The sequence below is a fragment of the Leptodactylus fuscus genome, chromosome 1, assembly GCF_031893055.1.
Source record: "Leptodactylus fuscus isolate aLepFus1 chromosome 1, aLepFus1.hap2, whole genome shotgun sequence".
Lineage (NCBI taxonomy): Eukaryota > Metazoa > Chordata > Amphibia > Anura > Leptodactylidae > Leptodactylus > Leptodactylus fuscus.
The window spans coordinates 47,046,878-47,117,534 of record NC_134265.1 but is presented as its reverse complement, the minus strand read 5'-3'; the positions used below and the strand labels follow the sequence as shown (position 1 = coordinate 47,117,534).

General features: G+C 43.2%; 1 protein-coding gene across 1 annotated transcript; it reads right to left on the bottom strand.

Annotated features, from left to right (window-relative positions):
• Window positions 1-24,071: 24,071 nt before the first annotated feature.
• On the bottom strand, window positions 24,072-69,375 carry SHISAL2B (shisa like 2B). The gene is made up of 3 exons (XM_075269986.1): window positions 69,139-69,375; window positions 35,448-35,605; window positions 24,072-24,205 (listed from the first exon to the last, which is right to left on the bottom strand). Exons 1-3 carry the CDS (start codon window positions 69,330-69,332, stop codon window positions 24,072-24,074), a joined length of 486 nt encoding a protein of 161 aa, XP_075126087.1. The 5' UTR covers window positions 69,333-69,375.
• Between the last annotated feature and the right edge of the window lie 1,282 nt (window positions 69,376-70,657).

Sequence of the window (70,657 nt, the reverse complement as noted above, 5' to 3'; positions counted from 1 at the left end):
ACAATCATTGCCTGTAACTGTCAATGAGACTTCTGCACCTCTCAGCAGGTATTTTGGCCCCCTCCTTCATTTGCAAACTGCTCCAGGTGTCTCGGGTTTGAAGGGTGCCTTCTCTAGATGGCATGTTTCGGCTCCTTCCAAAGAGGCTCAATAGGATTTAGGTCAGAGCTAGAGATGAGCGAACACTGTTCGGATCAGCCGTTCCGAACAGCACGCTCCCATAGAAATGAATGGAAGCACCTGGCACGGCGACCGGCCGCCGGCAAAGTGTACGTGCCAGGTGCTTCCATTCATTTCTATGGGAGCGTGCTGTTCGGAACGGCTGATCCGAACAGTGTTCGCTCATCTCTAGTCAGAGCTCATAGAAGGCCACTTCAGAATAGTCCAATGTTTTCCTCTTAGCCATTCTTGGGTGTTTTTAGCTGTGTGTTTTGGGTCATTTTCCTGTTGCAAGACCCATGACCTGCGACTGAGAACAAGCTTTCTGACACTGGGCAGCACATTTCTCTCTAGATTTCCTTAATAGTCTTGAGATTTCATTGTACCCTGCACAGATTCAAGACACCCTGTGCCAGATGCAGCAAAGCAGCCCCAGAACATAACAGAGCCTCCTCCATGTGTCACAGTAGGGACAGTGCTCTTTTCAAGATATGCTTCATTTTTCCATCTGTGAACATAGAGCTGATGTGCCTTGAAAAAAACTTTGATTTCTGTCTCATCTGTCCATAGGACGTTCTCCCAGAAGCTTTGTGGCTTGTCAATATGTAGTTTGCTTATTATTACTTTTGTCAGATTCAAATTATTTCTGTGACCATTGTGGGTTTTTCTTTCATTAAACGAGAGGTACCAACAATGTTGTCCACGTGTGTATGCACTTTATTTTTTATAGAAATTATATTTAGGCTAAGGCTCCACAGGACGACCTGCAGCCAAAAAACACTGCTGGAAAAACCGCAGCAGCAACACATCACAGTTCTTCACGCAGTGCTTTAAACAGAAAGTTTGTTGAGTTTTCCTCCATGGACTTTCTTTTACAATTATAGTTATGGGGACACTGCTGCGTAGATGTAATTGACATGCTGTGATTTCCAAATCATGGTGTTTCTGTCCCGTCGGGCCCTGGCCTAAAAAAGATTTATTTTTTTTTATTTATTTTGGTCAGATCAGTTTTTTTCTATACAAAGCTCCAAACCCTCTGCTTAAGCAAAGGTAAGTAATGCAAAGTTGGCATCCTGTAGTCACCTCTTGATGGATCTAAGATGCTTACTACATTCTTCCATTCTTCTGAGCACAATAATAAATGTGAATGCAATAATGTTCCCAAGTATTGGGTCCTAACGGAAAGAATTTTTCTTCTTTGCAGAGAATTACGAGTTCTGATCTGTGTTCTGATCTACTAGACGATCCCTCTGATGTTATACTCTCATGTAGACGTATTAGTTGCTGCTCTGTTTAATTTTCTCCAAGTACAGGAAACATTGTGGATTAGCGGAGTTAGTGGCTGCCATACAGGTTCTCACCCACAACACCTACAAGGGACACTTGTACAGGGATTCAGTTTACTTATCAGTATATTTTTGGCTTGTGGAGGAAACCCATGCAAGCACAGGGAGATCATACACACACCATGCACATGTTACCCCAGTTTGATTCAAACCCAGGACCCAGCACTGCAATTCAACGGTGCCCGTCACTAATTCACTTTGCTGCCAGGTGTATAACTGCGGGGGTGCAGAGTTAGGCTGCTTTCACACGGAGTAACGAGCTGCTCATTCTGACATGTAAACACGTGTCAGAGTGAGCACAGTAAAACAGAATTCCATTGACTTCAATGGGTTCCATTTAACGCGCGTATCACATTGAAAGCAATAGGTAAAAAAGCCTCCCATTGAGTTCAATGAGTAGCGCGTGTAAGACCGAGCCCATTGAAGTCAATGGGATTCTGTTTTTTACTATGCTCACTCTGACACGTGTTTAGTAAATACGTGTCAGAGTGAGCACAGTAAAAAACAGAAGATCAAAAGACGCCCCCCCTTCCGGACTGAATATCTGGGGGGGAGGGGCCTCAGGCAGCCGCTTGCTAGTGGTAACATTACAGTGAATACAATGCAGTAATATTTTGTGCAGTAATACTTACATGAGACATCTTTCCACATTTCCCATCTCTTCCCTTTGGACCGCCAGTGAGCAGGCCTGGGCAGGTAGGGATACTCCAGCAGATAGCGGCCTACTATAAAACAAAACAAAAAAAAGTATGTAACTTACCAATCTTGCCGCTGGTCCCACTGCCGCCTTCTCTTCACCTGGCAATGAGACATCTGCGTCTCAGCGTAGGAGGCATGATGACACCACCTCCGCTGAGATGCAGAGGTCTTAACCAGTGTATGTAGTGTTTTCAGAATGGCCCCTCTCCTGCGCTAGTTTAGAAAAAAGGAGTAAAAAAAAATCTGATTGCCGCAGCTTCTGCCCTCTCCAGATTGCTGCCTGAGGCTGCCGCCTCACTTCACCTCACCTCATTAGAGCCCTGGTCTTGTCTATAGTTCCCTTGCAATCCTCTGTGAGCTCCTTCATGCTGAATATCGTCTCAAGTTCATGTGCTCACAAAGGTCAAGTGACAAATAGTTCTCATCAAAGATATTGAGGGAAATATATGTATTTTTCCACTCCTTTGTGATCTTTCTGACCAGACACACTGGGCACTTCTACTGATCAGCTGTTCTTAGCAGTTAATTTCCAGAAAATGAAGCAGGAAGCAGACAGCGCCATTCTCTGTGTAGTGGCTGAAACAAGTCACTGCAGCTTGGTTCCCATTCTTTAATAAACTGGCCTGGTCACTATACAGAGAACAGAGCTGTCTGCTTCCTGCTCCATTCTCTGTGTAATATGTCAGATATTGGAACTCCATGGATATGATATTGTAGAGCAATCTTTAGGTTAGGTTATCAATACTTGTAGCCTGGTAAACCCCTTTAAGCAACTTCTAAAGGTGTATAATAAAATAATGCCCATCTCGCTCCATTTATAATGGAATATGTTAAGACAAAACAAAAGCTAAGGAGGGCAATATCTGTGCAGTAAACCTAACCACAGATTAGATTAAATGTCTGATTCTGTTTACTAGAGGTCCCATATCTGCGACTCCATCACATCTCCAAGAAGAGGGAACAAGTGTTATTTATGGGGCCACCTCTTAAATACACAACATCTCCAAAGGATTAGTTCCAAAAAACAGATTTTTACACTATTTTCATGCAAAAAAACCTCCACCGTATAGAGCTACAGACCATGGGTTAATTGCATTTTGCGGGCGCACTGCTAAGCCCTCACTGATAGATACAATTGACTTTTCTCATCTTTTTAGCTCCATATTACATGATTTATTCTCACATCTCTCTTTCTGTACTTAAAATTCTTGATGTGCCATTGAGCTCCAGCAAGTCTTGTGTTCTCTGTCTGTTCTATACCGAGATGATAAATGATATTTTAGGCAGTGGCGTAACTAGCGTAGAGGCAGCGGAGGCGGCTGCCAGAGGGCCCGGGCCATTAGGGGGCCCGGTGACAGCCGCTACTGCTGCGGTTTTTTTTTCAATAGGCTGTTACGGGCCCTATTCACTTGCTGATCCTGGCTGGGCCGGGATCGGCAACTGACACCGCGGGCCCCACAAAGGCTATCATTATACTCGGGGGTCTTTGCAGACCCCCGAGTATAATGATCGGCGGACCGGAGAGGTAAGGGAACATTAAAAAAAACTGTTACTTACCTCTCCGCGATCCTGCCAGGCCTCCGTCCTACTTTTCTGACGTCTCTGACGTCACATGAACCCGGCATGCTTCCCGGGTTATGTGACGTCCGACGTCATTAAAGAAGGACGCGAGCGCGGGCAACAGCCTATGAGCCAGGGAACAGGTAAGCAACAGTGTTTTATTTTAATGTTCTTATTCCCCGGGTCTCAGATTATTATACTCTGGGGTCTGAAAAGACCCCAGAGTATAATAATTGTTTATGGGTGTCCACAGTGGGACATAATACTGTGTGCAGGGGCCACTATTGGGGTTAATACTGTGTGCAGGGGCCACTATTGGGGTTAATACTGTGTGCAGGGGATACTATTGAGTTAATACTGTGTGCAGGGGCCACTATTGGGGTTAATACTGTGTGCAGGGGACACTATTGGGGTTAATACTGTGTGCAGGGGCCACTATTGGGATTAATACTGTGTGCAGGGGCCACTATTGAGTTAATACTGTGTGCAGGGGCCACTATTGAGTTAATACTGTGTGCAGGGGCCACTATTGGGATTAATACTGTGTGCAGGGGACACTATTGGGGATAATACTGTGTGCAGGGGCCACTATGGGGGATAATACTGTGTGCAGGGGCCAGTAAGGGACATAATACTGTGTGCAGGGGTCACTAAGGGACATAATACTGTGTACAGGGGCCACTATGGGGGATAATACTGTGTGCAGGGGCCACTATGGGACATAATATAGTGCGGAGGAGGGGGTCATTCGAGGTCTTCGGCGTCAGTTGGGATGGGGGGGGCCCCATGTCAAAAGTTCGCCATGGGGCCCCACCATCCCTAGTTACGCTACTGATTTTAGGAATATAATTTTATAGCCACAGGCATTGTAAATGCTTTCAATTCACAGCTATTTGTACAATAAAGAGGAACGGCCACAACAATATTCCACCTGGAGTGAGACACAACTAATGCTCTTTACTTCTCCTTGACAAGCAATAGATCAGCGGCTGCTCCTTGACAGCTCACTATAAGGACCGTGTACCGTTACTCTTTCTATTATGTCAAAAACTTTATGGGTCAAGTTCTAATACAAAAGGGTAATAATGTACTGTCTGGCACAATGTCAGGTGACAGTTGGCTCGATACACTGGTGGGACGATACATGTCACAAAAATCTGCTGAATTGCTCTCTACTGGACACAACCGGGCATATACAGTCCTATGAAAAAGTTTGGGCACCCCTATTAATCTTAATCATTTTTAGTTCTAAATATTTTGGTGTTTGCAACAGCCATTTCAGTTTGATATATTTAATAACTGATGGACACAGTAATATTTCAGGATTGAAATGAGGTTTATTGTACTAACAGAAAATGTGCAATATGCATTGAACCAAAATTTGACCGGTGCAAAAGTATGGGCACCTCAACAGAAAAGTGATATTAATATTTAGTAAATCCTCCTTTTGCAAAGATAACAGCCTCTAGTCGCTTCCTGTAGCTTTTAATCAGTTCCTGGATCCTGGATGAAGGTATTTTGGACCATTCCTCTTTACAAAACAATTCAAGTTCAGTTAAGTTTGATGGTCACCAAGCATGGACAGCCGGCCCTCAAATGATCTGAAAACAAAGATTGTTCAACATAGTTGTTCAGGGGAAGGATACAAAAAGTTGTCTCAGAGATTTAACCTGTCAGTTTCCACTGTGAGGAACATAGTAAGGAAATGGAAGACCACAGGGACAGTTCTTGTTAAGCCCAGAAGTGGCAGGCCAAGAAAAATATCAGAAAGGCAGAGAAGAAGAATGGTGAGAACAGTCAAGGACAATCCACAGACCACCTCCAAAGAGCTGCAGCATCATCTTGCTGCAGATGGTGTCACTGTGCATCGGTCAACAATACAGCGCACTTTGCACAAGGAGAAGCTGTATGGGAGAGTGATGAGAAAGAAGCCGTTTCTGCAAGCACGCCACAAACAGAGTCGCCTGAGGTATGCAAAAGCACATATGGACAAGCCAGCTTCATTTTGGAAGAAGGTCCTGTGGACTGATGAAGCAAAGATTGAGTTGTTTGGTCATACAAAAAGGCGTTATGCATGGCATCCAAAAAAAACAGCATTCCAAGAAAAACACTTGCTACCCACTGTAAAATTTGGTGGAGGTTCCATCATGCTTTGGGGCTGTGTGGCCAATGCCGGCACCGGGAATCTTGTTAAAGTTGAGGGTCGCATGGATTCCACTCAGTATCAGCAGATTCTTGAGAATAATGTTCAAGAATCAGTGACGAAGTTGAAGTTACGCCGGGGATGGATATTTCAGCAAGACAAAACACCGCTCCAAATCGACTTACAGTTACAATGTTCTGGAATGGCCATCCCAGTCCCCAGACCTGAATATCATTGAACATCTGTGGGATGATTTGAAGCGGGCTGTCCATGGTCGGCCACCATCAAACTTAACTGAACTTGAATTGTTTTGTAAAGGGGAATGGTCCAAAATACCTTCATCCAGGATCCAGGAACTGATTAAAAGCTACAGAAAGTGACTAGAGGCTGTTATCTTTGCAAAAGGAGGATCTACTAAATATTAATGTCACTTTTCTGTTGAGGTGCCCATACTTTTGCACCGGTCACATTTTGGTTTAATGCATATTGCAAATTTTCTGTTAGTACAATAAACCTCATTTCAATCCTGAAATATTACTGTGTCCATCAGTTATTAGATATATCAAACTGAAATGGCTGTTGCAAACACCAAAATATTTAGAACTAAAAATGATTAAGATTAATAGGGGTGCCCAAACTTTTTCATAGGACTGTAAATAAGAACCAATGCAGAAGTTGCCCCATAGGATCCAGTTTGGCCATACCTCCCAACTTTTATAGTACAGAAAGAGGTACAAAATGTGGGTGGGCTGCTGTAAATTTAGCTCCACACACCTCTAAATTGACTCTGCCCATTCCCATTTATCTCTCATTGAGTACACCCTACACCCCATATCTCTCCCCTCACAGTACACCCAAGCACCCCACAGTACACCCATGCATCCCACATCTCCCCTACACAGTACACCCTTGCACCCCACACACTGCATCTCTTCCTACAGTACACCCATGCACCCCACATCTCTTCCAACCACAGTCAACCTTGCACCCCACATTGCCCCACAGTACATCCTGAGCCCCACATCTTGCCTTCACACACAGTCCACCCTGCATCCCACATCTCTCCCCCCACCCACAGTCAACCTTGCACCCCACATCCCTTCACAGTACACCCTGAACTCCACATCTCTCCCCCACACACAGTCCACCCTGCATCTCACATCCCCCCAGTACCTTAGACCACACATCTCTCCATCTCTTCCTGGCCTGCATGGGATACAAAGACACGCCTGCCTAGTCATGTGACCATCTCATGACACACAGGTCTTTCTGAGTATAGTAATCAAACTTTCCCCCGATCACCACCCACTCTTATCCCAGTTACAACATTATATCTGCTATAAGGGCAGGCAGTGATCGGGGGAAAGTTTGTTAATAAGCAAAACACTTCAGGGGTAGAGCGGGACATGCGGTAAGCCGTGCAGGACCACAGGACAGCGGTCTAAAATCGGGACTGTCCCGCAGGATGCGGCACGGTTGGGAGCTATGATTTTGGCACTTAAATGGATTTTTTTTTTAAATTACAACCCCACATAGCGTAAACGCCGCAGCATTTTACAGTCTTAGGAAAGTGGATGATATTCAAGCGAATCCCATCCCTGTATTACGGTAAAATACATGCAGTAGACACGGTGCGATTTGCGTCTTGATTTTGGAAATCGCAGCATTATAATTATATCTACGAAAACGCCGGCGGTTTCCCGGTAGAAGCAGAAGGTTCATAGAAGAAACCTCTGCATGGTGGACTTTTTCTTTGCCGGTTTCAGTATAAATACAGTGGAAACCTGACGATGGACCCCATTATAGACTGTTGGGTTTGCAAGTAACTACTGTTTTAGCGGTCCAGCTCTCCTTTGTTCTGGTCTCTCGGCAGATTTGAATGGCGGACAGCTCAATGCAGGTGTGAACTTAGCCTAAGGTGACTGCCCCATGGATAGCCTGGGATTATTATTTGACAGGGAGTTATTTTCAGTTCCCTTAATAGTTAATATTGAATGTGTCTAACAATAGACTTCTCATGACTGGGGATTTTTACATGTAATTTTGTTGCTGCTTATTAAAATGTAAACTCTATAAAACAGTAGGTTAGTCGGATAAACGTGACTGCGGCTGTGGCGGAAAGTACACACTGGAGAAACAGAACAATAAGGAATCACAGCAAGACACTACTGCATTGCTAGGTGCACAAAAAGCTACTTATATACCTGATATCCTGCCTCAAATTCTTTCAAAAGATCGCCATGGAATATCCAATATCGCCTAGACTTCATTGTGACTAGTATGGGGATACAGTGCGTGACCTGCTTTTATTTTATTCTTTGCACAGGCTATAAACTTGTGAGTCAAAACCTACAACTCCCATCATTTGCTGTAGTTTGTCAGGGCTCGTTCACATCTGCGCCCAGGTGTCTGTTATGCAGGTTTCCGTTTCCTGCATAAAACAGAGCAGGATACGGAAACCTGCAGGAGTCTTTCTCACCCATTCATTTGAATGGGTGAGAAAGCTGTCCGGCCGTGAGCGGCGGTGAGCATTTTACGCTCTGCACCACGAAACCGGGTTTTTTAATCCGGACACAGAGTCAGACATGCAGTACTCTGTGTCCGGATTAAAAAAACGGTTTCGTGGCGGAGAGCATAAAACACTCACCGCCGCTCACGGCCGGACCCGGTCTGTGCTTTCCGTATTCTTGCATGTAGAAGACGGAAAGCACAGAACAGAGGGCTGAACGCAGGCAGCGCCGCACCTCCCATGAGGCGACCTGAAGCGAGCGCTTCAGACGGCGCTATGTCAGGACCCCAGGGAGGGCGGCATTTTTGATTACTTAAGCCAGTCCAGGACAAGCTGTCCTGGACTGGCTTAGCACGGAGCGGTGGTTTGGAGAGGCCACTGGAGCAGCGCTGCTCCGGCAGCCTCCCCTCACGCTCAGGCAGAGAGCAGGTCATCTCCGTGCCTGCTCTCTGCCTGCGAACGGCGCTAAGCCCCGCCCCCTTCACTCCGCCATGTCTTGGGCGGCAAAAGGGGTAGGTTCACCCCTGAATGCAGGAGTGAACCTAGCGTCAGAGACAACATTGTGGGGCTCATAAAAGTGGGCTTTGACTCCACCAAAGTGTTGTATATCTGAGGCCTGGTTCACATCTACGTTCGCTTGGGGACTCCCCGAACAGAATACCAAATTCATTGACAAGCGGTGAGCAATGAAAGCTATAGTCTATGGGGTCTGAATGTTTACCTCACAGTGTCCGCATGGAACATGTGGAGAGAAAAGTACTTCATGAACTACTGTCCTCTCCGCATGACTCGTGCGGACCCCACTATAGTCTATGGGGTCTGTGTGTTTTTATTAGCTCACCGCTTGTCAATGCGTTCGGTATTCCATTCGGGGGTCCCCAAGCAGACTCCCCGAACGGAATACCAAATGCAGATGTGAACCAGGCCTTAGTTGGTCAGAGCTGTGTCCAAGGGTAGCCACTCATAGAGAAATTGTTTGGACACAGTTGTATTAGCGGGCAGAGGTATCTGTATTTATGATTTAGATCATAAGTTGAGGCTGGGGCTCCATGTGGCATAAATGCTGCGGAAAAAAAACCAATGTTTTACAGTCACTGCAAGGTGGATAGTGAATTGTGAAAAAGACGTGCAGCGGATATACTGAAATTTCCAAAACCATTGTTAAAAACCATTGCAGCATGTCAATTATATCTATGGAAATGCTGGCAGTTTCCCTATAGATATATTGGAAGCAGAAAGTCCACAGAGGAAACCACTGCAGACTTTCCGTGAAAAGCTCTGCAGGAAAAACTGCAATGCGTTGTTGTAGCCTTTTTTTTCTGTGGCCTACTATATAGGGCCTTAGCCTTAAGGGATTTTCTGGCTCCAAATCAAATTTTCATACTGATGACCTATCCGTAAGCTGCCAGTGAATGGGTGGCATGTGCAGAGCTGTTCCTATCCAAGTAATAGCAGCGGGGCTGCAATTTTCCGGAACCAAAGCTATGCAGTGCACTGGGCTGCTGTGCCGCTCCTGTTACTTGTATACAATGCTACATGCATTGCAACTGCCTGTCCATTAGCAGTTTCTGGTTCCCACTAGAGATGAGCGAACACTAAAATGTTCGAGGTTCGAAATTCGATTCGAACAGCCGCTCACTGTTCGAGTGTTCAAATGGGTTTCGAACCCCATTATAGTCTATGGGGAACATAAACTCGTTAAGGGGGAAACCCAAATTCGTGTCTGGAGGGTCACCAAGTCCACTATGACACCCCAGGAAATGATACCAACACCCTGGAATGACACTGGGACAGCAGGGGAAGCATGTCTGGGGGCATAAAAGTCACTTTATTTCATGGAAATCCCTGTCAGTTTGCGATTTTCGCAAGCTAACTTTTCCCCATAGAAATGCATTGACCAGTGCTGATTGGCCAGAGTACGGAACTCGACCAATCAGCGCTGGCTCTGCTGGAGGAGGCGGAGTCTAAGATCGCTCCACACCAGTCTCCATTCAGGTCCGACCTTAGACTCCGCCTCCTCCGGCAGAGCCAGCGCTGATTGGCCGAAGGCTGGCCAATGCATTCCTATACGAATGCAGAGACTTAGCAGTGCTGAGTCAGTTTTGCTCAACTACACATCTGATGCACACTCGGCACTGCTACATCAGATGTAGCAATCTGATGTAGCAGAGCCGAGGGTGCACTAGAACCCCTGTGCAAACTCAGTTCACGCTAATAGAATGCATTGGCCAGCGCTGATTGGCCAATGCATTCTATTAGCCCGATGAAGTAGAGCTGAATGTGTGTGCTAAGCACACACATTCAGCACTGCTTCATCAAGCCAATACAATGCATTAGCCAGTGCTGATTGGCCAGAGTACGGAATTCGGCCAATCAGCGCTGGCCAATGCATTCTATTAGCCCGATGAAGTAGAGCTGAATGTGTGTGCTAAGCACACACATTCAGCACTGCTTCATCAAGCCAATACAATGCATTAGCCAGTGCTGATTGGCCAGAGTACGGAATTCGGCCAATCAGCGCTGGCTCTGCTGGAGGAGGCGGAGTCTAAGGTCGGACCTGAATGGAGACTGGTGTGGAGCGATCTTAGACTCCGCCTCCTCCAGCAGAGCCAGCGCTGATTGGTCGAGTTCCGTACTCTGGCCAATCAGCGCTGGCCAATGCATTCTATTAGCCCGATGAAGTAGAGCTGAATGTGTGTGCTTAGCACACACATTCAGCTCTACTTCATCGGGCTAATAGAATGCATTGGCCAATCAGCGCTGGCCAATGCATTCTATTAGCTTGATGAAGCAGAGTGTGCACAAGGGTTCAAGCGCACCCTCGGCTCTGATGTAGCAGAGCCGAGGCTGCACAAGGGTTCAAGCGCACCCTCGGCTCTGCTACATCAGAGCCGAGGGTGCGCTTGAACCCTTGTGCACACTCTGCTTCATCAAGCTAATAGAATGCATTGGCCAGCGCTGATTGGCCAATGCATTCTATTAGCCCGATGAAGTAGAGCTGAATGTGTGTGCTAAGCACACACATTCAGCACTGCTTCATCACGCCAATACAATGCATTAGCCAGTGCTGATTGGCCAGAGTACGGAATTCGGCCAATCAGCGCTGGCTCTGATGGAGGAGGCGGAGTCTAAGGTCGGACCTGAATGGAGACTGGTGTGGAGCGCTCTTAGACTCCGCCTCCTCCAGCAGAGCCAGCGCTGATTGGTCGAGTTCCGTACTCTGGCCAATCAGCGCTGGCCAATGCATCCCTATGGGAAAAAGTTTATCTCACAAAAATCACAATTACACACACGATAGAGCCCCAAAAAGTTATTTTTAATAACATTCCCCCCTAAATAAAGGTTATCCCTAGCTATCCCTGCCTGTACAGCTATCCCTGTCTCATAGTCACAAAGTTCACATTCTCATATGACCCGGATTTGAAATCCACTATTCGTCTAAAATGGAGGTCACCTGATTTCGGCAGCCAATGACTTTTTCCAATTTTTTTCAATGCCCCCGGTGTCGTAGTTCCTGTCCCACCTCCCCTGCGCTGTTATTGGTGCAAAAAAGGCGCCAGGGAAGGTGGGAGGGGAATCGAATTTTGGCGCACTTTACCACGCGGTGTTCGATTCGATTCGAACATGGCGAACACCCTGATATCCGATCGAACATGTGTTCGATAGAACACTGTTCGCTCATCTCTAGTTCCCACAGCTGCTAAAACAGAAGTTCTGTTGGGGGTCCGGGTGTGGATAGGTTATCATAATGAGAATTCACTATGGGGTCAAAGAACCTCTGTCAGGCTTAAGGCCCCACATAGCAAAACTGCATTTTTTTTCGTGTTTTTCATTGAGTTTTTGCTGAGTTTTCATTTCCTATTAAATATATAGGGTAAATTCTCGGAACTTCACATTTAAATTAGCATGCTATATTTTTCAGATTTTGTGTATTTTATTTGTTTTTTATAACCAAACCCAAGAGTGTTTTCCAAAGGATAAGGGAAATATTTTAGACACTTTTCCTGCTGCTAAATATACTTCTGCCTTTGGATCAGCAAATGCTGCAAAATCTGCAGCTTTTCACCAAAATGTGGCTTAAGGGTTGGTTCACACTAGCGCTTGTATTCCGTCCGCAAGCGATGTGCTTGCAAAGCACATGGAGCCCATAGACTATAATGGGCTCCGTGTGCTTGCTGCGCACTGCCAGCACGAATGAATTGTACGGGCAGTGTGCGGCAATCACATGGAGCCCATTATAGTCTATGGGCTCCGTGTGTTTAACTGCACAGCACTTGCATTAGCATTGGTATTTCGTTCGGGGAGGTCTTCATTCGGACTCCTTGCGGACAGAGGACGAACGCTAACGTGAACAGTGCATCAGCCTAAGACTAATTGCACGTGACCTTGGTGGCACATGGCTGTCATCATGCTTCCGTGGACCCATTCATTCAATAAATAAGGGCTGCAGAAGCACGGCCAGACAGGAATAGGACTTGTCCTGAGTTTTGCAGCCTGTACTGTCAGTCTGCACACGGAACTCACGAGACGTAAACGCCGCGAATTGCCCACTGTGGAAATGCCATTGAATAAATCGTGGCGTTTTACAGTCAGGGTAAAGTGTTTGAGATATTAGGGAATCCCATGCCGACTTTGTGGTAAAAACTACAGTGCAGACACACCGCGATTTTGGAAATCTCAGAATTTCAATCATACTTACAGAAACGCCGGCAGTTTCCCCATAGGTATAATTGTAACAGAAAGTCCGCAGAGGAAACCTTTGTAACCTTTCTGTCTAAAGCGCTGCTGGAAGAACCACGATTTGTTGCCGCCGCGGATTTTCCCGTAGAGCTTTTTTGCTGCAGGATGCCCCATGGGACCTTAGCCTTATACACGGTTATGTGCCAACAGAAATTAATAGGTCAGTGTTCCATCCCAAACCGAGAGAGCACACTGACCTAGCTCACGGTCATCTACATGGGACCTAGGTCTCAGCAGAAGAGAAAACACTTTTGGAATCTTCCTAGATGTTTTTTCCCAAGCACATTAGTTTCAAGATGCTTCCAGATCTCTGAGCTATAATATCCATTGCCCAGATGTGTCATCGAATTAGCAGATTACAAAAAGCTAATAATTTTGCCTTTTCCCATTCTCCGTTGCTACTCGCAGTACTGGCACCGATTCCAGTTTCCATTAGTCAAACCATTTAAATCCCAGCCCAGTTGTGTCTCTGCATAAGATGAGGCCTGGTAATTACATATGTATTCCCTGGATGTTTGCAGAAATAGTATGTTTTTAGGCTTGGCAGCTTGCAAATGACAACCTTTGCATTTCCATCTATCATTGTAATTGACTAATTGTCATTTGGCAGAAGGACCAAGATCATTGTAACTATGTCGCTCATACCAGATGCCATTTTGGGCATTATGCACTTGTACCTAAGGAGGAGGTGGATTCTTAAGTTTCATTGGCGTGTCTAAATGGTTTGCTCCTATCACTTTCAGCATATAGTAGGGATATATGAAACATCTTATTCTTAAATCTAATACCAGGAGAGTAACTACCGTGGTAGCATCAGAAGTGGCTGCCACAGGGTCCGGGACATTAGGGCACCAGTGGCACCTGATGTGTTTTTTTTTTAAATAGGCAGTTACCTACTGGAGTAACCCCATCAGGTAATGGGCCCTATTTACTTACTGATCCTCGCTCCTGCTCTTGGCCAGCTGCGCTTCCCCTTCTGCAGATGCAGCTGTGAACAGAATCGGGGATCGGTAAGTGAGACCGCAGACCAGCGAACCCCACAAATACTGTTATCATTATATTCAAAGGACTTTTCAGACCCTGGAATATAATGATCTTTGGGCCAGGGAAGGTGAGACAACATAAAAAACAGTGTTACTTACCTCTCCGGCATTTCTCCAGACTTTGGGCCTGTTTGATGACGTCATAGACATCACGTGGCCAAGGCCAGTATCATTATGAGTTACGATGCTGGACTGGATCAGGTGACGTCTGGACCAAGATTGAAAGGATCTGCAGGGAGTGCGCCGCAGCCCGGGAGAGGTAAGTAGCATTGTTTTTTATGGTTGCATCCTCCTCTGGATCTCCGATCATTATACTCTGGGGTCAGAAAAGTGTAACAATTATAGTACATGAGTATAAAACAGTAGTAAGAAATGTGTGGGTGTTCAGTGAATGTGCGCATATTACACATGTAGAATACAGTGGTCCTCCAAGTCACAAAGGTTTCAGGATACAATATTCTCAGCATACAATGGTCTCTTCGGGATGACTGTAACATGAAACTAGACGCAGCATACAAAGCATGGCTGGAGGTTGCATCATATCAGTATGGTCATGTCACTGTTGAATGAGTGAAGCGCATGCACTGCCTGCCTGACTAATAGCGCCTCTCTAGAGTATACTGTGGTACTACATGTTTTGTATTTCTCTTTACATGTACCGGGATGATTGGTTTCTCTGGACACCAAATGAGAGCAGCTCCATGTAATATTTCAGGCACCCTGTGCATATTCTTTGGGTCCCTGGTCATGATCCTGCACCATCATAGAAAGTGATTTGCTGATGTGATATTATGGGGTCTTTAGAACAAATTACTAGTTTTGCAAGAGAGCACTGGATACCGCAAGGTTGCCCAAAAGAGGTGAGTATAAAAGTTTTCTAACCCTAACCCTGCGCCTCCACCTATTATAGTCTTGTGTCTGAAGAGACCCAAGAGTATAATATTTTACCTCAATGCATGCTTTGGCGGCTATTTAATTTAATCCAAGACAACCCAAACAATATGGGATATTGGTGTTGAACCTGACTCAGAGCGAATCGGTTCGAACGTCTCTAAATATATCCCAAGGGAACTGTTTATGCCTCTTCAATGTAATCTGCCTAAGTTTTGTTCAGGACAACTGGTTTTTTTTTTTTTTTTTTGGGGGGGGGGGGTTTATATATGAGGCCACGGAAGGTGAAAAACAAAACCCGTCCCTGGTGTTGTGGTGGTGTCTCACAGGTCCTGCTGTTCCGGGTGCTCCATCACCACTGTGATGTCCCGTGTCCTTTACTGGCCTCAGGAGTCACATACGGCGGGAACTTACCCTGGAAGGAGATACTGGAGCAGCAGGACCGGACCACTCTGGGAGACACCGGAGCATTGGGGACATTGGCATCCCTTCACTGGCTACCTTTTGCCAGCGAATTGAGTTCAAGTTACTAATGCAAACATACAAAGCCATCCACAACCTGTCCCTTCCACATATCTCTGACTTAATCTCACGCGACCTGCCAACACGTAACCTCAGATCCTCCAAAGACCTCCTACTCCGCTCCACTCTTATCTGATCTTCACACAACCATCTCCGAGATTTCTCTCCTGCACCCCCATACTCTGGAGCTCCTTCACCAAGACACATAAGACTGACCCCCACAATCAAAGGCTTCAAGAAGGCCCTGAAGACTCACCTATTCAGGAAGGCCTAGAACCTCCAATAACACTACTGTCACCACACCACCATTAGAACAGTCTCTCCCCTCAGCACGATAGAATTAATATAATAATGTACAGCACAATAGAATTAATATGATAATGTACAGCAACATGGGATTAATGGTGCTATAGAAATAAACAATAATAATAATAATAATAATATGTTTTTTCCATCTTCCCCAGTCTCATATAAAAAAAATTGTTATCCTGGGAACTCCTTTTATGATCCTTTTGTGTTCTTTATGGTGTCAATTTGAAGAAAACAGTAGTTAACACATATGGAACACGTATGTCTTATATTCTAGGTTCTTCAAAGTAGCCACCTTTTGCTTTGATTCCTGCTTTGCACACTCTTGGCATTCTCTTGATGAGCTTCAAGAGGTAGTCACCGGGAATGGTTTTCACTTCACAGGTGTGCCCTGTCAGGTTTAATAAGTGGGATGATTTCTTGTCTTATAAATGGGGTTGGGACCATCAGTTGTGTTGTGCAGAAGTCAGGTGGATACACAGCTGATAGTCGTACTGAATAGACTGTTAGAATTTGTATTATGGCAAGAAAAAAGCAGCTAAGTAAAGAAAAACGAGTGGCCATCATTACTTTAAGAAATGAAAGTCAGTCAGTCCGAAAAATTAGGAAAACTTTGAAACTGTTCCCAAGTGCAGTTACAAAAAGCATCAAGCGCTACAAAGAAATTGGCTCACATGAGGACCGCCCCAGGAAAGGAAGACCAAGAGTCACCTCTGCTGCGGAGGATAAGTTCATCCGAGTCACGAGCCTCAGAAATTGCAGGTTAACAGCAGCTCAGATTAGAGACCAGGTCAATGCCACACAGAGTTCTAGCAGCAGACACATCTCTACAACAACTGTTATGAGGAGACTTTGTGCAGCAGGCCTTCATGGTAAAATAGCTGCTAGAAAACCACTGCTAAGGACAGGCAACAAGCAGAAGAGACATCTTTGGGCTAAAGAACACAAGAAATGGACATTAGACCAGTGGAAATCTGTGCTTTGGTCTGATGAGTCCAACTTTGAGATCTTTGGTTCTGTTAGAGTCAAATCCTCCATCTTTGTATTTTGTCAGTCATCTTGTAACCTTTCACACATAAACTGTGTAAGTAAGTCGCAGCTGGCTATTTGTATATCTTATCTTCATGGTATATGGAGGTCACTGAGACTCATTTAGCACCAACATGACATCTTATCTCTGTTTCCATGATATATGCATATAGACATAGTGTGAGCTGCTAGTTCACACAAGTGTTTTTGAAGCTTTCTTTGTTTAAGGACAAAGTCCATTAAGCTGTAATGATATGCAAAATACATAAGGCCTCAGCCAATAGTCATGTGCCAGGTTTATCTTATAACCAATTATTTTATGCCAACTATGTTAGAATAGTCCAACCTGCTCTTGTCTGTATTGTATTTAAACCACCTTTGTGCACCATTAAATTAGAACTCACTTGATACACCATCAGTTGTGTGTGTGTGGCTTCTCCAGACCTGATAATGGGCGTAATTACTTCAGGCCTGATATTTAATTTGGAACTCAGCAACATACTCTATCATGGGGACCCCTTAATGTCCCCAACAGTTCCAACCACCATGTCTTTGTGTGACGCAGAAAAGGTGAACGGATGGACTCTACATGCCTGGTTCCCACCGTGAAGCATGGGGGAGGAGGTGTGATGGTGTGGGGGTGCTTTGCTGGTGACACTGTTGGGGATTTATTCAAAATTGAAGGCATACTGAACCAGCATGACTACCACAGCATCTTACAGCCACATGCTATTCCATCCTGTTTGCGTTTAGTTGGACCATCATTTACTTTTCAACAGGACAATGACACCAAACACCTCCAGGCTGTGTAAGGGCTATTTGACCAAGAAGGAGAGTGATGGGGTGCTACGCCAGATGACCTGGCCTCCACAGTCACCAGACCTGGACCCAATCAAGATGGTTTGTGGAGCTGGACCACAGGGTGAAGGCAAAAGGTCCAACAAGTGCTAAGCATCTCTGAGAACTCCTTCAAGACTATTGGAAGACTATTTCCGGTGACTACCTCTTGAAGCTCAGCCAAGAGTCTGCAAAGCAGTAATCAAAGCAAAAGGTGGCTACTTTGAAGAACATAGAATATAAGACTTATTATCAGTTGTTTCACACTTTTTGTTAAGCATATAATTCCACATGTGGTAATTTATAGTTTTGATGCCTTCAGTGTGAATCTGAAATTGTCATAGTTATGAAAATACGGAAAACTCTTTGAACGAGAAGGTGTGTCCAAACTTTTGGTCTGTACTGTATTTAAAAGGGAAATGCCATCAATACCAATGGCAACAAGCAAACTGAATTTGTAAATGTATTATTATTATTATTATTATTATTATTATTATTAATAATAATAAAAAAAATATTAATTAAAACAAAGTTAACTAACTAGAATAGCAGTCCATGTGCTTCAATACATAAAGGCTTCTGCATGCCATTCTTGTGTATGTTCAGTAGAGTACAGTACAGCTTCTGCTGTATCCTCTGTCAAAAAAGCAGAGACATCATTTGGGCTGAATATAGGATTTGCATTGGCTTCTCAGAAAGAAAGCCCAGAATTTATAACAGTGCAAGGTACATTTCTTAATACAGTCTACAAGCAATAGAATGTATAAGTCAGGACAGAATCCCCATGGGTAGGGAAGTGTTTAACAAATGTTTTTAACGTTGCTTGGAATCTGTATCAGGACATTTCCTTTTTACTGCTATTGTCCTGCTATCCATGCCGGGCTTTCTCCCTGACTGGAATAGCATGCACTGTCCTATGGATCTTTTTTCTGAAGGAACATTACATTACAATGTTACAAACTGCTATATATTGTAAGAAAGTGACAGGAAAGTCCTGGAAGGACGCTGTATCTCCCCTAGAGTCCTCTCATATGTGTGGTGAGTGAGGGCTTCAATAGCTGTAGCAAGGCATCTGTCAGTATTAACCTCTTCTCATCCTACTGCAGGAAGGAGCTTGCGTGTACAGGTGGGAACAGTTAGGCCTAATCACAGGCCTATAAAGCCTCTCCAGACTTCTGTCCTGGGCAGTTCTTGGGGGAGAGTGGTGGAGCCAGGTCCTGTCCATCCTAACTGAAAACTGGTGAGACCAGTGGGTGCTCCACAGCTTGTATTTTTGTTGCTTTGTTTTGTCCGTGTGGTTGAAGCAAGTCACACGTATAGACAGATTGCTTCTGTGTAGTTAGTCGCCTAGCCGGGCAGGTATTTGTGTTTCTGTTTTTGCCTGAAGTAGAGGCCTGTTTATTTTGTTTGCCAGCACCTTTAACTTTTTGTTGCAAAATCAACACACAGGGCTAAGCCCTGTTGAAACTGATTTTGGTGTCTGTCTCTGACTGTCTGGGTGCGCTGCTGCTACCGCTGAGCTTACCTCCCCCACTATATATATATATATATATATATATATATATATATTTCAGTATCAGAGGTATAACTTGTAGTTCCTCAGCCCCAATGCAAAATCTGTAATGGGGTAGAAACTTACCACATGCTAACTATAATACTGATTTCTTCTTATACTGTAGAGAAGTTTTTGGGTCCCTCAGATTCCAGCAATTGCTGCCTCTGTACCCTCTATAGCAGAGGTTCTCAAACTTATTTTGTCTACCGCCCACTTCGAGAATTAATTATTTTCTAGCGCCCCCCAAAAATTTTTTAGCGGCTAAATTCACTTGTTTTCGTAATATCGTCGAATGACCTGACTAGCTGTGACATGATGGCGCGTGCGCTTTTATATGAGGCGGCGGGCCTAGTACTTTCGAGAATGGACTAGAAACTTCTCGCTTCGCATTGGAGCTTACCGCCATCTATGGTACAGTTTGACAACTTTTGGACAGGAAATAGTTACTGTCTAGTCCCCTAGATGGAGTTACACGAGGAAACGCGCGTTAAGCGTAAAGGAGCGGTAAAGTTTGTGTTAAAAGCAAAAAAAACAATTTTAAAGGGGTAGCCTCATGAAGCTTGATCTGCCTAAAAATCTTCTTTCTTCCTGTTTGCTCGCGTCAATTAGCCCCGCCCCCAAATTAGCGTGTAGCTCCGCCCACCACATAGCGTGATCCTATGGGATGACTGAAGGGCCTGTGATGTCATCAAAAGGTCCTGTAGACTTGGATTTACCTTGTATGGAGTTTCCTAAAGGACCTGGCTCCTCTGCCCACTAGCAGCCTGCTCTATATAATAAAGCTTTATCCTAGTGAACAGAGAGACCAGGTCCTTTAGCCCAGTAGGATTTAGACTGCTTTATATAAGAAAGCAGCACTTATTTCCCCCCCCCCCCCCCCTCTATCTCACAGCAGGGAGCTTGGTGATGTGTATGTGTGGTGAAGACACAGGCTGGCTCCGTACACTCAGCCCCCCCCTCTCTCCCCCCACACAGCAGGGAGCTACGTCGTGTGGCTCCCTCAGCAATGAGCAGGGGGCCAGGTGCTAGTGTCCATAATGAAGTGAATAAAGTAATATAGTGGACAAACAAAGCAGTTTTGCTGAAGCAATGTATTTAGGAAAAGTCTTAAATCCACATTAACAAGCAGTATAGATAGAATCATTGTTATGATACCACCCCTTTAAATTAGCCATCGCCCCCCTAAACCGCTTCAACGCCCCCCAATCTTCTCTGTGCCCTTTACTGCCCCCCTATAGGCCTCCAGCGCCCACAAGGGGGCATTATCGCCCACTTTGAGAAAGACTGCTCTATAGCTACGCCCCTGTTCAATTTACTTATAGCCATTTGTAGTGCTGTCACAAACCTTTAAGAGGTTGTACCAAGACTAACATCCATAGAGTAGGTGTTAAATGTCTGTTGACTCACGGTCTCAGCCTACCCCCTCTTATTCTGATAATGGGAGCCACATAAACTTTGGAAGGAGCAGTAGTGAGTATGTGGGACTGCCACTCCGTTCAGATTGGGTGGACCCCATAATTGGTCTTGGGACAACCTATTTAAGCTATACATAGTAACCCCTACTTCTATATTCTATCAGTTGTGAGAACTGATTCTTCGCTGCTATTTTCCGACAAATTAATTTACTGAATGTCTATAGGAGTCATCGTACATAATCATTTTCTCTACTTATATTGAGCAAAAATGTTCTTGCCGGAGACACGACAGCTCCTCGTCATTGTACCCTGGCTGTGAAGGGTAATGCAAATCACGACTGAGACAAAACGTTGCGAACCCCCAACAGAGAGACTGCGCGCCACAGAGCAACCATTAAATACATGTTGTCAGATCCATCTACGAGCAATAATTAGCTTCTGCAATGCCTGAAAAAGAAGCAGCGTTACGAAGCCAGTTCCTTGTAGACGTTGAATATACTTTTCTTGCTTTAGATAAAGCTACAGATATTCTTCTTTTATCCATTCTCGCTGCTTTTTGTGGCATTTATAATACAGATCATAACTCAGCACCTTCATTTCTTTATTGTTCTGCAGATGCTTTTCAGCTTTGACTTGCCATCATCTTGTGATCCCTCCTCTACAATTATTTCAGAAACTTTATTTAAGAGATAGAACAAATAAGATTCGCACCCCAGGAAGGAGATATTGAAATGACTCCCAATCTTTTATACAAGTTTTCTTTTACATCTCCTACCATGATATTATGCCTCCTTGTCACAGAGTTGTTGCATTTGTACAGTAACAAACTAGACCAACTTTTTAGCCACATGCATTTGCACCATTTGTGTCATTAAGGGAAGACCTTACACCACCTCTTTCAAGTCCAGCTCAGATTTTAGTACAATTTGGAATTTTTTCTCTAGCCCTAACTATTCCTGAGCAATAAGTGCTGTTAGTTTTGGTGCCTTATATTCTATTTAGGCTCTATACTGTTAGGTGTGTGTTTCTAGGCAGGAGCAGGAAAATAGTGGGACTCTGAGCCATTACATTTTCTACCTCTGACTAGAGCTCTGAATCACTTTCCTGCTCCTGTCTGACACTGCTCACCTGACAGTACAGAGCCTAAATAGCATATCAGACACCAAAAGTAACCGCACCGATTGCTCAGGGATGGTGAGACCAAGATATAAAATTTCAATTTTGCTGGAAACAGTAGAATGGTACTTATTAACAAATACTAAGAACTGTAGTTGGTGGAGGTGGTGAATGGTCCTTTTTAAAATGTTGTTATATACTTTTCGCTCCTTTGTGTGAAATCCTATACAGTACTTCTTTATTCTTGCTTCTCTATTGAGAACTGTCCCCCGAATCTTACTGTGTATGGCTTGTATGTAATACAGTGAAAATAAGACTGGTGGGGCGTCACTTCAAACAGTTATATCTCGAGCATTATAAAAAGTTCTACCTGTATTATTCCGGAGATAACACCAGTTGAAATCACAGTCGGGATTCGGAGCAATTGCAGCCACATATCCATATCTCAATCCTGACTGTGTTTTCAGCTGATATCTCTAAAAATAACATAGATAGCTGCAGCCTTAGTGTCATATGAAATATGAGAATCTCCTCTTTCATACAACACTAGAATCCTGTTTCTATGTTTTATAAAGCCAGAAGAGTTTCGGAAATATTGTAGCTCCTTGTGTAATGCTGTTTCCACAACTCCGAATTCATTCTATGAAATGTATTTATTATGTTTGGTTGTTTCTGTAATCCAGACCTCCTCAGGTCTCATCTCAGCCATGACAGGCTGAGATAAGAATACCCTTTAATATGTAAATTTTAATGTAATATCACTACATATTATATAGCAATTTTTTTTTTTTTTGCTTAAATGCTCCCCGAATGAAAAGCTTCTCACAGGGTGCAAGCTGAATATTGTATGAGAGAACCTGATATTCCAAAGCAGATCTTCCACAATGAAAATTAGTATTACACCAAAAGTAGTAGACATTGCCTTCAAAATTGCAGGGCTATTTGTGTACTACTTGGGGATTCACCGAAAAGAGGCCTCAAATATTATGTAATATCTCTTGCTAGAATGACACATCCTGAGCAAAATAGAATGCAACATGCTTTTCGGTATACGGAGCTTCAACCAAGCCAAGTCAGAGCCTCATGTCAAAGTGATGAGGCAAGCACCAGACAGCTGTCTAATCTCTATTTGTGACCTCTGGGTGTATACCATTGAATTCCTACACTCCGTCGCTCAACTTTCCATCAGGATAGTGGTGTACAGTATAGAGGAGCACGTCTTCATGGTGCAAACCTATCGGATCACACCATTCGTCTTGAAGTACCCTAAAAAAGTGTTAATCAGAAAATGGTGCCGAAACTGGACAGGACACATAGTTACATAGTAGATGAGGATAAAGACATCAGTCCATCAAGTCCAACCTTTAACCTACAATCCCCTACAGTGTTGACCCAGGGGAAGGCAAAAAACCCCATGAGGCTCATGCCAATTGCCCCATTTCAGGGGAAAAAATTCCTTCGCGACTCCACTCTGGCAATTGATGACATGCAATGTTGTCTGGAGCAGTCACCTACAAAACCTTTAACATGCCTATCATAGGAGACTGGGAAATCTTATTTAACGTGCAACTACAAAAAAGGGGCAAGATTGCATGGGTAATATTCCACCATTGTTCAGGAGTTCATATCTTTTTGAAAGCTCCATATATTGAGGTCACAATGGACGTGGGTCATTGCAGAATATTTGGCATCTCTTTGAAGTGAATCTCCCTCTCCATAGTGTAGATGTGCCAAATCTGCCAGGGTAAGAAAGTATCCATGGCTATTCCCTGCGTTGTATGGCTTCAGTTCCCTAGCAGGACATATGAGAAAGTGTCTAGTAATAATGTGTAATAGGCAGAAATACTATCAAATATATTGCAGAATGCAGCAGAACCACCAAGAGATCAGGGGTGTGACTTCGAGCTCCTAGGCCCCACAGCATAATTTGTAACAGGGCCCCCCACATGTGCCATTTATTTCTTCTGCGGCTTTGTTGCATGGCACATGATAGATATAATACTGTATATGTTTTGTCTTTCTTTTGCGTTATTTGGTGTAACATGGAGAATATCAACAGGACATTGCATTTTGATGACTTTGATTGTAAAAATGGCGACCTGAGCACACCTTTGCTTACAATAGACATTTATTTAGTGTTCACTTTTGTGTCTATTTTATAAAATTAAAAAAAAATATATTAGTAGGCATCTAACGGGTTATAGTTTGGTGATGGTATGTGTAACGTCAGTCATTTTTTCTTGTAGGGTGCCATCAGTCTCGCAGAGTATATCATTAGTTGAATTCAGGGTTGTCGCAGAGGCTCTAGATTTTGCCTTTTTCTTCAGATTACCTGAAAAAATATAAGTTTTGATTTATTATGAAATAATCAGATCTAAATATATAGAGTTAATATTTAAAGGGGTTAGACAGGCAAAAATTGTGAAGGGACGTGAAAAAAAAACAAAAAAACCCAACATATTCACCTGTCCCCAATGCTTTGGTGTCTCCCAGCACAGTCCTGTAGCTCTGTTGTCTTCTGGCGGAAGTCCCCGGCACACGTGACCGCTGAGGCCGTTGATTGAAGGGACCTGGCATGTCACAGTCAGCAAGGAAATCCACTGCAAGAAGACAGCTGAGCCACAGGACCGGACCATGTCGGGAGGACACTGGACCGCAGACAGGTGAGTATCTTTAGGTTTGTATTTTTGGGTTTTTTTTTTAATCTCCCCCGGCCTAATTAAAAAATAATATTTTAGCCTGGACAACCTCCTCTCATTAAGTTAAAGTAGGATTTTAATTGTAGACCTCTATAACACTATCACGTATCCTGCAGATATGTTATAAATTTTTGATAGATACAGATTTTATCTCTGTGATTTGCACCAAATCTCAAAAACAAAGTTCTCATAACCTCCTGCAACTGTGCACTTGTGCAAGATGCACCAGAAATATTTAAAGGCTTTGACCTCCTAATAATTTTGGTGTATCATGGGTAAGTTCTGTGCCCCTGGTGTATGTAAATCTGAAAGGCCAAGTTATTTTTCCCCTGACTCACCTAGGTTCCCATGCCCCTTTTTTGAAAAGAGGCAAAACAGGAAAAGTTACAATTTTTGGGTAAAAACCCATCCAGTGGATATGCCATAAATGTCAAATACCCTTTAAGCTAGTTTATATCAGAACCACATCTACTGAGCATGTGACATGGGCATTTATGCCAAGGCAGTATTATAGGGTGGGGACAGCGATACTGTTAAAGAGGACCTTTCATGTCCTCATGAAAGTGTGGTGTTATATACTGCTAGAAAGCCAACATTGTGCTGAATTCATAGCATTGTTGGCTTTCCCACTATGTGCCCCGGCGCTGGGGAGATTAGTGACATTAGCTACAGCACCGATATCTCCCCACTGTCAGAAAGACGCTCCTCATAGCTCAGTGTCATTGCTGGTCTGTGCAGAACATTCCACCATCCGACAGTACTCTTAACATAGCCTTGTGTTGTCAGAGGGGCATTCCTTACTGCACAACGATGACACTGAGCTACGAGGAACGCCCTTCTGACAGTGGTCAGATATTGGTGCCGAAACTAAATATCTCCAGCAGTGGGGCACATACCGGTAATACCGACAGTACACAGAATTCAATGCACTGTCGGCTTTCTAGCAGTATATAAAACCACACTTTTATAAGGACATGAAAGGTAATCTTTAAATGTAAGGCGATAGGGAATTATGAATTGCATGACTATTATGACACAAAAAAATGTATTTGAACGAAGCATAAAAATAACTAAAAATAGTCCTTTGATCTCAAAAGTTATTTGGGTAACCCAAAAATTACTGATTGAAGATGAAAATACTTTAGTCAATAGGGGTTAACTGTAATTTTTTTTCGGATTAATATAGTCATGTAACTTTAGATAAATCTGATTGTTTCTAAAAAACAAAAAAACAAACAAAAAAAACACCTTTCCATCAGTCCTGCTCACAAAAGGTCACATTATTGCGCCCCATGATAATTAGTTTCCACTATTACATTCTGAATTGTACGATGAATATGATTTATAAATCCAGGCAAAAGCGCTCGCTATTCTTTGTGTGCGTCGAACATGTGCTAATGAATAGGCAAATGTTTAGAATTGAATATCAGGAGGAAAAACAAAAACACAGAACAGTAATTATTCCAACCACAATGGAAAAATAAATCGCTTAATAAAATGTCTACAGAATAATAACAGAGAAAGACCTGGACGCTTCATGGCTCGTATGAAGTATGAAGGGCACAATGTTCTGTGTATAATGATATTTTACGTCCAGAAGGCGTCAGTTCTCCATTATTGTTAATTAATATCACTAGAATTTTTGCATTTTTTAAACAAAGGAAATAAAAGAAGTTTCATAATTCTGTAGCAAAAAAAATAAAAAAACTGGCTCACATGCTTTACTCCTAATTTCTTATTTATTTTAGACACAGTTTTTGAGCCTCATCCAACAGGTCGTGACTAGAGATGAGTGAACAGTAAAATGTTCGAGATTCGATATTCGTTTCGAGTAGCCCCTCAATATTCGACTACTCGAATCGAATATCGAATCCTATTATACTCTATGGGGGAAAATGCTCGTTTCAGGGGTAGGCAACGTTTGATCAAATTACACTTACCAAGTCCACGAGTGAGGGTCGGGCTGGATCCTCCGAGCAGTCTTCTCTTTGCAGCGTCCCCGCGGCGTCTTCAGGCTCTGAATTCACTCTGCCAGGCATCGGGCCTGGGCAGAGCCGACTGCGCATGTCCGCACTACAAGCGGGCATGCGCAGTCGGCTCTGCCCAGGCCCGATGCCTGGCAGAGTAAATTCAGAGCTGGAAGACGCCGCGGGGAAGCTGCACGGAGAAGACTTCTAAAGGTAGGAGAAGAACCAGCGTTGATTGGCCGACTGTATAGCATTCAGCCAATCAATGCTGGTTCTGCATCGAACTTTTCTATTCGAATAGTGAGTGGTACTCGATCGAGTACGAGTATTTCGAATACCGTAGTATTCGATCGAATACCTACTCGATCGAGTACTACTCGCTCATCTCTAGTCGTGACCTAATTTTGGCAAATTTTATTCAGAAGCTAATCCAACTAAGTGGTATAAAGTCAGACTAGAGAGACTAGAATGGTCTGTTTACTATTCTTGCAACACAGATTGAATGATTCAACACTGGTACCCGTGGAGCTATGGGGGCTACAGAGGTAGCATCCCCTTGAGGGGGGCCCAAAGAACTCTCTGCCACAGAAAACATTCGACTATTCTAAATGGCACATGATAGGTAGGAGCCTCATCACATAGAGCTCTATGAAGAAGGGAGGGGTGGAGTAGGCTTCTCCTTCCAGATGATTAATTGATTCATTGCCTCAGTAGCCTCTTATCTGCAACCTAGCGGTGTTGAAAGCTCACAGAGTAGCAGAGTGTAGCAGCAATTATTTGAGTGTCTTTTTCTGTACCCCTCCCCTCTTCATAGACTAATATGTATAAAATTACTCAACCTGAAAAGTGGAGAAGAAAACCTATTTCTATAATAAGGAATATTTCAAAGTTTCATGTATTAACCTGTACTATACATTTATGAAAATATTTTTATATCACTGGATTGTTGAGTTTTTCTTCTACCAATGCAAATTGTAACTGTAGTTAGCTCCCAAATTTTAGGGCTATGAGGATGTAATCTACTGTACTTGCACCACTGATGGTTCTGAAAATATTTTATGTATGGGGTGGGGGAATTGCTTAATACATTCAATGCATTTGTTGTAATTGTATTTAATACTGCTTGCGGCCTGCCTTGTATAGTTGTCACTAATGAGCATTAGATGTATAATATTTCATAGATAACCATGTATTATATGATTAAGCAACATCTTGTTATCCAGTGGCGGATTTATTAATGAAGTTCATGCTTTATGTGACATTTGTAGTTGCTGCACTATAATTGCCAGATAACTGTATTTCATTATTTCTAAGCATCTGTTATGCACATGCAAGTCTTCACCGTAATTGCTTAATAGATGATAATTGATGATCCTTTAATTTTACAGCTGCTATACAGCTGCCTAGTAGACACAGTCATTGGGAGATATCAGGTCATCTAAAAATACCGTAAGTACTGTAGAATTCATAGAGTGAAGAGGCCACTGAGTAGTAGGACCTGCTTGTTTTAGGAAAATACTGTATGTGTTTTATGCTTCAGGACCATTGACCCCATAGATCTACAAAATATCAGCTCGAATAAAAGTATAATACAGTTCTCCAATAACAACGCAATGCAATGTTCAAATAGTGCTGACACAATCTCTCCAGGAAAATAGGAAATAATATCATAAAGTGCCCTTATAATACCACTGTCCACTGCCTATGTCATAGTGTTACCCAGATCTCAGATACTGCTGCTTAGGTAGAGATTAGGGTTGAGCGATCGTGTTCGGAAAAGATTGAATTCCGATCGGCGATCGAGAAAATTTCACAATCGCGATCGGAATTCCGAACACAATCTTTTTAGGTGGGATGAAGATCGGTAGTATTTCCCACAATGCTTTGCTTAGTCTTCACACTGAGTATATAGTGTATACTCAGTGTGAAGGCTCCGCTGCGGTTCCATAGGAATGAATGGAAGCAGCCGGCACACAGCTTTAACCCCTTAGCGACCCTTGACGTAACTGTACGTCATGGGTCGCATGGGGATTTATGGAGCGAGCTCACACTCTGAGCTCGCTCCATACACAGCAGATGCCGGCTGTATAATACAGCCAGGACCTGCCAATAACAGCAGCGGTCGGTGCCCAAGCCGATCGCTGCTGTTAACCCTTTACACACTGAGGTCAAACGTGACCGCAGTGTGTAAACGGCGCCGGCGGCATGGGCGCCGCCATGTTTCGCCGATCGCCGCCCTCCTGAACGTCACATGAGGGCGGTGATCGGTTGCTATGACAGCCGGAAGCCTATTGAAGGCTTCCAGGCTTGTCTCTGCACGAGATCTATTAGACGATGCCAGAGGCCAGAGGCATTGTCTAATAGAAGTGCTGGGATTCTGCTATTCACTGCAGTACTGTAGTATTGCAGTGAATAGTATGAGCGATCAGACCCCCTAGGTTTCAAGGTACCTAAGGGGTCTGATCATAAATGTAACAGAAGAAAAAAAAAAAATTTTTAAAAGTATTAAAAAAATAAAAAAAATATAAAAGTTCAAATCACCCCCCTTTCCCTAGATTAGCTATAAAAGTAATTAAAGAACATTAAACATAAACATATTAGGTATCCCCGCGCTCCAAAATGCCCGAACTATTAGAATATTAAAACATTTATCCCGTACTGCGAACGGCGTAGCGGCAAAAAAAATAAAAACAGCCAAAAAGCGTTTTTTTCAACACTTTGCCTCCTATAAAAAATTTAACAAAAAGTGATCAAACCATCAGATCTTTCCCCAAATGGTATCAATAGAAACGTCATCTTGTCCCGCATAAAAAGACACCACAACCAGCTCCATACATGGAAATATGAAAAAGTTACAGGTGTTAGAACATGATGACACAAATTTTTTTTTTCTATTTTGCAAAGTTTATCATTTTTTTAAAAGTATCAAAACATTTCAAATACTATATAAATTTGGTATCACCGCGTTCGTACTGACACGTAGAACACAGGTAACATGTCATTTGTACCAAACAGTGAACACTGTAAAAATTAAACCCATAAGAAAATGGCGCAAATGCATTTTTTCTCCAATTGCACCTCATTCTGAATTTTTTTCCAGCTTCCCAGTACATTGCACAGCATATTGAATGATGCCATTACAAAGTACAATTTGTCCCGCAAACAATAAGCCATGATGTGACTCTGTGAACTGAAAAATGAAAAAGTTATGGCTCTTGAAATGTGAGGAGGGAAAAACGAAAATGCGAAACCAAAAAATGGCCTGGTCCTTAAGGGGTTAACCCCCTGCACGCCGGCTGCCTCCATTCATTCTAATGGGAAACTAAAGTAACATCTCTAGTAGCTACTTACCTCTAGAGATGGCTGCTCCGGTGCCCGGTGTTCTTCTTCGCCTCGCTGCTGCTCCACGCTGCTCTTCTCGCCTCGCTGCCCTGCCTCCCAGGTTAGTGTTTAAAGAGCTAGGAAGGCGGGGCTTGTGGCTTAGGAGAGTGTGGGCGGGTACAAGGCGGGGAGATGTGACGTACCCGCCCATACTCTCCTAACCCGCCCACACTCTCCTAACCTGGGAGGCAGGGGGCAGCGAGGCAAGAAGAGCAGCGTGGAGCGGCAGCGAGGCGAAGAATAACACCGGAGCAGCCATCTCTGGAGGTAAGTGGACACCAGGGGGGACTAAGTAGCCAGAGGATTAAAACCGCTTGTGCCCCAGGAGGTGAAAGGTCCTCTTTAACCTTCCCGAACTCTCCTGACCTCTAATTGATTTAGTCACATATGGTCTATCGCAACGTGTCTGCACTTTAGGATATCAATATCTTATGTTGCATGGCAACTCTAAAAGCACAATCGAGGTTCTTCATTGTGTGAAGTGCACTGCATCATCTCCAAGTGCTGTACGAGTAAATCTATTGAGAACAATGGGCTATTAGCTTCTGGCTTTTATAAGTCGTAGGAAGCATCTGAAGATGACTTTAATGTTGCAGAACTAGCAGCGTGGCTCATTGAATACCGTGACATATGAAATCTCTGTAATATGATTACAATACCAAGTGTTGTATCCAGGATTTTATTGGAAAGAATGCTATATACTGGTATTACTGATTCTTGTGAGCTGGAGAAATTCTTAGAATATAAGTGCATTGCGGGTTTCCTACTATGTAGTATAATATAAATGTCTCATGAATTTATATTTATACATTGGATGTTTTATAAGACATTTACATAACATTTACATATGTGTTCACCCTTAAAAGAAACCTGCCAGATCAATCTAAGACACTAAACCACCCTCAGGTCCTTATGGACTGGGCATGTCCTATAATGTCCCGTATACACCTGCAGCAACCTAATCCATTCCAGCATTAAGATCATGGCGTTTTACAATCCCTGCAAAGTGGATGGGATTCTAACGAATTCCATAACACATTGCATTTTTGGAAATCATAGCATATCAATTATACCTACAGAAATGCTAGTAGTTTCACCACAGGTATAATGGAGGCAGAAACTGCACAGAAGAAACTTCTATGGACTTTCTGTGAAAAGCGGTACGGGCCAAATCACGATGTGTTGCTGCTGTGGTTTTTCAACTAAACATAAGGCGCAAGTAACACAAATTGTACATATAACAAGGCACAAAAAAGCTGCTTATTATTTTTGAGACTTATTGGATCTCTCATCTTTATTGCACGTTTCTGTATATGAGATGGATAAATCAATGATAGATAATTGTATTAACCTGAAAGATATTTTCTAGTCTTATGCAAATAAATCTAGATGGAGTAGGATAGGGATAACTGAATGGTGGGACCGTGCACCAATCATGGGAATGCGGGCGTATCTCCGATTGAAGGCTCAGACATTATTTGTATAAATCCTAAAAATGGGGATGAACCAAATGATAAAAGCTGCAGCACTTCTTATTGCAAAATATTGTCTGATTCTACATAAAACCAGAAAAATACAGATTAAAAATTATTTTTTGCTGCGGCATTGCCCTGTATTCAAGACACTAATGCACTGACTGGTAATGGAGTCCATACCTTTGTGATGTGAAGACTATTAGAGATGAGCGAACACTAAAATGTTCGAGGTTCGAAATTCGATTCGAACAGCCGCTCACTGTTCGAGTGTTCGAATGGGTTTCGAACCCCATTATAGTCTATGGGGAACATAAACTCGTTAAGGGGGAAACCCAAATTCGTGTCTGGAGGGTCACCAAGTCCACTATGACACCCCAGGAAATGATACCAACACCCTGGAATGACACTGGGACAGCAGGGGAAGCATGTCTGGGGGCATAAAAGTCACTTTATTTCATGGAAATCCCTGTCAGTTTGCGATTTTCGCAAGCTAACTTTTCCCCATAGAAATGCATTGGCCAGTGCTGATTGGCCAGAGTACGGAACTCGACCAATCAGCGCTGGCTCTGCTGGAGGAGGCGGAGTCTAAGATCGCTCCACACCAGTCTCCATTCAGGTCCGACCTTAGACTCCGCCTCCTCCGGCAGAGCCAGCACTGATTGGCCAAAGGCTGGCCAATGCATTCCTATGCGAATGCAGAGACTTAGCAGTGCTGAGTCAGTTTTGCTCAACTACACATCTGATGCACACTCGGCACTGCTACATCAGATGTAGCAATCTGATGTAGCAGAGCCGAGGGTGCACTAGAACCCCTGTGCAAACTCAGTTCACGCTAATAGAATGCATTGGCCAGCGCTGATTGGCCAATGCATTCTATTAGCCCGATGAAGTAGAGCTGAATGTGTGTGCTTAGCACACACATTCAGCACTGCTTCATCACGCCAATACAATGCATTAGCCAGTGCTGATTGGCCAGAGTACGGAATTCGGCCAATCAGCGCTGGCTCTGCTGGAGGAGGTGGAGTCTAAGGTCGGACCTGAATGGAAACTGGTGTGGAGCGATCTTAGACTCCGCCTCCTCCAGCAGAGCCAGCGCTGATTGGCCGAATTCCGTACTCTGGCCAATCAGCGCTGGCCAATGCATTCTATTAGCTTGATGAAGCAGAGTGTGCACAAGGGTTCAAGTGCACCCTCGGCTCTCCTACATCAGAGCCGAGGGTGCGCTTGAACCCTTGTGCAGCCTCAGCTCTGCTACATCAGAGCCGAGGGTGCGCTTGAACCCTTGTGCACACTCTGCTTCATCAAGCTAATAGAATGCATTGGCCAGCGCTGATTGGCCAGAGTACGGAATTCGGCCAATCAGCGCTGGCCAATGCATCCCTATGGGAAAAAGTTTATCTCACAAAAATCACAATTACACACCCGATAGAGCCCCAAAAAGTTATTTTTAATAACATTCCCCCCTAAATAAAGGTTATCCCTAGCTATCCCTGCCTGTACAGCTATCCCTGTCTCATAGTCACAAAGTTCACATTCTCATATGACCCGGATTTGAAATCCACTATTCGTCTAAAATGGAGGTCACCTGATTTCGGCAGCCAATGACTTTTTCCAATTTTTTTCAATGCCCCCAGTGTCGTAGTTCCTGTCCCACCTCCCCTGCGCTGTTATTGGTGCAAAAAAGGCGCCAGGGAAGGTGGGAGGGGAATCGAATTTTGGCGCACTTTACCATGCGGTATTCGATTCGAACATGGCGAACACCCTGATATCCGATCGAACATGTGTTCGATAGAACACTGTTCGCTCATCTCTAAAGACTATCACTTTTTTGTTTGGGTTCTCCAAATCATTTTTGTGCCTTTTTCGGTTATACTTGGACACTACTTTTATGTCGTTTATTTTTGCACATACACTCACCGGCCACTTTATTAGGTACACCTGTCCAACTGCTCGTTAACACTTAATTTCTAATCAGCCAATCACATGGCGGCAACTCAGTGCATTTAGGCATGTAGACATGGTCAAGACAATCTCCTGCAGTTCAAACCGAGCATCAGTATGGGGAAGAAAGGTGATTTGAGTGCCTTTGAACGTGGCATGGTTGTTGGTGCCAGAAGGGCTGGTCTGAGTATTTCAGAAACTGCTGATCTACTGGGATTTTCACGCACAACCATCTCTAGGGTTTACAGAGAATGGTCCGAAAAAGAAAAAACATCCAGTGAGCGGCAGTTCTGTGGGCGGAAATGCGTTGTTGATGCCAGAGGTCAGAGGAGAATGGCCAGACTGGTTCGAGCTGATAGAAAGGCAACAGTGACTCAAATAGCCACCCGTTACAACCAAGGTAGCCAGAAGAGCATCTCTGAATGCACAGTACGTCGAACTTTGAGGCAGATGGGCTACAGCAGCAGAAGACCACACCGGGTGCCACTCCTTTCAGCTAAGAACAGGAAACTGAGGCTACAATTTGCACAAGCTCATCGAAATTGGACAATTGAAGATTGGAAAAACGTTGCCTGGTCTGATGAGTCTCGATTTCTGCTGCGACATTCGGATGGTAGGGTCAGAATTTGGCGTCAACAACATGAAAGCATGGATCCATCCTGCCTTGTATCAACGGTTCAGGCTGGTGGTGGTGGTGTCATGGTGTGGGGAATATTTTCTTGGCACTCTTTGGGCCCCTTGGTACCAATTGAGCATCGTTGCAACGCCAAAGCCTACCTGAGTATTGTTGCTGACCATGTCCATCCCTTTATGACCACAATGTACCCAACATCTGATGGCTACTTTCAGCAGGATAATGCGCCATGTCATAAAGCTGGAATCATCTCAGACTGGTTTCTTGAACATGACAATGAGTTCACTGTACTCCAATGGCCTCCACAGTCACCAGATCTCAATCCAATAGAGCATCTTTGGGATGTGGTGGAACGGGAGATTCGCATCATGGATGTGCAGCCGACAAATCTGCGGCAACTGTGTGATGCCATCATGTCAATATGGACCAAAATCTCTGAGGAATGCTTCCAGCACCTTGTTGAATCTATGCCACGAAGAATTGAGGCAGTTCTGAAGGCAAAGGGGGGTCCAACCCGTTACTAGCATGGTGTACCTATTAAAGTGGCCGGTGAGTGTAGATTGTGAGCCCCATATAGTGATCACAATGTACATTTTTCCCCTATCAGTATGTCTTTGTAGAATGGGAGGAAATCCACACAAACACAGGGAGAACATACAAACTCCTTGCAGATGCTGTTCCTGGTGGGATTTGAACCCAGGACTCCAGTGCTGCAAGGCTGCAGTGCTACCACTGAGCCACCGTGTTGCCCCTTTTTTTTTCATTTTATTTTTAAATGCATAAATTTGTACAAAAAATTTGAAATAGCTTTCCCTCTCCATTATGGAAAATTTTATGTTAGTTATAAATAGTTTTGCATTGCTGGGGGTGGAGCTAGAACCTGTGATGTGGGTGTGGTATTGGTGCTTTCTTTTTTTAATTTTTTTTTTCCACTTTTAGTTTATAAATTGTACTTCTCATTATCACAATAGCCTTTTGGGGGCATTATGATGTTACTGTATTTTTTGTTCTCAGATAGAATGCAGCTTCTTAGTGTATATTCCAGAGTTAATCTGAGCTCTCTAGGACCCAACAGCTCCTGCAGTTCCTAGCCCCGGCAGATCACATGACCATTGGTCTGGGAGAAAGGAGCATTATGGCAGCTTCCATATCTGTAGACACAGCTCTCACAAAGGCTTTATGATCCCATGCAGCTGTGTTGTACAGATGTGTCCCTGCAGAGTTATTTGCCGACCCACCATACACAGTCAACAAGAGGTTAACTTACATTAAGCTCTCAGGGTACTACTTCTTCTTGAGGAGATTCAATTGGTATACAGATCCTTATGCAAAAAATATGCAAAATAGCTTTCCTTTAGAAGAAAGAAAATTGTCACTCTAGTGCCACCTATAGGTAGCTACCCAGTAAGTCAACATACATGAAATAGAGAACTTTTTATGTAATTGACATTATTGTATGAACTGGGATTAAACATACCTGTAGGCGACCCTGATGATCCAGAACGCTGTAGTTTTAAGCCAGTCTCTATCCTCTGTGGCTTTGTATATAGAAATAAATAGCACAGTACGCACACGCTGATAACAAACGCTAGTAAAACCAATGCTGCAATTGCCAGGCCAATAAGAGCTCCTATACTGCAAGAGAATACACGAGACATTGCGTTACTGTTTATCACGAGGAAAAGGAGAAAACTGTTTTTATGTCTATGATGAGACATGGTCAGTTTTGAGGTAGAGGCTAAAAGTCTGAGGCTGCACTACTGAAATAGCGATAGGTAGTTATGGTCAACTATTGGTATACATGGTTGTCTACGGTTGTAAAAAGAGCCCATGACACTTCTGTGCCTTAGAAGACATTGTCATCAGAATATTTCAGTAGTTACAGGATGAATGAACATTTGAGTTTTACTTCATTCATTTGAATGGGCTCGTTTAGCTCATTGATCCACGTGCTGATTGGTATTTTACCTGGTTGGACATTGGCACCAAATATCCTTGTTGCTTTATTTCTTGTTTGTACATGGTAATTATCTTAAGATCCATATTTACATGTTCTTGTATGAATATATGCTTTAACCCTCATTTTTGGTATTATATTGGCTTACTATGGTGGTATTCTTATACTGTGAGCCGATATTGGTCCTTGTGCGAATGCGCGGTTTCTTTCATTGCCGCGCATGCGCTTTGGACTTTATTTCTGAGTCGGGTGTTATTGCGCGTACTTTCAATTTAGACGCGCGCGCTTCTCGGCTGCTTCTATTTATAGCGTACAGGGCAGACGGCACTCTGTGACTATCTGGGCGTATGGGGTCAATTCCTGGCACTCTGGAATACCTCTAACCTGTTTCTACAATGACTCCTTTCATTGCTGGCTCTTAAACTTTATTTCTTCTCTCCCAAAACCATATGGGATATGAGGTTTGGATGGTGAGCGGTATTTGAATGGTATGTTTTGACTATATACCTGTACAGGGTTAGTCTATATCTGAGCATTCAGCCATTTAACCCCTGATGATTCAGGACTGTATATGTTATTCATCCTGATGAATCATGCATGTCGGGTGGCATGCTCTATGTTTTTAACTTATGAGTGTTTTTTCAGTAATTCCTTGGTCCTACATATTTAGGGAAAGGTTCCAGTCAGACCATTGACCATTAGGGGAATGGATCTGAGTTAGGCCCCTTAGGGACATATAGCTAACTTTGCCCCTTTATTGGTGTGACTGGTTTACACATACAGTATATCTTTATACCCTACATGACCATCTCTATCCTTTGAATTTCTGATTTGTATCCTGTATCAGTTTTCCAAGCCAATTATGGCTACCTCTATTTTGTGTACTCTTGTGACCACATTCAAGATCATCTGACTGGTGAGTGCTTTGTGGTTTAATTTTTTGGAGGCTGCCGCGCCTGTGTTATTCGTTATTGGTTACACAGTCAAAACTGGTACACAAATTCCCCTGTATGTGTGTTTTGTTGTAATAATATTAATGTATATCTATTAAAGGTTATGTTTTAACTTAAAAATATATCTATTCCTTTTTGGTAGTTATTAATGATTGAATAGATTTTGAATAACTATTGGAAACTATTGGTTTAGTTACAGGATACCTTTAACATCAATGGCCTACATCTGATTACAACCTTACACAATAGGTATGGCCGCCAAGTTACCCTTTCTACATGCTGTCCGTTCTGTGCTCTTCCACGTTGCCACGCACATTTCCTGATGCTGCTGCTGGGTCTGCCCATAGGTTGTGTGCTAAAGGGCCAGCACATGTTCAGTAACCTTTCCTAGCCCATCTCTGTCAGTCGACAGTTTTATCAACCACACCATTCTTGGACAATTAGGTTCTTAGCTTGCTAAAATCTAGCTAAAGTGTTTATAAAAGTGCAAAACAGCCGTAACAAATATTCATTTTTTTTATCACAGTTTTACTCACAGGGAGCGTCAATTTTCATTATATTACAGTGTATGGAGTGATCCATGAGAACGTACAAAAATAGAGCAAGACCTATATTTTAATGGTCCATGATAACGGACTGTCAAAATATTGGTCTTGTGTAGAGATGACCAAACAGTGAAATATTCGTTTTGAATAGTCCCTCAATATTCGACAAGCCGGAACGGCAACATCTCCTGGGCCAGGAGTTTGGATATGTGCGCGTTTAAGGCTTATGCATGTGGGTGGGTAGCGCTGTATTTTTTGCCTGCACTCAAACGTCTGGGAGATGGTGGGTTGCTGGGAAGATGCGCATGATGGTGCAGGAAAAGGAGCTGAGGCAGGAGAAGGAGCTGAGGCAGGAAAAGGGGAGGATGAGGAAGAAGTCTCCAAAGTGGCGGAGGCCGATGTGGAGGTGTCCTGGCTGGTGGTCTGGACTGCAGCATTTGCTCTCTGCCACTGAGCCCAGTGCTTGCATTCCAAATGACAACGCATGGCAGTGGTCGTAAGGTTGCTCTTTTCAGAGCCCGTACTCAGTTTCCAGTAGCAAAGTGTGCAAACCGCACTATATTTGTCCTCCGCACATACATTAATCTCCACACCACCGAAGACCATGGCCTCGATGTGGGAGTTTTTCTAGGTTCGCTAGAATAGGGAACATTTTGGGCCTTGCTGGCTGTGGCCTGGCTTCGGTGAAGCAGCTGTCCTCTGCCTCTGGACATGCCTCTGCCTCTAGCCACCCTCTTTGGTGCTGCACTTCCCTCCACATCTACACTGCTTTCCCTGCTTGACAGGTCAGGTCAGTGTCCTCGTCGTCCACCACCTCCTCTTCCAATTCCCCTCTCGGCTCCTCCTCCTCTTGCATACTGCACATCGCAACAGGCTGCCCTGATGGCAACTGTGTCTCATCATCGTCCTCACTGAAGGCGGATTGCTGGTCAATAACAACAGGAGATAGTGGATGCTCCAGTGTTTAGGCATCAGGACACAGAATCTCATCTGGTACCTCCTGTGATTAGGGACGTGGTGGGACAGAGAGAGGGACAGTGAATGGACCCAAAAACAACTCCTGGGAGGTGGGAAAGGTGGGATTACTTTGCTGAGAAGATTGGGCAGGAGTAGTTGAGGTAGAGGCTGACTGGCAGGTGGAGAAAGTGCTGGAAGCCTTATCCGCCAGCCATTGTAACACCTGTTCTTGGTGCTCGGGCCTAGTTAGGTTTATGCCCTGCACCCTACTTAATGTGGCCATCAAGCCGGGGACTGTGGAGAAGCGTAATGCAACACCGGAGATGCTGTTGGTTGACCGCAACCTTGCGCCTTATGTGCATTTCCACGCCCCCGTCCTCGTCCCCATCCTCGTCCCCGTCGCTTTGCACTAGTCTTACACATTTTTAGATGTATAGTAATGCGATTTTTATGGTCTATACACTGGGTTGAGCGTATCCAGCCAGACTGAATTGCTCTGTATCCCTGTTAGGTGTTTGGGGGGACACCATTATCACTATTTCAGGGGCTGCTATAAATAAGAAGTGTTTGACTTTAATTACGTGACTGCAGCATCAGGCATCCGATAAGACGACGTAATAAGGCAGATTGGCGAGGTTTAGGGGTTAATGTAAGCTTAGATTTACTTTATTTCACCTCAGCTTTTTTCCTGACCTGCTATCTTCTGGTTACCTATTGCTGACTCTGACCTGTTACCGACTACTGAACCTGCGCTACCTTCCCAGACCTCCAGTTAACTCTCTATACAAACTCACGGAATTGATTGGTAAGTTGTATACTCTACTTCCACCCATAGATACCAATTGAAAGAGGTCATAAACCGGAATGTTTGGGATGTTCTACTTGATATTATTCCACTGCCTATGAGATTGACCACTGTTGTAATATTTCAATAAAGAACTCATTACTCACAATTTCTATTGCTATTTAAACATACATCTGTACATAAACCAGGCACATCCTCCATTGGGATCATGTGCCATACTGACATCTTCACCTGCTCATAGCTAGTATAGATTACTTGTATCATTTATGCCAGCAAACTAGTGTAAGGCTAAGTGGGCATTCACACGGAGGAAGTTTGTGCTGATTCTGGCACGGACTCCGCATTAGAATCAGCGCTGAAAAAAAAGCCTCCCATTTATTTCAATGGGTTCCATGCGGAAAATGGAACCCATTGAAGTCAATGAGTCAACTGAGTCAGCGCCAGAATCAGCGCCAACTTCCTCCGTGTGAATGCCCCCTAAAGCCCCATGTTGAGGAAACACAGCTTTTTTTGTTGTTGCAGGTTTTGTTTAGGTTTTATGAGCTAAAGGTAGAAGTATAAGAAGCGTCCTATGTATTTTCCATTTCTCTTGTAGCCATTCTTGGTCAAAAACAGTGACAAAATCTGCAACAAAAAAAGCTGCATTTCTGCAACATGGGGCTTTAGCTTAAATGATCATAAATCTGATGGGGCCAGTGGTCCCGTCCATGTCATGCCCTTTGCCACACTCCTTTGCAAAACCTTGCCAACAGAGGAATAATTATAGAGTGTTGAGTAGTAGAAGTCGTTACCAGACCCTGGACCCTGAGGGGGCACCAACCATTACAGATTCTGCTTTGGGGCCCTGAGGCTTCAAGTTCCCCCTTTGCCTCCCCTATTTAGTGATAACTCATACACCCAACCTTAGTGTCACAGTGCAGAATGTCTAAAAAAAAAAACCAGGAAAGTTTTCAAAAGAAATGTCTTGAATAAAGTTACTGATTGTGATACTCAGGAGTGAGCTATTGTTTATTCTCTCTTGTATCACAATATACCCGGCAACATGCAGGCTTTGAAGAAGACCATCAATTTCTAATGGCCTAAGAATCATGTGGAGATGGCAATCTCTGTATGAACCAGACAATACAAAGAGCTATAAAAGTTAGTGAAAGTGGGCGCACTTGTTTATAGCTAAGCCACTTACTGCCGGTCTACAGACATCTGTTCTACACTGAATACAATGAACTTTCTTTCTCTCCGGTACATAAATGTCAAATAACCACCTGCTCCACCTGCTTCAGTTTCTGTTTTTTTGTGTCCAATCTTTTCATGCTCCCACCATGAGGTTCTGGATGGATTTTGGATGGGAGAGTGCCTTTCTCTTTTGAGTAAACCAGTAGAATAAGAAGTAATACAAAAATATTGATGTCAAGGAATTGTATGACTTAGAAAACTTATATAACCATATTAGGGAATTTAATTCATTTAATTTGTCTTCAATGGAAAACCACAAAAAGAATTGTCAAAAAGACAAATTGGATATAATTCAACGTCAAACATAAAAAAGGGGGTGGACAAAAGTATTGGCACTGTTTGAAAAATCATGTGATGCTTCTCTAATTTGTGTAATTAACAGCACCTGTTACTTACCTGAGGCACAAGTTGACTCAACCTCTGTCCTGTGTCCTTGTGTGTACCACATTGAGCATGGAGAAAAGAAAGAAGACCAAAGAACTGTCTGAGGACTTGAGAAGCAAAATTGTGAGGAAGCATGAGCAATCTCAAGGCTACAAGTCCATCTCCAAAGACCTGAATGTTCCTGTGTCTACCGTGCGCAGTGTCATCAAGAAGTTTAAAGCCCATGGCACTATGGCTAACCTCCCTAGATGTGGACGGAAAAGAAAAATTGACGAGAGATTTCAACGCAAGATTGTGCGGATGGTGGATAAAGAACCTCAACTAACATCCAAACAAGTTCAAGCTGCCCTGCAGTCCGAGGGTACAACAGTGTCATCCCGTACTATCCGTCGGCGCCTGAATGAAAAGGCACTGTATGGTAGGAGACCCAGGAAGACCCCACTTCTTACTCAGAGATGTAAAAAAGCCAGGCTGGAGTTTGCCAAAACTTACCTGAGAAAGCCAAAAACGTTTTGGAAGAATGTTCTCTGGTCAGATGAGACAAAAGTAGGAAAAGACATCAACATAGAGTTTACAGGGAAAAAAAGAGAGGCCTTCAAAGAAAAGAACACGATCCCTACAGTCAAACATGGCGGAGGTTCCCTGATGTTTTGGGGTTGCTTTGCTGGCACTGGCACTGGACTGCTTGACCGTGTGCATGGCATTATGAAGTCTGAAGACTACCAACAAATTTTGCAGCATAATGTAGGGCCCAGTGTGAGAAAGCTGGGTCTCCCTCAGAGGTCATGGGTCTTCCAGCAGGACAATGACCCAAAACACACTTCAAAAAGCACTAGAAAATGGTTTGAGAGAAAGCACTGGAGACTTCTAAAGTGGCAGCAATGAGTCCAGACCTGAATCCCATAGAACACCTGTGGGGGAGAGATCTCTTGATGGCAGTTTGGAGAAGGCCCCCTTCACATCTCAGGGACATGGAGCAGTTTACCAAAGAAGAATGGTCTAAAATTCCAGCCGAGCATTGTAAGAAACTCATTGATGGTTACCGGAAGCGGATGTTCACAGTTATTTTGTCTAAAGGTTGTGCTACCAAGTATTAGGCTGAGGGTGCCAATACTTTTGTCCGGCCCATTTTTGGAGTTTTGTGTAAAATGATCAATGATTTGACTTTTTTTCCATTCTCTTTTGTGTTTTTTCATTGCAAGCAAAATAAATGAAGATATTACCAAAGAGTTTGTGCTTGCAATCATTTTCTGGAAGAAAATGAGTAATATCTGAGAGAATTGGCAGGGGTGCCAATACTTTTGGCCAACACTGTATGTGTTTAAACTTCTTGCATTTATTAGAAACCCTAGGGGTTTGTCACTTTTGTCTCCATAGAGCAGCCTGCAATTGAAGACTCCCGACTGTCATGCCAACGGGACGCTGCTCCCAATTCTTGCACTGGGTGCTGGCAATCCCTGGAAAAATGGATACAGAGGGTTAATGTCCGTGATCAGTGGTTGCACTGATTGAGGGCATTAGCACCAGGTCTCTGCTGTACAAAAATAATATGTTGTGGGGATTCTTTGCAAGAATGGTGTTAGGGCTGAAGAAGAAAACTTTGACACTGACTTTACTTGCTAGAGATAGGGGTTACTCTGTCTGTCTATCTGTCAGTCAATCAATCACACTGTGTGTCAGTGAAGTTATGCAATGCAGAAGATACATCAGTCACAATACTCAGAGTCAAAACATTCAAATTCATACAATCTGTACTGTGTCCAAAAAGAGACATGCCATTTTCCTCTGCTTTGTACATATCTGGTATAGTTTGACTATTTTTTTCCTTGCCAAATGCCAACATATCCTTTAGTGCAGTTCACTTTATAAATCATAGGGTTCATGTGCAGACAAAATAAGACCTCACAGTAAGGACACAAAAGGTAAAAGTGCTTATCCAGTGGTCCTGCCATTTTTATAGCATAGGGTAAATAGATAAATAAATTGGTATGAGCCGTCCCCAGCCAGTTTTCTTCTATGTAATGACCAAAGTGCTTGGGCATGTAGAGTTACATTAAATTGAAGGTATCATATTCTGCAGGGTAAAGTAAAGGGGTAAAGAGAGAAGGGTACATTTGGGGTGAGTAAGGGTAGCAGCCCGAGCTGTATTAGATTAGAGAATGTGATAGGCCTGTCTAAAGAGGCAACTTTTGTGCTTGAAACTGTGAAAATTGTGTGTTAATCTGATTTTCCGATGTAGTGCATTCCAGAGAAATGGTGCAACTCTGGAGAAGTCCTGTAGACTGAAGTGGGAGGTTCTGATGAAAGAGGATGTTAGTCTCAGGTCTGTGGAAGAATGTAGAGCACAAGTATGCTGGTAGGCAGCACTGTAGAGAGCTATGTGAAGTTGCATTTACTACTTTCATTGCTTTTCTTTCCCTAGAAGTGGTAGTGTAAAATGTGGTCTGCCAATAACAAGAAAAGGGAAATTTAATAAAATCCGTTGCAGGTGCTCCACTGATTCCAGTGCAGATTATTTTCTCTAGCTCCAACCTGAGAAATCAATGGAGTTAGTTTTGTATGCTAGACTGTCTAATGTCAGGGGGCGCTGTCCAGTATGAGCATACCAGAGGGCAGCAGTCTGCTCCTGCCTAGCAATGCCGATAGAGAGTCTAAATAGCACGTGAAGCATCAAAATTAATAGCATTTATTGCTTGGGAATGGTGGGGGCTATAGAAAACATTGCAACTATTCCGTAATCAGTGGAGCAGCAACTATTAAATCAGGTAAAGAGCTGGACTTGGTTGTGGAAGGTCCTCATTCAGCAGGCTGATGGTTACCACCGTTTACCCATAGTTTTATCTGTTTCTGTCACTTTGACATTACTAAGGCTGTGTCTGTCTTAGAGAGCTTGAAAGACCAAATCCCGGAAGCCCTCAGAGTTTCATACATTACTTATTAAAATAATTTCTTTGCACTTTTGGTCCTAACTGACAAATCTGCACCCAAATGGGATCGTGAAAGGTTCGCTCATCTGTACATGTCACTGATGTACACAATGTGCTATTGATTTATGCAACGTCTGTTGAAAGGTGAGGTTAAGGTTTTTGTTCTACTCAGCAGCAAAAGCAACAACTAAATTACAGTAATCTGACTGCGGATGACAGTGATGTATTCTGTTAATCATAGAAACACAGGCAAGAGTCAGGTCACTTTTGGTAGTTCACAACAAAACTACAGACTAATAACTATGACAGTGAATGCTGGGTCTTTAAAGATGGCAGGCGCTCTGCTGTAATGTTCAGCAGAGACTCGGAGCTAATGCCTGCGATCAGAGTTCACTCTAATCATGGGTGTTGTACTGCAACTACCCAAAGTAAATTAATTCTTTTTCCCTCGCCCCAGGACATGTCCTCACTGGCCCCGTAATGTTAACATTGCAGGCCAGCTAAAGCGTGGCAAGATCAAGGGAGATGAAGGCTCCTAGGCTTGTCATAGGAATAAAACTATTGAGGCTGGTCTATGAGCAGCCTCAATAGTTTTGTAGCAAAACTCCCATAGACTGCAATACAGGTTCAATCTCCTGCAATAATCTCCTCTCAAATAACACAATTGGTGCACTGGGGGTAAGTCATCAGTCCTAGGAGTACTGCTCTTGCTGTTCAAATAGGATGGGTAATGTTATAACAGAGGGATAATTGCAAACAAATGCCTGGGAAAGTCCAAGTGACCAGGAAACCGAACAGTGGCGTAACTAGGAATGGCTGGGCCCTGTGGCGAACTTTTGACATGGCCCCCCCCCCCCCCCCCTAACCGACACTGAAGACCTCGACTGACAACCTCCTCCACACTCTATTATGTCCCTTAGTAAGCCCTGCACACAGTATTATGTCCCTTAGTGTCCCCTGTACACAGTATTATAGCCCATAGTGGACACCCATAAACAATTATTATACCCCAGAGTATAATAATTGTAAACCCGGGGGAATACAAACATAAAAAATTACTGTTTCGTACCTGTCCCCGGCTCCTATGCTACGGTCTTGTCCGCTGTCGGCCCTCTTCTATGACGTCTGACGTCACATGACCCGGGAAGCAGGCCGGGGTCATGTGACGTCAGATAAGTAGGCCGGAGGCCTGGCAGGATCGTGGAGAGGTAAGTAATAGAGATGAGCGAACAGTGTTCTATCGAACACATGTTCGATCGGATATCAGGGTGTTCGCCATGTTCGAATCGAATCGAACACCACGTGGTAAAGTGCGCCAAAATTCCATTCCCCTCCCACCTTCCCTGGCGCCTTTTTTGCACCAATAACAGCGCAGGGGAGGTGGGACAGGAACTACGACACCGGGGGCATTGAAAAAAATTGGAAAAAGTCATTGGCTGCCGAAATCAGGTGACCTCCATTTTAGACGAATAGTGGATTTCAAATCCGGGTCATATGAGAATGTGAACTTTGTGACTATGAGACAGGGATAGCTGTACAGGCAGGGATAGCTAGGGATAACCTTTATTTAGGGGGGAATGTTATTAAAAATAACTTTTTGGGGCTCTATCGGGTGTGTAATTGTGATTTTTGTGAGATAAACTTTTTCCCATAGGGATGCATTGGCCAGCGCTGATTGGCCGAATTCCGTACTCTGGCCAATCAGTGCTGGCCAATGCATTCTATTAGCTTGATGAAGCAGAGTGTGCACAAGGGTTCAAGCGCACCCTCGGCTCTGATGTAGCAGAGCCGAGGCTGCACAAGGGTTCAAGCGCACCCTCGGCTCTGATGTAGGAGAGCCGAGGGTGCACTTGAACCCTTGTGCACCCTCAGCTCTGCTACATCAGAGCCGAGGGTGCGCTTGAACCCTTGTGCACACTCTGCTTCATCAAGCTAATAGAATGCATTGGCCAGCGCTGATTGGCCAATGTATTCTATTAGCCTGATGAAGTAGAGCTGAATGTGTGTGCTAAGCACACACATTCAGCTCTACTTCATCGGGCTAATAGAATGCATTGGCCAGCGCTGATTGGCCAGAGTACGGAACTCGACCAATCAGCGCTGGCTCTGCTGGAGGAGGCGGAGTCTAAGATCGCTCCACACCAGTCTCCATTCAGGTCTGACCTTAGACTCCGCCTCCTCCGGCAGAGCCAGGGCTGATTGGCCGAAGGCTGGCCAATGCATTCCTATGCGAATGCAGACTTGGCAGTGCTGAGTCAGTTTTGCTCAACTACACATCTGATGCACACTCGGCACTGCTACATCAGATGTAGCAATCTGATGTAGCAGAGCCGAGGGTGCACTAGAACCCCTGTGCAAACTCAGTTCACGCTAATAGAATGCATTGGCCAGCGCTGATTGGCCAATGCATTCTATTAGCCCGATGAAGTAGAGCTGAATGTGTGTGCTAAGCACACTCATTCAGCACTGCTTCATCACACCAATACAATGCATTAGCCAGTGCTGATTGGCCAGAGTACGGAATTCGGCCAATCAGCGCTGGCTCTGCTGGAGGAGGCGGAGTCTAAGGTCGGACCTGAATGGAGACTGGTGTGGAGCGATCTTAGACTCCGCCTCCTCCAGCAGAGCCAGCGCTGATTGGCCGAATTCCGTACTCTGGCCAATCAGCACTGGCTAATGCATTGTATTGGCGTGATGAAGCAGTGCTGAATGTGTGTGCTTAGCACACACATTCAGCTCTACTTCATCGGGCTAATAGAATGCATTGGCCAGCGCTGATTGGCCAGAGTACGGAATTCGGCCAATCAGCGCTGGCTCTGCTGGAGGAGGCGGAGTCTAAGATCGCTCCACACCAGTCTCCATTCAGGTCCGACCTTAGACTCCGCCTCCTCCAGCAGAGCCAGCGCTGATTGGCCGAATTCCGTACTCTGGCCAATCAGCACTGGCTAATGCATTGTATTGGCGTGATGAAGCAGTGCTGAATGTGTGTGCTTAGCACACACATTCAGCTCTACTTCATCGGGCTAATAGAATGCATTGGCCAGCGCTGATTGGCCGAATTCCGTACTCTGGCCAATCAGCACTGGCTAATGCATTGTATTGGCGTGATGAAGCAGTGCTGAATGAGTGTGCTTAGCACACACATTCAGCTCTACTTCATCGGGCTAATAGAATGCATTGGCCAATCAGCGCTGGCCAATGCATTCTATTAGCGTGAACTGAGTTTGCACAGGGGTTCTAGTGCACCCTCGGCTCTGCTACATCAGATTGCTACATCTGATGTAGCAGTGCCGAGTGTGCATCAGATGTGTAGTTGAGCAAAACTGACTCAGCACTGCTAAGTCTGCATTCGCATAGGAATGCATTGGCCAGCCTTCGGCCAATCAGCGCTGGCTCTGCCGGAGGAGGCGGAGTCTAAGGTCGGACCTGAATGGAGACTGGTGTGGAGCTATCTTAGACTCCGCCTCCTCCAGCAGAGCCAGCGCTGATTGGTCGAGTTCCGTACTCTGGCCAATCAGCACTGGCCAATGCATTTCTATGGGGAAAAGTTAGCTTGCGAAAATCGCAAACTGACAGGGATTTCCATGAAATAAAGTGACTTTTATGCCCCCAGACATGCTTCCCCTGCTGTCCCAGTGTCATTCCAGGGTGTTGGTATCATTTCCTGGGGTGTCATAGTGGACTTGGTGACCCTCCAGACACGAATTTGGGTTTCCCCCTTAACGAGTTTATGTTCCCCATAGACTATAATGGGGTTCGAAACCCATTCGAACACTCGAACAGTGAGCGGCTGTTCGAATCGAATTTCGAACCTCGAACATTTTAGTGTTCGCTCATCTCTAGTAAGTAACAGTGATTTTTACGTTCCCTTACCTCTCCCGGGCCTCCGATCATTATACTCGGGGGTCTGCAAAGACCCCTGAGTATAATGACAGTAATTGTGGGGCCCGCGGTGTCACTTACAGATCCTGGCCCAGCCAGGATCAGCAAGTAAATAGGACCCGTAACGGCCTATTAAAAAAAAAACAAAAAAAAACGCAGCGGTGGTGGCTGTCACTGGGCCCCCTAATGGCCCGAGCCCTGTGGCAGCTGCCTCCGCTGCCTCTACGGTAGTTACGCCACTGAAACAGAAGATCCAGGAACACTGGACTGTAAATACAGAAAAAAACTTCACTTCTCAGTAAGTTAAATGCAATTAATTCCATTTAAATATCATTACTGCCCATGTGATTTTGCTTTTATCATTCAGCCAGTTTATGAAGCCCCAGTGTGTTTGCATGGGTGGCACTCCATTCACTGCTAAGGGTCTGTTGGAGATTGTAGCCCGGACAATCCCATATAAGTGAATGGTGCACTGGCACTTTAATGGGATGACCCCTTTAATTTTGTTTCACTTATTCCTTACTTTATTCTGTGTATTGTATGTAACCCCCAAATGTAAAGCACCATGGAATTAATGGTGCTATATAAATAATAAGTGAAAGTGCTTATGGCCCAAGGACTGACTGCATTTGTAACTGCGTTCAGAACAGTGTGCGACACCATCCTACAGAAGTTCCTTGTAAATCCAGCCTCAAAAGGTCGTGAAGGTGCTTACAGAAGATGCCTTTCAAGTAGATGAACATATAATTACATCAATTAACAACAAGTGTGCAGCGGAACATTATATTGCATTAGCTGACAATTCTCTAAGTTCATTCCATCTTAAATTGTTTGTTACCTTGGTAATGGCAATCCATCTTTTCTATTTTGTAATGAAGTATGATGTTCCTTATAGAAGTTTTACTCTTAACATTTTAAAGGTTTCTAGGATTGGTGACCTTATCCTTTGAGTTCATCAATCAATATTTGGCGGATTCTAACATCCAAGACCACCACTGATCAGCAGTTTGAGGAGACAGCTTAGTTCAGGAAGACTCTGTGGCCCCTTCTATAACTACCAAGCCCAGTACTGTGCGTTATGTAGGGGCTGTGCTTGGTATTGCAGCTTAGCCCCATTCACTTGAGCAGCAAACAGACCATGTGGCCACCAAACATGATGTCAAATTAACTCTTGTTTCTGGATTCTCTAACGGAACCAAACTAACAAAACATTAGTTAGTTTTAACGGAACTAAAACATAATTGGGTAAACCAACCTAGACTCTGCTCACTGGTCTGAGGTCTACCTACAACCAGAGAGAGGGTGACTGCGTTGAGCAACTCTTGCCCCAACATGATTATGAATTGGTTCACCTTTTTTCTACAACTGGAGTTCAACAGTATTTTATTTCTGTCCCTGCAGAAGCGACATGTTAAACAACATCAATATGGCAGGCAACAACGCAGTTATCTGCTGCCCATAAACATCCTGGTATTGCCTCCTACGTCAGGTTATTGATAAGGTTCACCAGAGGTGTAACTTGAAGCTCCTAAGTCCCAATGCAATGCCCCTATCTACCTTGTGTCATTTGGAATAGTGGTATATTTTATGTACCAGAGGGGAAAATTCCTACCTCTGCATCCCTAAAGCTAAGCACTGTATATGTAATTACCTAGTTGATGAGGTTGGGTGAAGATACAGGTCCATGAAGTCCAACATCTACAGTGTTGATGTGTTGATCTAGAACCGGGGTAGAGAACCTTGGCTCTCCAGCTGCTGTGAAACTACAATTCCCAACATGCTCCATTCACTTCCATGGGAGTTCCAAGAACAGCAGAGCAAGTATGCATGCTGGGAGTTGTAGTTTTGTAACAGCTGGAGAGACAAGGTTCCCTACCCCTGATCTAGAGGAAGCCAAAACAAATTCCAAAAAACATGAGACTGATGCCAATTGCCCCATATCGGGGGGGAAAAAAATCCTTCCCGACTTCACATCTGATAATCTGTATAAAACCTTAAATCAACTTGTCTTTATCAAAATCTAAAACCCAGTATTTTCCATTCAAGAAAGACATCCAGGCCCTCTTTGAACTTGCCCCGTGAATCCACCAACACCACTTCCTGGGGCAGTGAGCTCCATAGCCTCACTACTCTTACAGTAAAGAATCCTCATCTATCTTGTTGGTGAACTGCTCTCTTCTCTAGACATAGAGGATGTCCCCTTGTCACTGTCAAGTGTTTTATGCTTGTTTTCCATACAGTTGATTTGAAAAATGTAATCAAAGAAAGATATTTTCATATATTTCAGTGATTGTTGTGATGTACGGGGGAATTCAGAAGCTCTGGTTTCTTTCCAAAAAGCAGTCTTTATTGCAGCAGACAAGCTTAAAGGTACAGGTAGTGCTGCTCAGCAGCTCAGCATGTCAAAACAAACAAATGAAAATAAAGACATACACCTCTCCGGCGGCTTACTAAACGAGTTATTCCCTCACTAACCAGGGGGTGAGCCTACTGCTGACCTCCTAACAAACAAGGTTCACATACAGTAAACAAGGGGTACACATACCCAGCCCTTTAACAATGTCCTTTTTGGCAGAGCTTTCCCAGACAGAGTGTGTGTTTCAGTCTCTCCCCTCTCCCTCACTAACCAGCACACCTGTGCTACTTACAGAGCTCTGCTGGTCTGTTTCCAAGCCTGGAATGGATTGTCCTGCAGGACTGGCCCAAACTTTACTCCAGTCCGGGACCTACAAGCTAAACGCCTGTGCATACTGCAACAGTCTTGGGGGAAAATGGCGGTTCTCCCACACTATACCACTCTCCACTTCACACTGTCTATTCATTTGAATGAAGTTTCCATATTCCATATTTGGTATTGAGTCTCATGAGCTTCAAGTTATGCCTCTGTATATGTATATATATATATATATATATATATATATATATATATATATAGTGTGTGTGTCTGTGTTTCTTCCATGAAAAATTATCTTGTATTGATTCACAAATTTCCATGACTGTCTATTCATTTGAATGAAGCTTGCACATTCCATATTTAGTATTTACCCTGTTTCTCCGAAAATAAGACAGTGTCTTATATTAAATTATCTTCCAAAATATATGAACTGTCTTATTTTCGGGGGATGTCTTATGGAGCGGGGGACAATCGGCAGTCATGCCGGCGCTTCCTTAATGGAGTGCCGGTATGACTGCCGGTTGTAGGTGGTGCAAGAGGTGGTGGTGGTGGGGGGAGGTATGTTAGTTACCTTCCCCATCTTCATAGCAGCGCTGGTGCTGCTGTTGGTCACGGTGGTGGAAGTGGTTGACGGGGCTTAGCAGAGATTAGCGAGGCTTCCGGCGGTTGTGTCGGAGAGCCTCACTTAGTGGGCATTGCAGCCGGCTGAACGGTGTGCTCCGTGTGCACAGGAAAGCTGGCTGCCTCCTCTGCTGTGATACCACTGTTCCAGCTGCTGTGGGATGAGCTGGGAGAGTGGACTCCCCGCAGCATACGATGCTTTCCTCATCTTACAGCAGCAGGAACGGTGTTATCACAGCAGAGGCAGCAGCCGGCATACCTGTGCACACGGAACATCGTGCACAGTGTTCTGCCAACTGCAGTGTTTTTGAGGATGTCTTATTTTTGGGGGGTGCCTTATATTAGGCAATTTAACAAAGCCTCCCCCCCCATGCCTTACTTTTGGGGGATGTCTTATTTTCGGGGAAACAGGGTAGTCTCATGAGCTTCAACCTGCCTGAATTTATTAACCCCCAATGAAGTACCTGTACGTCATTTGTCATTAGGGGCTGTAAGGATAGAACTTAGACGCTGAGCTCTGTGTGAGCTGTGTGTTTTATGGGAGTCAGTATACCTGGCCCATACAAATAGTAGTAGTTGCAGTTTACCAAGACTCTGGGGAAAAGCAGTGTCTGGATGTGGTGTGAACCAAACCTATCAGATTTTGGATGGGAACAGTCTATTTACAAGGGGAATAATAGCAGTTATCAATGTACGCCTACAGTTCCATGAGAAATAACAGTTGTACAGAAAGTTGCAGTATTATTTCATGAAGAATACACAGGTCAGGAGAGGTCCTCTTTCATCCAAAGTACTACAGAAAGAGCAATTTTTCCCATTCTAGTTTGTAATCTTTTCACCATTACAGAACAAAATGTTTTGCTTTCCCATGAAATGTTTCTTAGCTTTGTCTAATGCTTTGTTGTTTCACATGTGGAAATGAATGATAATGTCATTTTTCGAATCACAATGTTCAGTCCTTAATAAAAGGCCTGGTGTACCATGTAATTTCCGCACTTCCTTCATGGCAACTGAAAGTTAATTCTCCAGGTACAGGAATATTCTGCAAACTGTGACAAAGGACATTCTGCATAATTTGCCGCCTTTACATATTTCCCACCTAACCATTGTCATCGGTTCTTTTTTGCAGAGACATTAACAATAGTGACAGTAAATGAATGCAGTTTTTGATGTTCCTTCTCTCTCCCAAATTGCAGTTTCGGAATACATTAAAATCACGTAGTCCAAATAAATGTGTTCTTCAATAATTGCAAACAGGGGAATGAAAATTGGTTTACCAATATTTAGAAATTATGTTTTTTGATTCCTATTATTTATCTAATTCCTGCCGCTCAGTTAATGTATTCTGCAGCGTTATACAGGGATTGTCATCACTCACATCATCACAAGTGCCCAATGGGGCTCAATCTAATATTCCGTAGTGCATGGAAACGCTCAGGGACAGATTTAGAAGAAATTAGAAGTCCATTAACAGTTCAGTATGTTTTGTTAATGTGAGATGAAGTACCTGGAGGAAACCCACACATCGTGCAATCTCCTTATGATTCAGCTCCAAGAAACACATGTGCCGGACGCATTTCCAGTACAAAACCCTGTCTGGTCTAGTGATTTATGATGTAGTGAGTTCCCAAACTAGTGTGCGTCTATTGCTCTGTATACGGTGGTTTAAGCGCATTATCTTTTTTTTTTTTTTTTTTAATGTAGATTGTGAACCCCATATAGGGATTACAATGTACATTTTTCCCCCCTCAAAATTCTAAAACCACGAGAGCTATGAAGGTAGCCATCAGTCACAGAGTTCTCCTCAAGCGGAGCTGAGGAGGATTGAGCAAGCTAGGAATCAAGCGGCTCTTTGAGCAGCCAAAACGCTGAAACAGGTGGATCATCGACACCAACAACATGCTCATTATATGGCGTCCCAGCGAGCTGCTGAGATGCCGGAACAATCACAGGCACGGTGCAAGGAACAAGTTCAGTAGCAGGACAGCTTGAGAGCTTTCGAAGCACAGGAACAGGCAAACCGTTGACAGAAGCAATTTGAATATAGGTGGATCATTAATGCCAACAACACGCAGACGAAATCGCGGTCAGAGGCTAGTATATATACAGTGTTGGGCAAAAGTATTGGCACCCCTGCAATTCTGTCAGATAATACTCATGTTCTTCCAGAAAATTGCAAGCACAAACTCTTTGGTATTAATATCTTCATTTATTTTGCTTGCAATGAAAAAACACAAAAGAGAATGGAAAAAAAGTCAAATCATTGATCATTTTACACAAAACTCCAAAAATGGGCCGGACAAAAGTATTGGCACCCTCAGCCTAATACTTGGTAGCACAACCTTTAGACAAAATAACTGCGAACAACCGCTTCTGGTAACCATCAATGAGTTTCTTACAATGCTCTGCTGGAATTTTAGACCCTTCTTCTTTGGCAAACTGCTCCAGGTCCCTGAGATGTGAAGGGGGCCTTCTCCAAACTGCCATCAAGAGATCTCTCCCCCACAGGTGTTCTATGGGATTCAGGTCTGGACTCACTGCTGGCCACTTTAGAAGTCTCCAGTGCTTTCTCTCAAACCATTTTGTAGTGCTTTTTGAAGTGTGTTTTGGGTCATTGTCCTGCTGGAAGACCCATGACCTCTGAGGGAGACCCAGCTTTCTCACACTGGGCCCTACATTATGCTGCAAAATGTGTTGGTAGTCTTCAGACTTCATAATGCCATGCACACGGTCAAGCAGTCCAGTGCCAGAGGCAGCAAACCAACCCCAAAACATCAGGGAACCTCCGCCATGTTTGACTGTAGGGACCGTCTTCTTTTCTTTGAAGGCCTCTTTTTTTTCCCTGTAAACTCTATGTTGATGCCTTTTCCCAAAAAGCTCTACTTTTGTCTCATCTGACTAGAGAACATTCTTCCAAAACGTTTTTGGCTTTCTCAGGTAAGTTTTGGCAAACTCCATCCTGGCTTTTTTATGTCTCTGGGTAAGAAGTGGGGTCTTCCTGGGTATCCTACCATACAGTCCCTTTTCATTCAGGCGCCGACGGATAGTACGGGGTGACACTGTTGTACCCTCGGACTACAGGGCAGCTTGAACTTGTTTGGATGTTAGTCAAGGTTCTTTATCCACCATCCGCACATTCTTGCGTTGAAATCTCTCGTCAATTTTTCTTTTCCATCCACATCAAGGGAGGTTAGCTACAGTGCCATGGGCTTTAAACTTCTCGATGACACTGCACACGGTAGACACAGGAACATTCAGGTCTTTGGCGATGGACTTGTAGCCTTGAGATTGCTCATCCTCACAATTTTGCTTCTCAAGTCCTCAGACAGTTCTTTGGTCTTCTTTATTTTCTCCATGCTCAATGTGGTACACACAAGGACACAGGACAGAGGGTGAGTCAACTTTAATCCATTTCAACTGGCTGCAAGTGTGATTTAGTTATTGCCACCACCTGTTAGGTGCCTCTGGTAAGTAACAGGTGCTGTTAATTACACAAATTAGAGAAGCATCACATGATTTTTCAAACAGTGCCAATACTTTTGTCCACCCCCTTTTTATGTTTGGTGTGGAATTATATCCAATTTGGCTGTTTGACAATTCCTTTTGTGGCTTTCCATTGAAGACAAATTAAATGAAGATAATAATACCAAAGAATTTGTGATTGCAATCATTTTCTGGAAGAAAATGAGTATTATCTGACAGAATTGCAGGGGTGCCAATACTTTTGGCCAACACTGTGTGTGTGTGTGTGTGTGTGTGTATATATGTATGTATATATATATATATATATATATATATATATATATATATATATATATATATATACATATACATATACATATAAAGTTTTGTTAGACTCTGAAGAACTTGCTCTCTACCTAAACTCCTGAAGAGTCTGATTTCTTAAACACAGGGATAAGTCTAATTAGTTTCACTGCAATTCTGTTTCTTTTCATCTTGGCTTTTTTATGTTTTCGGCATTTTGGCAATTAGTTTGCTTGTCACATGAAGAAGCAACGTCTTAGTGTTCAGATACAGAAAATAAAAAGGATGAAAGCATTTCAATAGAATGGGGCATCTTATCATAGACATGGAAAATGGGACGCTAAGTATCTTAATGAAGTGACTTTCAGATGAAACAGATGTAGATTAATCATAAGACGTGACACCTTTTGACATTACATCCTTAAGAGTAGTCATTATTTGCTAACATTAAAGGGAAGGTTCAATGCTTCCTGAACTTATACTTTGATATTGGGGATTTGTACAGTGTATAAGTCAGCTATTGTACGAGCTGGATACAAGGCAGACCAGTCCATAAGAGTCCTAGAGATTACTCTTTGGACCCATGGACTCTGATGGTCCTATAAATGCCATTTCAGGCCCCACAGGCTGGAAATTCTGCGATTTGCCCGCAGTGGAAACACCGCAGGAAAAACACGCCATTTTACTGTATCTGCAAAGTGGATGGGATTCATGTGATTTCCCAAACTGGCGCAGTATTTGAAATCGCAGAAATTTGGCATAAATACTTTTTTTTTTTTCTTTTCTTTTTTTTTCCAGTTTTCCAGTAAATTGTACAAGATATTGAATGGTTTTATTACAAACTACAATTTGTCCAGCAAACAATAACCCATCATGTGATTCTGTGAACCGAAAAAAAAAAAGGCTCTTGAAAGGTGGGGGTGGTGGTGGGGAAATAGTAGTGACTGTGGGAAATATTGCAGCTTTTACCATGCACTTGAATAGGACAAAACTGCAATGCCAAGAACAGCCACTCTGAAAATGATGGCAGTATGTTAGCAGAAAAAGGAACCCATTGAAGTCAATGGGAGGCTTTCTCTTCAGCGCTGAAATTCCACACCAAATTCCTCACCATTTTCCTCTGTGTCAATGGACCCTAAGAACATGTGAACCACATCAATACTGGGTCCAACTAAAATAAGGGAGACCCATGAGACAGGGCGAAGTCTTAATAAGATCCAGAAGATACAAGACCATAATATTAAAGTATTAAATCAAATATCTATATACCTATATGCCTCAGTAACAAATACCCATGAAATTATATCATCACAACAACTTGATAGCAACATACATAAATCAAGAAACAGGAAACAGACGTGTGTACAGGTACTAGACATGGGTGACAACATCAGCAGTACCATGCTCAGAATCTATTTTTGAGTATCTTGCATAGATTAAAAAAAACAAAACAAAACACTGGAATGTCCATTGAAGCCACAATATAGCTGTATCCAAAAAGCATTTGTAACGTCCCTCCCTATTCGGATCTCTGCGCCACCCTCCGCTCACACGCTGCGGTGCAGGAGGCGAGCTCAGTTTGATTCATTGCTTATTCTTTTTCGTTGCACTGTGTGAACACTGCTTTATCTCAGTAATTGAATTTCCCTCACATCCATCTCCTGCACCTTGATTCCCTCTGCCCCTCTAATGGTTAATGTTAGCCTTGCCTGTATTTGACAGCCTGTCTACCAATCAAGCCTAGGGTGAGTCTTGGGCTTTCTATATACAGGAGATCTGTCCTCATAGACTTGCTGGCTATTGTGACTTTTTCCCTGCTAAGCTCCTCTTCTGCTACTATTGTATTACTGAACTCTGACCTCTGCCTTACCCTTTGACTATTCTCTTGTATTTTGATTCTGTACTGTGTTGCTCGATTGTCACTGGCCTCTTGGCTAGCTGATCTCTCTTTGTTGTTGTTTGTCTTGTCTTTATTCTGTGTTGTCACTGATATAGGAAGGGCCAGTCAACCAGTTGCTGCCTATTGCTTAGGATAGGACTGGCAAGCAGGAAGGAACAGTGGAGGGAATTCAAACCCTCAAATGTACAGAACCATGGAAGTAATATAATAATGTTCAGTACAATGGAATTAATATAATAATGTTCAGTACAATGGAATTAATATAATAATGTACAGCACCGTGGGATTAATATAATACTGTACAGCACCATGGAAGTAATATAATAATGTACAGCAGCATGGAATTAATATAATAATGTACAGCACCATGGGATTAATATAATACTGTACAGCACCATGGAATTAATATAATACTGTACAGCACCATGGAATTAATATAATAATGTCCAGCCCCATGGAATTAATATAATAATGTACAGCACCATGGAATTAATATAATAATGTCCAGCCCCATGGAATTAATATAATAATGTACAGCACCATGGGATTAATATAATACTGTCCAGCCCCATGGAATTAATATAATAATGTCCAGCACCATGGAATTAATATAATAATGTCCAGCCCCATGGAATTAATATAATAATGTACAGCACCATGGAATTAATATAATACTGTACAACACCATGGGATTAATATAATAATATACAGCACCATGGAATTAATATATATATATTTTGTAAATAGTAATAATAATTATAGGGATTCATGAGTGGCAAAGCTCAAAAATCTCAGATTAAACCGTAACCAAGATTTTGGGAAATGTTGCAGCACAACCTGTTTACTCATCTTTAATTCTGACATTTTCACATCTATAGTTAATATCAGAACAGACTTCATAATGGACTCCCAGGCTTACAATAGGGTTTTGTTTTGCTCTAAATTGGTTTTCTTTCATTGAATAGATCAACTTATGGAAAAAAGCTGACAGTGAATGCAATGATTTTGTTTTCCATCCATTTATCTACTGATTCAATGTACAAAAATGGTTTTAAAGCTGAAAATGGATGTTTGTACCATTCATTGTTTTTATTTTTATGTCATGTGTGAGGCAGAATCGTATTTGATGGATGACAGCTTTCCATTAGTTGCATTAGTTATTCAGTGGTTTATCATCTTTTGCTTAAAAAAAAACCCAAAAAAAACTGTCATACAAACTGATACTTGTAGGTTTTTTTTTTCGTTCAAAACTTTATCCCTTTTCCTACAACCTTTTACTATTAATTGTAGTAGTGTAGATGACTCTTGACAGGCTCATATACCTTTGACAGCGGCTTATCTCTTCACGGAATAAAGGATTAGGTATGTCGAATTCCAACATGTCCGATCCAAGTTACCCAAGCATCTGTTTTAGGACATTTATAATATATAATACATACAGTAAATGGGCAGTTCTAGGGTAAGACCACACAGTGTGGATGAAAGCACATGGTCAAACCACAACCAAAGTTGTACATGAATTATCCAGAAGCTTTTGTGGTGAATGGTTGTCGGTGTGCATGCAGCTGAACCGTGGAAACTATCCCTTAGGTAGTGTAATCTGCAAATGTCGATTCCCCAGTAGCTGCTGGTGAACCCTGGAGGCGCACAATAGACAGTGAGCCCTAACCTGAATTTCCCCTACTGTCCCTTCCTGCTTTCTGGTCCTATCCTAAGCAGAATGTATCATCAGGTCCTTCTTATATAAGTGACAACACAAAACGAAGACTAGACAAACAATAACAAAGGAAGGTCAGCTAGCCAAGGGTCCTGTAACAGTCAAGCAATGCATACAGAATCAAAATCAAAGAGAATAGTCAAAGGGTAAGGAAGAGGTAGAGAGGTCAGTAATATAATAGTAGCAGACAGAGGAGCTTAGCAGGGACAAGGTCTAAGGACAGAGTCTCAATAGTCAGCAAGTCAGTGAGGACCAATCTCCTATATATATAGAAAGCCCAGGACCATCCCTAGGCTTGATTGGAAGACAGGCTGACAATCAAACAGGCAAGGCTAGAATTAACCATTTGATAAGCAGAGGGAAACAAGGTGCAGGAGATGGGTGTAGTGGAAATTCAATTGCAGAGATAGAGCCGTGTTCACACAGTGCAACGAAAAAAACTAAGCGAAGAACCAAACTGGATACGGCTCCTGCACCGCAGCGTGCAAGCAGAGGGTGGTGCAGAGACCAGAACAGGCAGAGATCCACATCAAGTTTTTAACATACTATCCAAGATAAGCAGTAACAAACAGGGAAATAAAACACAATGACTAGTTTTTCAGTTTCTTCTGCTAGGATACATTTTAAGTAAGTGGGACTGTCCTGCTTGATCCTGGGGCCCTGCTGTGGCGGACTCAAACTATGCAGAGCCTGGCACAGATGTGAATCTAGCGTAAGAGCACAGGAAGAGACATCTATATCTGAAGTCTCACAAGAGCAGCAGCGTATTACCACCTACAGATAAGTGATGGTTACAAATTTTATTTTGGGCTTTGTACTAAATTCCATTGGATTGCTCGTCTTCCTGGAAAACCTTTAAAGGTCAGTTTTTCCTTAGTCCGCTCCGGCTGTTTGAAGATTATAGACTGTATTATTATGCCACTTGTCGGCCTCCTCTGATGCTTTGCGTCTGTATATAATTTATGTAAACTTCAGTAAAAGGGAAGCGATGTTGTGCGTAATAAAATGCTAATGTTGGCCTTTTTCTATTTTATTAAGTGGAAACCATGCTATATTATCATGCCTGAATGTCAAGTGACTCTTGACTCTGAGCACCGTGCCCATCCTCTCCCTATTGTTGTATGCATTGATAAAAGTTAATGAACATGAATAGGCAGCTTTATCTTCTCTTCCAGTTATGCCTAATTACAATACAAGTAAATCATATACCTGTAAGGAGAAATTGAATTTTTTGCTCCCAGAAACCTATTTACAATGCTATTTGTAAAGCCATATAGAACTGCATGGCCACCTGTACAAAATAAGTTCTTTAGATCATTGGGACTAGAGATGAGCGAGTACTGTTTGGATCAGCCGATCCGAACAGCACGCTCGCATAGAAATGAATGGACGTAGCTGGCACGCGTGGGAGGGGGGGGGGTTAAGCGGCCGGCCGCCGTCAAAGCGGAAGTACCAGGTGCATCCATTCATTTCTATGGAGCGTGCTGTTCGGATCGGCTGATCCAAACAGTACTCGCTCATCTCTAGTCCCAATGATCTAAAGAACTCATTTTGTACAGGTGGCCATGCTCTGGAGCTGGAGCCCTATCCACTGTATATGAGATTCCAGGGAATTGCAGCTCTGCTCTTATTACTTGATCAGGAGCAGCCTGCATCTACACTGCAATAACTTCCAACACCTGGAGACTGGTTCAGGTGTCAGACCCCCAGTGGCGTAACAAGTGTCTTGTGCCCAACCCCAGTTCCCCACACAGTGGTGGTCCCCACACAGTCTTTTATTCCTAGCAGTGGCCCCCACGCAGTATTACATGCCCACCAGTGCCCCCCCCCCACACGGTATTACATGCCCACCAGTTGGGAAACCAGGCTTTCTGCAACCGCTGTCATAGTTGTACAGGGCCCCGGCCATCTCCAGCTGGCCACTGACCCCATACCTTGCCAGGCCCGGTCAAGGTCGCACTCCCTGCCACCACGATCGCTGTGCCCCTGCAGACCCCCACAGATCACATATTGATGGCCTATCTTGTGAATAGGTCATCAGTATGAAAATCCCATTATGGACCAGAAAACCCCTTTAATAAGGCAAAGTAGCCCATCACTATATTTATTTCTATATAACAAGCTGTAGTACCAGGCGTATCCTCAGATATGGCAAAAGTGCCCTAGTTCATCGTACTGTTTGTGGTCCTGGGGTCAGCCCCCTACCAACTATACATTGTAACCCTGCCTATCAGTATTGAAGTCCTGGGGAAAGTATGATAAAACTTTACTAAAGTGAACATGTTACATAAAGTTCTTGCTTCAGGTGGTTCCAAGTCTGTTCTGAAGAAAAGGTAAGCAAAGTCTGCCTATGTAAGGTGGATAATACAGCAGCTGCTAGCTACCTGAAGATGCCTTTCCTCCCCATGGGCCAATTACATTGCATGTGATATCATTGTACAATTCATACCAATTCTTTACCGTGTGATTAAAAACCTCCCTGAAAATTAGATTTAATAATATAGTGCGGATAGATTTGTAGGTGAAAGTATTATTCAGAATGCAAATACTTTCACTAGCTGTGGGACAGAGGGCTGACACCTGGTTGTGCTGCTTTTGTATTCAAGAACTTACATAAATTAAAATGCAAATTTACAGAAAAAGCAGAGGCTGAAATATTATCAGGAGGCAAATCTTTATAATAATATAACTATCAGAAACTCCTGACACATTAACATTGAATAAAGCTGTGCTGGATGGAAGCAGATAACACAGGCACCACTGACAATTGGGTAAGGAGACCTCCTCCCCGCAGGTCACCCCATGCCTACAGATAAGATATGCATCTTGGATAAAGCTGTTTTGCAGTTCCTTGCACAGTTTGTAGTAATGTCTATGGATAGAAGAATTGCAGGTAAGAGAAAAATGTTAAAGAAGACAAAGGGTATTGTTTAGATTGGTGGAGGTCCCAGCAGTCTAACCCTTGCAGACTACATAGTGGCAATTGAAGAAATGACTTCCATGATCGAGACAACCATGATCCCGTCTGGTTATGAATCATACGAAAGTGGGTTGTATAATTCAATCCTTTACTTTATTAACTCGATAAAATATATGTAGTACTCGACAGTGACCATGAAGAGAGAATTTCCTGTCAAGTCTAGCCCAATCCTATTAATATTATAAATGTGAAAGTTTGTGAGTTTGGATGTTTGTGGGTTTGTGTGTTTGGATGTTTGTTCCTCAATCACGCAAAACCCGCTCGACCGATTTGGCTGAAATTTCCACAAACATAGTTAATACACTGGATTGCGCAATAGGTTACTTTTCGTCACAATAGCGCACATACGTTTGTGCCAGGACCCCCACAAAACCCAAACTCACACCACCATCTCTGCAATCTCACACACTTTGGACCATAGCAAGCCACAAAATTCATATTGCCCTCTACAGCCTCGCCCCTAACCCCACACAATCACATATACAGATACTTTACCACTTTGCCCCTCACCTTAACGATACTCCAGGAGGTTCTCTTTAACGCTCCGGAGCAGCCATGTTTGCCGACCCCCACAGCTCTGACAATCCGCGACACCACCCACCCATGTCAATACCCCTAGGCGGTCTAATAAATGCAAAAAAAAGTTAAAAAAAAAAAGTAAAAAAAAATATAAAAACAAATAAAAAGGATTAAAAATTCAAATCACCCCCCTTTCCCTAGAAGACATATAAAAGTAGTTAAAAACTGTGAAATACATACATGTTAGGTATCCCCGCGTCCGAAATCGCCCGCTCTACAAAGCTATACAAATATTTGGTATCCCCAGCATCGTAACGAAACACAGAATACAGGGGAGATGTCATTTTGGTTGCACAGTGAACTCCGTAAAACCAAAGCCCGGAAGAAAGTCGCAGAAATGCATTTTTTCTTCAAATCCACCCCATTCAGAATTTTTTCCCTGCTTCCCAGTACATTATATAGAATAAATAATGGCGGCATCATGAAAAAAAATTTGGCCCAGGAAAAATTAAGACCTCATATGACTCTGGGAGCGGAGAAATAAAAAAGTTATGGGGTTTAGAAGGAGGGGAGTCAAAAACGAAACACGAAAATCAAAAAATGCCATCGACGGGAAAGGGTTAACTTCAAATACTTATGTCCCAAAGTCATTATGTAAAGTTTCTCACAACACCGTATATATAGCAGCTCAAATACAAATTAACTTCAACACAAAAGTCTCACGTATTCTCTGAATTACAGAAAAAACAAGTTACATTTCATATCCCATACCTTATACACACTACGAAAACCTTACCCGCCCCTGTATATACCCACTTCTACAATCACCGCAGACGAAGTCGCGGGTACCAGCTAGTACACAATATGCCGAAATTGGGCACAGACGAACAAAGAGTCTCAAGATAACAGTAAATTAAGGAATCTCATCTATGGACATTTAGTTAGAGTTTCCACTCTGGGGATGCCCCTAAATCCCTAAATTATTGGATCTCAGGCCTGGTTCACATTTGTGTTTGGTATTCCGTTGAGCGAGACCACTTGGAACGCATTAAAATGTACTTAGAAAAACTACTTTTCTCTCCACTTGATTCGTGCGGACACCGCACGGAAAACACACAGACACCATTATAGTCTATGGGGCCCATGTGCTTTCATTGCTCACTGCTTTTTAATGCATTTGGTATTCCATTTGGGGGGGGGGGGATCCCCAAGTGAACTCCCCAAATGGAATACCGAACGCAGATGTGAACCAGGCCTCAGAGCAGGGGTCTGGTCTTGGATCTGAAAATCAGGGATCTGGTTTAAGGAGTCAAGTCATAACTAAGAAGTTAAATCTGGGGTCTTAGTTAAGGAGTCTGCTCTGAGGATCTGGTCTAAATTATCAGATCCCAGACCGGATTCTGAATTTGAAGTCAATGGAAGGCTTTTTTTCCGTGCAGATCCTGACGCAGATTCCGCATCAAAATCCGTGCCAGAAAACTCTGTGTCAATGGACCCTTAGATGTAGCCTGCTTTTGTTCCGAGTCATCACACTGCAGCAAATTCCATTATCAAGTGGTCTAATTTGGGGTGTGCAAACTAAGGGGTCTGGTCTGGAGTCTAATATTTTAGGGTCTATCTTCTAATGAATGGAGGGGAGGTTACTGTCAGACCTGATGAATCTAAACTTCATTTACATAGAATGTGTCTGGCAATATAAAGCAGGCTAGACAGTCATGTAGATTTGAACTAAGGGTAAGAAGTGTCCTCTCACAGTTCAATAAAATGTGTCTTTTTCAGCTGTCTCCTCCCCCTCCCCTCTCCAAAGGCTTCTATGTAAAAAGTAACTTAACCTGATAAATGTAGAATGAAACATATTTCTGTAATAAGATATATCACAAAGTTTCATATATTCCCCTGCACTATTCATTTATGAAAAGTGGTTTTATAATTGGAGATATGCTTTAAGTCACTAATAAAGTATATTAGAGAAATAAGTCAAATCACTTTCCATATGCATTGAAATAATGAATGATACTCTTGCATCATGTCAACCATCTGATCTGTGCTTAAGGCTAGGAATAATGCACTTTAATGAATGAAGGAACTATTGAATCATATATGCCATACCGCCAAACCATTTCTCCTCCTATGTTACAGATGTGGTCAGTGACTGTGCTTTTGCTTAATGCGAACGCTTTGCCCAGTGTGAAGCCACATAGACTAAGCTTTTAAGGACTTGTGGACTTTCCTTGTGCTTCACTGGTGTCTAGACTTATACTGCTAAAGATTTTGTGAATTTTTGTGAGGTTTTTTTATGTCGCTATACTGCATCAGAATTTAGCAAATATTTGTAATCTAGATTAAAAATCTTCCACCGTTTTGTGCCTACGGTTCTTATACAGACAAACCTTTGTATAGTCTGGTCCTGCAGTTATAAGGGTATATTCGCTGTCTGTTACCATGGCGAAGCAGAACTGCAGACACGAAACGTTCGGAGATTTTTAATCAGGACTACTTACAAAGTTACTTCAATGGCTACAGAAGCTCAAATAGCCTTTAATATTATACGAGCCTGCAAACATATTTCTGGGCCTGACATTTCACAATGGATAGGCATATTGATCCAACCAAGAAATTGCTTATTACATTACATTATACCGCACTATGGTGTCCTTTATACAATGACAACACTTAATAGCAATAATCGGGAACTCAAGGAAAACTTTTCTATTCCTAGATTTCAGATGACTACTTCCATTGTCTTGTAGTTACATAACCTATTGTCTAAGAACCTACATTTAATATGGAACAGAATGACAGTATCAATCATGATCAATGTCCACAAGAACAAAAGCTTCATACAGCACGGGATGTTCAGTAACATTTCTCTAAACTATATTTCTATTCTTCAAGAATATTCTTAAATTAACTAACCAGAGAATTCATCATATGTAAGTTACAATCCACAGCCTTTCTTATCATTAAGGCTAGGTTTGCACAACCATTAATTGATGTCCGTTGCTCTCATCCATCCTACAAGAAAGCAACAGACATAAATAATAGAAGGCAAATGGAGTCCCCTCTATGTGGTGTCCATCTGTACTGGTGGAAGCTCAGTCATATCTTTTACTTTTGTGACGGAAGAAAATGTCATGCATCCCGGACTATTTCTTCTATTACAAAAGTAAAGACAGATTCCGTCAAGTCCTCTACGTTAGTGTCAATGGGAACAGATGCAGACGGTGAGCAAATCCATGACGGAAAGCTGAACATCTGCTTCAGCTTTCAGCCCTGGGTTTAACAGGGACAGAATTTGGCTAGGAATATGAAGCAGAAGACCGTCTCAAATTTCTCTCCAAATTCCTGTGTAACCACCCTAAGGCCGGGTTCACACGGAGTATTTTGGCTCGTGATTTGGTACGTAGACGCCGCGGGAGCTTTTGCGGGCCATATACGCTCCCATTGTTTTCAATGGGAGCCGGTACCGTATACACGGCGCTATTTTGTGGCTGCCGCTAAATCACGGCCGCAAAATAGCGCCAAGTATACGGTACCGGTTCCCATTGAAAACAATGGGAGCGTATACGGTTCGCAAAAGCTCCCATGGCGTCTACGTACCAAATCACGAGCCAAAATACTCTGTGTGAACCCGGCCTATAGGGTCCATTCACACGGAGGAAAATGGCGAAGAATTCGGTGTGGAATTTCAGCGCTGAAAAAAAGCCTCCCATTGACTTCATCAGAAAAAGGAATCCATTGAAGTCAATGGGAGGCTTTTTTTCAGCGCTGAAATTCCACACCAAATTCCCCACCATTTTCCTCCCGTGTGAAAAAGGAAAGTGGTGGAAATGGAGGGAAATGGCGCGTTATTTGGTGCTGAATTTTCAGCACTGAAAAAGGAAAGCCTCCCATTGATTTCAATGGGTTCCACTAACTTTTTTTCCCCCCACTATTCCGCTTTTTGTTCAGCGTGGAAATTCCACACCAAATTCCTCGCTATTTTCCGCCATTTTACATATGGAATAGGCAATAATGAAATCTTTAGCCAAAAATATCTACCGTAAATGGGGAGACACAAAAACAAGAGGGCTAGTTTTGTCATATTGTTTTTCTTCTGGGAACAGGAACATATTTCTTACTGGAGAAATGTCCTTAAGATGCCCTGGTGCCAAGGAAATTATACAAGAATCTCTATATAGATGGGATACGGGCAGGACGAGGCTAGTTCTGTATTGAATTTTTCAAGGTCCATCTGCAGACCTCTGTCGGACCTGATATACTCCAAGTATGCAAAGTTTTTGTTGGCGTAACTGGGCATACGTGTCTTCGATATGTAGATAAATCTAGAGAGAATGGCAGAATATCATCATGTTAAACTACAACACAGACATATGGCAAATCCCAGAATCTTTGTGCTACCTGTGTGACACCTCTAAGGGCGTTGTCTAAGCAGTTTCTCTGGCATTCACCCCTGTACGGGAAAGTGGAATTTCCTGAAGCAAAACTACCAGGTCACCGCCTCTTGAGATGGTTCTGGTGTTGGCGGCAGCTGGCCTTGCAGGCCAAGAGACATAAGTTGGAAGGCACAACAATGATCAAGTTGAGGCAGATAGTCAGGGCAGGCAACCACAGTTCAGAAATAGGACACAAACAAGCGTTCAGTGCAGGTAGCAAGGGTTCGGAGGTTAGGCACAAAGCAAAGGTCAGGACCAAGTAAAAGGATGGACAGGAACAGCAGAAAGAAATGTGGTCACGGGGAAGGTGAAGGCAACTACACAGGTCAGGATAGGCCAGATAACTGCTACACCTTTGCATGCTAGAGCCTTATTGCTGAGGTGCCACGCAGACTGAGCACACTTCTATAGGCTATGACTGACAGGGACTGTCTGAGGACACAATTACTGATATTTGCCAGCTTTTTAATGTATCAAGAGAGCTGCAACACCCACCCTAATGGAGCACCAAACAGCAGAGGAAAGTGAGGAGCCTGGAGCAAGGTGGAGGAAACCAAAAGCTGCCACCGCAAGGATGGTCGACTGGTCACAAGATGGCAGAACTGGACCTTACCTATAGCTATTCATTTTCCTAGCACAATGACTTACAGTAGGGACAAATGATCTAATAAAAGGAAAAAGGATTTCATGGATCATCATACTAGATGATGGAATGGTAACAGTAGGTCAGTAGTTAGAAGATGGACAAAAGGAAAAGGAACAAATGGATGATGGTAGTCAGATTATGGTAGTATTGGTAAAGGAAGATGATAACAAGGGGATGATAAACTAATCCTAACTCTACCTAACCGTGAATCATCTCTATACCTATTCCTATACCTTGACGCTAACACCAGATACAACAACCCCCCACTATCCTTAAACATGTCCCTTATAGTTAACCAGGACTTCTTAGGGAGCAGCTAACCAGTCAGGTATTTCTCTCCAAATGAGCTTGAACTCCTCTAACAATGTGTTATGTGACCTACACCGGCAGAACAGCAGTGAAGCATCAGCTTAATAGATGGGAGGTGATAGAAATAACTCTGCTAGTTCACACATTGGGGCAGAAAACTAATGAAATATATGAGAATTCTGGTGTAATTTGTGCCAAAAAACTGGTGTACAAGCTTTGTAATAATTACACAAGTGTTTTACACACTCGCTTATCATTTCTGCACCTTGCATGGTAAGTGGCCAGGGCTTGCCAAAAGGGGGTGATACTTAAAATGCAACATTGTGAAATTTTGCAACATTTTTTTTTGCCAGAAACTGAGCAGTTAGACTAGCCAGCCTAAATATAAGCCCGATTTTCTAACAACATTGGACACTTTGGAAAATGTGGTGCTGTCTAAGGCAGCCTAGTCTGAGTTTGACCATGTAAAAGTTTATCAGCCCCCAAGTATTTGGCACTAGGTGAGGATGTGCTGTAAAACTGAGAAGCCAAAGACATCTGGGAAGCAAACTATGATAAATCCTATTGTGGGTGTAGGGGTCTCCTTCTCAGTACATGTTTCTATTTTTCCATATGTGAAATAAACAATGATAGTAAAAATATATTTATTGCCAGAAACATTCGTATAGTCCACGGCAGACATGTGGTTACTAATATCCGTGACTGGTTAGTTCAGTAAAGGGGTTAATAATAACCTCTTTGGTGGTGTATAGCAGTGAAGTAGTTAATAATGATATCCTTGATGGTATAGAGTAGTAAAGAGATTGACTAACTTACCGAAGTCTACATGACACCTGTCTACTGAAATACACATCACATCTAACAATCTTATAGTCTTTGTTACAGGTTGACTGGGATGAGGAGCTCTTTGAGTACTATCTGGGCAGATGAAGCGTGGGCACTTGTTTTAAAACCCTCCAGTGGTCCCAGTGTACCCGCACCTAGCCCCAGTGTACCCCCACCTGGACCCAGTGTACCCCCACCTGGACCCAGTGTACCCCCACCTGGACTCAGTGTACCCCCACCTAACCCCAGTGTACCCCCACTTGGCCCCAGTGTACCACCACCTAGCCCCAGTGTACCCCCACCTGGCCCCAGTGTACCCCCACCAATCTCCAGTATACCCCCACCTAGCCCCAATATACGCCCACCTGGACCCAGTGTACCTCACCTGGACCCAGTGTTCCCCCACCTGGACCCAGTGTTCCCCCACCTGGCCCCAGTGTACCCCCACCAATCTCCAGTGTACCCCCACCAATCTCCAGTATACCCCCACCTAGCCCCATTATACCCCCACCAAGCCCCAGTGTACCCCACCTAGCCCCAGTGCATCCCCACCTATCCCCATCCCCAATACTGTATAACTGCCCCTGTACTTGTTGCATCAGTAAAGGGCAAACCATGACTGCCTAGATGTGAACCAAAACTTTTACAACTACTGTAAAGATACAGAGAGTTATCGGTCTTTACAATGCTGGATACACATGCAACAATGTTATCGTATATTTTTTAGTCTGCTGTACCATATCTTCACTACTGTAAAAAAATGGTATTCACTCTCCGAAAGTGATAATAAATAAATAATACCTGAAACTGATAACTAAAACCTAAAAAAATTACAGTACAACAACAAAAAATAATTCACAGTTTTGGGTTCTAATATTGGGTATATTGGGTCACATTATACTAGAACTTCTGTCCCCTACCAAGAAGAAAAAAAACACTAAAACTGATACATTAGGTCACACAACAGCAATAAAAGCAGAAAAAAATGATTAAAATGTAATTAAAATAATAAAATTTCATGTAGCAATATAATCAATTATCAGGAATCATTAAATATAAAATATAAAAGTAAATTTGTAATATTTCATCACAAAATTCTGTTATTAAAAAAAAAAGAAACCTTAAAGTCTTACCTAAGAGACAGCATGTAGTCATGTTTATATGGGAAATAGTTGCCCGGCTCATTGCAGCAATATTTTAAGTCAACGAATCCACAGCAATAGACCAGATCTATAGTGTCATCCTTCCTTGGACAGCCAAAACTATTAACAAATGTGTTGTTGGAGGTGAAGTAGCTGGTGCAAGTCTCCGGCAGGTGTCTGGTCATCCTGAGAGGACTGTTGTCTATGGTGTTATGTTGTCTTCTCACGTCACCCTCTTCCCTTTTCTGAATCCACTGTATAATTCTTGCTGATATTATGGCATTAAATTGCACTTATGGTAAATGAAAAGGACCCTGAGAAAATCTTGAACATAGCGAGTTGGTGCCATCTGCTGTAAGGTTTGTCTTCCTGAGCTCCCGAGCCTGGAATGGATACAACAGTATTTGCTCACTTGTTTTTTGATACATTGTAGTCAGGAGTGAAAACCTTGAATTCTTCTACGCCCAAAAACATGGTTAGAAGATACATCTGTACAATAGAATATCTCCATAAAGTGTTCAGTAGAAGAGTGTCGGAAAACCTTAATCAATGATCACATTTTGCCCTTACATTCCACTTTTTAGAAACATTTGTATGCATTGGGCTTCATGTGTAAGGATGTTACACCGTACTTCAAAGTCGTTGCCCCACATACTGATACACATTGTAGTGATCCATTCATGATAATAGTCATAGAAATGAGTCTTTGTTGGGACAACATAAAAGATATGCAAAAACAAGAATAAATACAAGACACAGACTAGACCCCCCATAAAACAGGAATTTGACTTCAGAACATCCTATAAGAATTCTATTCTGCTACCGAGAATTTATTGATAAATGTTCTGTACTAGATCCAACGATATTCAATAATACAATAGGGCAGATTTAGTGTTTAATATTCAGACAGTGTAAACCTATTGTAGACAAGATGGTCTGAAGGTGCTCATATTTATCACAGTGGCTCATGCTAGGTGCAAGGAGCGTATATAAATATTATGGGGTCCCATATTAAATGTCCGAATTGGGTGCCCCGTGTCCAAGTAAGAGGAGGAGTAAAGACAGAACAGTGGTTGTAGAAATAAACCCTCAGCAACAATTTCAGCCTGTGCCTAGTCCAGCTGACAGGTAGTAACCCTTCCAGTTACATTTTTCTGCATATCCTCCCTTAATTGACTTTATACTGACCTATTGCCACTTTTTAATTTAGGGGTTAATGATGTCCTGAAAGGGTAACAGACATGTCCGACAAACAGTATCATAAATCACAGGGGAAGGGGGAGGGCGAATTTACGATACTTGGACCTGCAGGCCCCCTTCATTCACAGCCCCTAAAGCAGGGGTGCTCACACTTTTTCAGCATGTGAGCTACTTTATAAACTGACCAAGGCAAAAGATCTACTACCCACTTCTTGTGGGCGGGCCTCTGGGCGGGGACGGGGCGGGCCTGTGGACGGGCCCGGGCGTGTCTGTGGGTGGGGCCAGGCATGTGGGCGGGGGCGGACGGAGC

Coding starts and splice junctions, on each gene's coding strand:
- SHISAL2B (XM_075269986.1), bottom strand. CDS start 69,332: ATGACCAGACACCTGCCGGAGACTTGCACCAGCTACTTCACCTCCAAC. Junction 35,606..69,138: donor GACTACATGCTGTCTCTTAG/GTAAGACTTTAA, acceptor ATTCTCTTGCAG/TATAGGAGCTCTTATTGGCC. Junction 24,206..35,447: donor ATCATCAGGGTCGCCTACAG/GTATGTTTAATC, acceptor ATATTTTTTCAG/GTAATCTGAAGAAAAAGGCA.